General features: G+C 41.2%; 1 protein-coding gene across 4 annotated transcripts; it reads right to left on the bottom strand.

The window, feature by feature from the left end:
* Nucleotides 1–316: 316 nt before the first annotated feature.
* On the bottom strand, nucleotides 317–38579 carry FHL2 (four and a half LIM domains 2). Of its 4 annotated transcripts, none has more exons than XM_068180296.1 (6): nucleotides 38441–38579; nucleotides 14810–14989; nucleotides 7993–8167; nucleotides 3137–3306; nucleotides 2307–2493; nucleotides 317–1188 (listed from the first exon to the last, which is right to left on the bottom strand). In XM_068180296.1, exons 2-6 carry the CDS (start codon nucleotides 14963–14965, stop codon nucleotides 1037–1039), a joined length of 840 nt encoding a protein of 279 aa, XP_068036397.1. In that variant the 5' UTR covers nucleotides 14966–14989; nucleotides 38441–38579; the 3' UTR covers nucleotides 317–1036. The 4 variants fall into 4 exon arrangements, with proteins under 4 accessions (XP_068036397.1, XP_068036398.1, XP_068036395.1 ...); XM_068180297.1 differs by having other exon boundaries at nucleotides 14810–14984; nucleotides 38441–38574; XM_068180294.1 differs by lacking the exon at nucleotides 38441–38579 and adding an exon at nucleotides 25105–25280.
* Between the last annotated feature and the right edge of the window lie 22369 nt (nucleotides 38580–60948).

Raw genomic sequence — 60948 nt, 5'->3', positions numbered from 1 at the left:
GAGTTGTCTTGACCTCCTTGCTTGCTGAGAAGAAAAATATTTTGGGCTTGAGTTTAGAGCCTATGAACACATTTTTATCAGCTGCAGTCAGTACAGTGTGTGTTTTCACACACTTGTTCATTTTTGCTGGTAGTTTTCCCACTGACTTCAATTAGTTTAAGACTGTTGTACAGCAGGGCCCTTCTGAGAATTGTCTTAACTTCACACCCCCAAAAATTGGGTGCAAAAAGGGTTGTGTTAGTATGCATTGTGTTTCTTCAGAATGTGAAAACATTTTTGTAAATATTATGTAAATACAACTAAGCCACAATCGCAGTTTTGTTTTAAACAATTTTATTTTGAAAAATACAATGTGCAGTGTAATGTCAACTAACTGTAATACTGATACTGTTGATCAGAACTTGTACTTCACACAATGATCAGCTAGACATGCAATAAAATATGTACCTGTCATGAAGCACTCCCACTTCCACTGGTTCATCATTATCTCTTTATGGCATGTCACAAATCCATGTACATTGAAACACACTCCACTTTTGCAGTCTTTCTACAGACTTGACAGCGCACACTTGTCACATAGCTCAAGGACACTGGGGTTACACCAGCCTTATTGGAATTGAATGGCCTTTGCCATTGATTTAAACGGGCAGAAGGCTTCACCCTGAACATCCACCTATGAATGTACTGTGTGTGGCCATTGTTATCCTTGACCTGTATCACTTCCTTGTAACTGGAATATTTTTTAGAAAAAAAAATCTTAAAAATACTATGTTATGTCAAAAACAGGCAAATAGTTTTACATCATGGGTTTTGCATTACTTTTTGTTATTGGTAGAAATCTTAAACACTGATATTGTTATTAGAGATTCTCAGGCTGTTTTCCCTCCTGATTTGGAGAGTATAAAGAAACAGGTTAAGAAATGTTAATAGTACAGTGAGACAGAGTGGCAAAGCTAGCTCTGAACATCCATGTGTTTCAGAATATATATTGTGAGCACGGCTTTCCTCCCTTCTTCCTCACCTCTTAGTTTGAGCTTTAAATATCCTTTCCACATTCAGGGCAAAGGATGTCATCCCTTTCTGTGAGGAAGCCACGACCCACCAATGAAAGGGAGCACTTCTTACAGTTAAAGCAATCATTATGCCACTGCCGTTCTTCAAAAGAGATGTACTTGGTTCCTCCGAGTCCTGTTTGAAAAGCAAAATCATTCAGTTACAAGAAAACAATAGCAGATCAGCCCTCAGGTCATGCAGACTGACATGGAGATCTGACATACAGCAGTGAAAAATGCCATTGTGACAAATGTGTTTGTTGCTGTGCTAATTTCACTGATTCTGTAGTGACTAATATTTTCGTCCTCAAATACTTCTGTTGCTTTCAGCAAAGTTGATGAGCAAGGCTGTTATCCCTAGTGATAATGGCAGAAGTGAACTTCCAAGGGAGGCCCTGCAAAATGCAGAAGAAAAGCAAAGAACCTGCCTCTGAACAGAATTATGGTAGTTTTTTACAGAATGTTTTATGGCACCTGAGTATGTTAATTTATGTTTTGAAGAGGTGCGTTTAGATAATTAAAAAAGAAGTCTGTCATGTGTCCTGACTTGATTCATAGCTCTGAAGGAAGAATGTCTCAGGAAAAGAAGCAGGTTAGTAAAAAAACATTTCAGAGTTTGAGGCTATGGCAGTTATTAGCAGATGTATTGAAGTTGTAAAAAAAAAAAAAAAAAAAAAAAAATTACTAGCTGGAGTTCCATGAAAATATTTAGTTGGGCATTTCTTGTGCCAGGTTGATATCTCAAGTTTTAGCTTTTATATTCTTCAGATTCTGTGCTGCTTTAAGTGTGTGGGCCTGAGCTTCATATTAGGAGATAGTAAGCTCTCTTCACAGAGTAGGTGGACAAAACAATTCCTTTTCTAGCTTGGGACCAAGGACAACCGACCCAGATTCACAGGCCCAAGAGCATAAACAACAGTGGACTGAAGAGAGAAAAACAAGAAGGATGGAACTTCATGGGCTAAAGCTGTAATTGGACAATTAGCTTTAATATGCTAATGACCAGTTGTCCATTTTGTGACCATTTTAGGTTCACCTGGGGTGTAGCCCTGGCTGAGCTCTTGTGCTGCCCAAAGCAGATCTGTTGAGACCTCCTAATAAATACCTACTTTATTCTTTAACTCCATTTAATTTCTGTTCTAAGTCAGACTTCACAAGGCATCAAGGTCAGACTTTGTTTAGTTTTGCCTTTAGTAGCAATTCAACACACAAAACTGCCATGAAATGTAAAGGCACCAGTCATGAGAGACCTACCACTGATTGGGTTTGTGCATCCAGCACACTTTTTGGCATAGAGGTTGCAGAAGCAGCTCAAGCAGTATGCAAACTCATCCCTGGAGGTAAAGCGCTGTCCAGACAACTGCTTCTTGCATGCAGTACACACGAAGCACTCCTTATGCCATGGCTGCTCCCGGTAGGTAACACCTCCTGTGGTGATAGCCTGTTTTAGGAAAAAAAAAGATAAAAAAGTGTTTTCTTAAGAGTGGCACATTTATATTTTGATTTAGTAAAGAGGAAAGGTGATGAGATTTTTTGTGGGTGGGAGGAGGGGAAGAAGGTTTACAAACAGCAAGATTATAATTTTGCTCAGAGTTGACCTTGAGAAAATCATGAGAGTGCTTTATTGCCATTTCTTTATTTATAAAAAGAAGCCCCATGCTAAAAGTACTTTACTTTGCATGTATTGTAAAGTCTCACTCTCAATTGTACTCTGTTTTTCAAGCTACACTATGTATGTTGCTTTTTGTATGAATGTACTAGAGTTTTTCTCATAACTGTTCCTTCACCTGTCCCTTTTTTCATGGTGGAGGAATTACCTGATCTGTTTCAACTTCCCTGTTACTTTCTTTGGGAAATACTTGTTTATTTCATATTTTAGATTAAGTATTTACTTTCTGCTTCTCCAGACTTTGTCAGGGAGTTTTCTCTTACAAGTAAGTGGAACTGAAATTATATCATTTCTTAAAACCAGTTAATTCTTAATCTTTTTACACATACAAAAATGAGATATTCTGCCTACTTGGATATAAAATGGGATGGACTTAAATCCCTTCAGTTTCACATAAGCAAAATAAGAGCACTACCTCCTTGCACTGGACGCATTGCATGGCAAACTGTTTTTCATAGCAGGGTACACAAAAGTTTTGATTGTCCTTAGGGATGAAGCTCTTTGTCCCAATAGGCTGCTGGCAGTGGCAGCAGATAAAGCAGGTCTCGTGCCAGCTGTTGCCCTTGTATTCCATCTTCCGAGTACCTGTAATGACACCAGAGCATCAAGTGAACTTCTGGATGAGATAGAGGCAGTTTGTAGCTCTTGTGTGCCTGGCAGCTGTCTTTCAGTACAGAAGCATTGCAGCTGTGAGCTAGAGGCTATTTAATGTTCCTACCAGCTTTGCAGGACATTTGGTACCATTTTAGGTTTTTGGAGATCTCTTCTCCTGCAAAGAAGAGAAACGTTTATTGCAAATAGCTACAGCCTAGAACAGCTTTTTGTGGTATTATTAGGCAAAGAATGAATTCCAGTGCACAGGAAGATTCAAGGGAATTGGACAGACACCAATATAAGCTGCTGTTAGTGCTGAGTGGTGGTCAGGCCATTCCCCATTAAAGATTGACCTCATTCATTCTACATCTGTTTTGTATCTTTTTCAAATAGCAGCAAGGTACCTGGTTAATTACAGACTCATAGAATGATTTGGGCAAGAAGAAACCTTAAAAATCATATGGTTTTAAACTCCCTGCCATGGACAGGGACACCTCTCACTAGACCAGGTTCTCAGGGCCTGATCCAACCTGGCTTTGAACACTGTCAAGGATGGGGCATGCAGTTCCTGGCAAGCACCTTGCCTCCCTTTCCCAATGAAATACAGTCTCTGTCTGAGACAAAGGATTATTTCATATCTGCTCAGGGGCCTTTTTCTTGTTCTCATTGAGGTGTATTATAAGTTTGCAATTGTTTCCAGCTCAACAGAACATATCCTAAATGTTTTTCTGCCTCTTGAACCTTTCAGTAAGAAAAAAGCTTTCTCTCTGTTTTCAGTTAAATTGAAAATATGGTTGAAATGTGTAATTTAAACAATCCTTTTATTGGAAAGAAGAAAAGTGGTATGGTAGAAAACAAATGCACTTCTCTAGAACAAAGTTTTAGGGTTCAGATAGTGTTCTTTGCAGATTCAGTCCACTGTATGGCAGATGGACTCTGAGCCCTTCCAGGAAATTGGAGATGCCCTATTATATAGATAAATCTATTTGCATGTGGTATGATTTCCTATGTACCAGTTTGAGTCAGAATATTTGATACTGGCCAGAAGGGTAAACAAACAAATGTTGTTCCTACAGTTCTGCATCACTCTTGGAGCCTGTAACAGCAAACATGAAGTCAAATACTTGGAAGACCGACAAGCCAATCAAGTTGGCTAATGATGAAGAGCCACATTAATGCCTTTGATGCCAATTCTCTCTCCCCCTATTACTGCAGGGTGAAATGTTACCATTTTTCCCCTTCTCATGCATTGTCTTCTTTGTTTACTAGTTGCATATTTTTCTTGTTTTATGATCTCATTAAATTCTGCTGAGAGGCATGCTTCAGGATTGCTTTGGTGGTTTGTTGGTTTGTTTTTTTTTTTTTTTTAATTGACTTGCATTAGTAGTAAGTGAACTGTTAATTATCTTTCTTTCTGATGCTTACATTCTTATATATTTTTGTTCCATTTTATTAACACACACCTTCTAAAAATTATGCCCTCTTTATGCCAGTAACTTCCTATATCATGTCAAGGAGCAAATAAATCAGTCCTTCAAAGAATAATATTCTGGAAAAAGAAGATTTGGATAATTTTTTTAATAGTCTAGAATTTTATTTTTACATTTGCAGCTGTGCTCTCTTTGGGATGGTGTTGTCATTGAAACTCAAAGCAGGGAGAGCCCTGTTTTGCTAGCTGCTGGACTGAAGTCAGCATGAGTTGGGTTTGCAGAAGGACTGAAAGAACAAGCTTGTAATCACTTAAATGGGCACCTCATGGTAAAGTTTCCACGGCTTGGACAGGAGCACTCTCTGCTGGGTTAGGAACTGGCTGGATGGCCAGGCCCAGAGAGTGGTGGTGAACGGTGTTGCATCCAGCTGGGGCCAGTCACCAGTGGTGTCCCTCAGGGGTCTGTGCTGGGGCCAGTTCTGTTCAATATCTTTACTGATGACATGCATGAGGGGATTGAGTCTTTCATTTGTAAATTTGCAGACGACACTAAGCTGGGATCGTGTGTCGATCTGTTGGAAGGTAGGATGGCTCTGCAGAGAGACCTGGAATGGCTGGATGAATAGGCAGAATCCAATAGGATGAAGTTTAATAAGTCTATGTGCCGAGTCCTGCATTTTGGCCACAATAACCCCCTGCAGTGCTACAGGCTGGGGACGGTGTGGCTGGACAGTGCCCAGGTGGAAAAGGACCTGGGGGTACTGGTCAACAGCTGGCTGAACATGAGCCAGCAGTGCCCTGGTGGCCAAGAAGGCCAATGGCTTCTGGCCTGTATCAGGAATAGTGTGGCCAGCAGGCCCAGGGAGGTCATCCTTCCCCTGTACTCGGCACTGGTGAGGCCACACCTTGAGTGCTGTGTCCAGTTCTGGGCCCTCAGTTTAGGAAGGACCTTGAGACGCTTGAGCACATCCAGAGGAGGGCAACAGGGCTGGGGAGGGGCTTGGAACACAAACCCTGTGAGCAACGGCTGAGGGAGCTGGGGGTGTTTAGCCTGGAGAAAAGGAGACTCAGGGGTGACCTTATCACTCTCTACAACTTCCTGAAAGGTGGCCGTAGTCAGGTGGGGGTCGGTCTCTTTCTCCAGGCAGCAGCTGACAGAACCAGAGGACACAGTCTTAAGCTGCACCAAGGGAAATATAGGTTGGATATTAGAAAAAAAGTTTTTTACAGAAAGAGTGATAAAGTACTGGAATTGTCTGCCCTGGGATGTGGTGGAGTCACCATCCCTGCATGTGTTTAAAAAAAGACTGGGTGTGGCACTCGGTGCCATGGTTTAGTTGAGGTGTTAGGACATGGGTTGGACTCGATGATCTTGAAGGTCTCTTCCAACCTTGTGATTCTGTGTGATTCTGCGATTCTGTGATCCACATTTTACATTTGGTGGCTCAAAGCAAAGGGCAAGTTTAGCACTAACAGTCTCCACAAGGAATATCCAATCACTTGCTGGTTCTTTCAAAATAAATTATCCTTTCACTGGTGACCTCTTCTGTACTCCTGTACTGTACTACTCCTCTTCTGTAGCTCCTGTACTACCACAGTATGCTGTGTAAGTAGGAAAAACATGGTGAGTGTACTGCTCTACCAGTACACTCAGCTATCTTGGGTAAGCAGCTAGAGACCAGTGGGTAGTTGCAAAGCTTACAAAAATTAATTTCTTCTCTTCTGGGTTATAAGAGAAGTAGGGATTCTGTGTCACTGAATCCAGCCTCCATTACTACGTATTAATATATAGCTGGCATAATAGACAAGAAGAGATCCATTCAGTAAATCACTGATAATAGCAATGAATCTGATGAGCAGTACTAAAAATATATACACATAACATTATAGAATCACAGATCCATAGAACAGTTTTGGTTAAAAGAAACCTTTAAAGATCATCTAGCCCAAGGCCCTTGCAGTAAGCAGGGACATCTTCAACTTCATCAGGTTGTTCAGAATCCAATCCAAACTGACCTTGAATTTTTCCAGGCATGGGGAATCCACCACATCTCTGGGCAACCTGTTCCAGTGTTTTACCTTACCCCTTCATTGTAGAAAATGTATTCCTTATACTAATCTAAATCAACTCTCTTTTACTTTAAAAAAAGTTACATTTTGTTCTATTGCAACAGGCCCTGCTGAAAAGTTTGTCCCCATCTTTGTTACAGCTCCCCTTTCAGGTACTCAAAGGCTGCAAACAGGTTTCCCCAGAGCATTCTCCAGGCTGAACAATCCCAACTCTTTCAGCTTGTCTTTATAAGTAAAGTGTTTCAGTCCTCTTTGTGGGCCTCCTCTGGACCTCCTCCAACAGTTCCAGGTTCTTCTTATGTTGGGGTTCCCAGAGCTGGATGCAGCACTCCAGGTGGGATCTCTCGACAGCAAAGTTAAGGGACAGAATCACTTCCTTTGACCTGCTGCCCACGCTGCTTTGGATTCAGCCCAGGATACAACCAGCTTTCTGGGATGTAAATGGACTTCTTGAGCCATGTAGTTCCAGCTTTAAAACTAGCACTGGCTATTCCCAAGCATGTCAGTTTTTATTTCTGTGTCAGCAAAATGGGTGCACATGGAATAACAGGGGATGTTTAAACTCGGAATAGATAGGGTTGTCTGGTTTTAGATATTGCTGTTCTATTTCATCATCAAGCCTTAATTTTTACACCTAGGAGCAAAATGTTGTGGTTTCTTCTTTTTGTCTGAGATGACCAATGTCAGAACCAACAGACAAAGTAACTAGTAGTCATTATGGAGTGTGTATGAGGATTCTTCAAATTGCCTTTAAATTTTTTATTTCTACACTGATAGCACTTCAACTTTAAAGCCCTCAAATCATCACAGAATGCTATAGTATAGTTGTGAGAAGACCAGGTTTTAGCAATCTATTACTATAACCTCATGTTTCTTGTTGAAAAAAAAAAAATAGCTCTTTCCTGTTCCTTCATATCTTTGTACACAAGAAAGACCTCAGAGGCACTTTGATCAATTTTTCATCTGTCTGAGAGAAGCTAAATTTTGAGTAACTAGATAAAATTTTCACATTAATGAAAGTTCTTCCATGAGCCATTATGAACATTACATGTTCTGGTCATGGAAATGGCCTAGAATGCACCATCACCAGTTTTTTACGTAGTTCAGCAGGTAGAAAGATTTCTCACAAATATTGCTCTTTGGGCTTTATATCTAGTCCAAAAAGTGAGCATCCTAACCTGGCATAATAGTCTTCTTGCACTCATTACATTTGGAAGAATATTCATTGGAGTAGCAGTCAGTACAAAGCAGATGTTCCTCTTTTGCAGCAAAAGGTTTGTCCACCAAGGAATTCTTGCACTGGAAGCAGTGGAAGCAGGTTTCGTGCCAGTGGCGGTCCTTATAAGACAGATCCTGTAGAAATCCAATACCACAGAGTAAGTGGAATGAATAGTTTGCACAACTGGAAGCTTTGAGAATGCAAACACATCCAAATCTGAACTCCAGCCAGGAGCTGGGGCTACTTTGAAGAAAACAAAATGTTCTAACAAAGGCGAACTTATTTTGCTGTGATAACCAAGAGCAGCTCATGACAACTATCAACCCTTTTTCAGTTCAAGGCAACCCTTTTTGTATGTGACAGAAGAGCAGCTAATTTCACTTAGGTATTTCCTTTGAGAATAAAGCCCTGCTTTTGAGTTGGATTAAAACTTGTTAACCTGATAGGTATGATAGACTTCCCCTATATGCCTTATCTATTGCTGATTTCTAGTTCATTTCATAGAACAGAACTCCTGAACAGAAATATTTTTTCCCAATTGCATTCTGGTATTTTTTGGACAGATTTACACCAAGAGTGGAATGAGTCTGATCTCTTTTGGGTTTTTTTTCACTACAACAAAATTTTACTGACTCTTGTGTTTTGGTTTACCTATATTTCAGATGTAGATTGTACTGAAAGATACAAGTCCACGTTGTACCTGCATATCCAGTGATCTGAAGTATTGGTCAAGTGTTTAGTGTGGGCATGTTAGTATTTAAAATACTCTTCACAGTGGTTTTTTTATTACTTAAAAGAAACAGTCCTTCTCAGAATTGTGACCTAAAACAGTGGATTGTGCTTTTTAAAATTCAAATTAAGGTGGCCTGTTCATGTAACATTTGAATAGTGTCTTTGGACTTCAAACAAAATAGAGCTTGGATGATTACACACCCCAAAATATAGAGGCTCTGGTCTGGGTTGGGAGTGTGAAAGGCTAGAATTGTCATGAATAGAGAGTATAAAAATTCAGCTGAAATAAGTTCTCAGGTTCTACTTGAGATCTACTCAAGTAGAAGAGATCTGCTTGAGATCTACTTGATTTATTGTAGGCACTAAACTAATCAGGTTAACTGAAGGAAAAGAGTGAGTGGTAGAATAGTGAATTCCAATTTTGCAGTTGTGTGAAGCATCATAAAAGGTTCATACCTGATCTGGCATAAGCTGTACTATGTCAGTACAGTCACAGGTAACTCCAAATGTGCAATCTTATGCTAGAGCAAGATAACACAGATTTAGGTTGACCTAAAATAACATTGTGTCTTTGGGAGCCTTGTTCTCATAAACAGCTAGCTGGAAACACTGAAATAGTTTCATCTAGCTCAGCTGATATGCTGTAGCTTGTTAAACTTTAGTAATTTCTGTCAAAATTTGACTATGCAATTAAACACTTCTGTTTGGACATCTGTGCTACTCACCTAATTTTTTTGAATCATTGTGAGTAACAATTGATACCCAATGTGTTTCATCTCTGAGATTGCACTCTGTGGTAGAATATCTAAGACTTTGACTCACAGCTTTCAGACAGTTGTTTATTCGGCTCATCTACTCATTTCAGCTAAATTCTTTTGAAAAAACACAAATTTCTGACTGTAATATTTTAATCTTTTCTAATAGCAAATGCAAACCAATCTTCTTTGGAAGTTATTTACATTTTTTTTTCTTCTCTTTGGGAGAAGTCAAATAGCCTAAATCTGGTCTCATATTTTCAACTGAAAAATACAATATAATACAATATACAGTGCTTTCCAAAATATCTGAAATTTGACTTCTAGAAAGTAGAACAACAGATCTGATCTTCTTTCCCTTGTAACATGTATTTCAATTATTTTTCCTCACTACCTGTCATTTCCTGTTTTTACAATTTTCAACAAGCTATTTTTTTAATATCCAAAATTCATGTGGTATATATGCTTATTTTATCAGTGAAATGATACCCTGAAGAAGGCGCTTGCCTTTTAGAAGAGGAGTAATGAAGACAGAGAGTAGGTGTCAATGATGAAGGATTTGATCCCTGAGTCAGTTATGATGGCAAGATTTTATGGGCAGTAGCTGAGTAGGTGACAGTAGCAGATATTTCATCATGATGAAGTCATGAAACAAAACTACAACAAAAAGTACCCAAGATAAAAAGTGGATTGAATAGTCTTTAGCTACTCTGGATTACTATAACAACTATTGTCATTCAATGTAAAGAGAGTCTAAGATGTCTGGCTTTGTCAGTAGAATATTAGACTGATGGAATGGGTATTGCTTTCTCTCTCTGAATCTGTCACATTTGAAAGCAAGAAAGTCCAAGGTACTGATGAAACCATTTATGCATTGTGAGTGTTCTTAAGTCACTGGAAAGGAGGTCTGGTCTATTTCAGCATGTTTTATATATTACTGGGGCCTTTGGCTTGTCCATAAGTTGTGGGTGTATTGACTTAAAAAAAAAACTGACTTAAAGCTTTCTGAATGTCAGGCTGCTCCTCTGTTAAGCTGAAAGAACATCAGATTTAGTCTAGGCATGTGAATTCTAGTTTATGGTATCTGATTGCAACCCAAATAAATCTGTTCCAGCAGGAGGTACAAGTGATGTACAACTAATTCCTGTTGTATTTTCACTTATTTCCATTATGACACCCACAAAGAAAACTTTGACAAGATAACTGTTAACATTGGCAAGATTAAGTTTTACAGCTTCTCCACAGCTCTGTATAGTTTTGCTCCAGCATGGTTTATTTGGGCTCTAGGGTGGGACTGCATGTGACTTAGAAGTGTTTTTAAAAAAACCCAGAAGACCCCCTTAGACTAGGGTTACCAGTTAACTGGGTAAATCTTGCCTCCTCATACCCTACATTTATATTGTCTTCTCCTCGGGCTTTTTAAGTCTAAGCAAACTGAAGCCATTATGCAGTGCCATTTCTCTTGAACAACAGGGCTTCAACTTCTCTGGGTTTCAACAGGGACCCAGTAGGAAGAAGGAGATTAGAGAGCTTATTTCCAGAATAGTAACTGTATATGTTGTTCATGGCTTTTTTGACACAATGGTCTTTTCAGAAGGTTGAATGGAGAAAATGGGCTACCTCAACTAAATGCCGTGCAGATTTTAGCTACACATACCCTGTAGCAAAACACTTAAGTATGTTAGACTGGCACATACCAGTAAAAGTATGTGGAGAAAAGGTAAAAACAAGCGATATTTTGCTGTACTCAGCCCCTTACATGTATGAAAAGATATTAAGGTACCCACCTCTTTTACCATTTCACTTTACAACAAGTAGCCTGAGATTCAATAATGAGCTGAAAAAGTGTTGCATGTCGGGACAGGGTTTAAATATTATAATTGAGAAAAATAATTCGTTTTTCCCTTTCCTGATCATCATTACTGGAAGTTTTATTTTTTTATTTAGTTTATGCATGAGAATGACCCTTTTGAGCCATTTTTTGCCTGCATGCTGACACAGTAGCTGTATCTCAAAATCCACTCATAATTTAATTTGCACATTTCACAGAAAGAGTTTTCACTCCCTTCTGCTTGCCAAGGCCAACTTGTGGACTCCATTAAACACAGGATTATTGTAGGTATTTCCTATGTTTTCCATGGTTTCTATACCATAGGATCTGCAAGGAAAGTATTAAAAAAGCCAAAGTCAACCAAAAGTAACCCTTCAGCAGTTAAGCAAATGGGTGCAAGATGTACGGATTTACAGAAATAAGCATGAAACTGTAGGTGTGGTGAGCACTCACCAGGGACATAGCCAATAAAACAACTTTTTTTTCCTAGAAAAGTAAATTTCTCCCATAACCTGTTAGCATATGGATAATGTATAACAGGTGTGAGAGAAATGGCATTGTGTTTTCATACTGCCTGCTGGTGCCTCCAACCACTCAGTATATGAAGCTTTTAATTTGTCTGTAAAAGTTTTGTAAGCATCAGCTGGAAGTGTTTACAGTTAATGAAATGGCCTATGCCCAAAGTGTCATTCAGACTTATGTTGTCATTCTGGGATTTTCTGGTGGCAAAGACTTGTTCTTTTAAAATAAAGAACAAATTAGTTATTACTCAGTTAAGTTTACAGTTACCTATAAACTACTTTAAAGCATAGAAAGATAGCAAAGAAAATTCTCCCCTGACTTGAATTCAAGGTAAGTTTCCCTACAGCACTGTTGTCTTGTGCTATAGCTAATACACAATGTGAAAATCCAGTATCATTTTCATCCTCTCAGAGTCCAGTGCTCTCAGAATTCGAGTATTACAAGTGTCCTCTTCTCAGCACCTGTGGTTTCACTTTGGTGTAATCCTGTCAGTTATCGGGGGTTTGATTGTAATTGGGAGGTTGGGAAAGAAGGAAATTAGGAGCATCTGGTCCTCAGTGCAGCTTTTCTTAGTGAAGAGAAATAATGGTGTCCAAGAAGGGACTTGTGAAGGAAAATCTGATGTGAGAACTTTCTGGGACTTTCCAGATTGTAATGTAGATGTAAGTGTGGAACTGCTGCCAGATGCAGAGGCCTGGATGTGACCTTTTCTCATGACACTGTCACTCCATTATATTTTTATTCCAAATTTTACAGTTTTAGGTTATGTTGAGCATACAAACAAATTGAAGTCCATTTCGTACATGCAGTGAACACACTGCTTTCATTCCCAAACATAGTACAATTTATCTTCTTCCAGTTGAAAAAGTAAATGCTATATGTAAAAAGCTTTAGGTAAAAATGCATATATATATATATATGTGTGTGTATGTGTATTTCCTATGTATTTGTATACTTACATATTCATACAGTTTAATGAGGAGAAGCCTGATTTTTTGTGACTGTTTCATGGCTGAATTATGCTCAGTCACAGTGCACACACTTCATCTGAAACTTATCTTGTGGCTGAGGCACTTGTGAGGGCTCTCTCAAATGTGTTCTCTAATGTCTAATACTGTCATTGAAAAACTACTCTAGTTTTCTTCTCAGTGAGAACATTCATAGGATCTCTTTTTCTACACAAGCACATGTTTTTTTCAGAAAAATTGCAGGAATTTAAGTTTCAGCTTTTATCCATCTATCAGAAATTGCTAAAATTGCTCAACAGCTTCAAAAGCTACAGTGTAAAGTATGGACAGGCAAAAACAGCAGTCACAGATACAAAAAAAGGACATGCTTGTTCCTGGCACATTTTATAGCTCTTTAAGAAGTCTTTATTTACTATCTCTTAGTTGTGTTTTCCACATATAGTTCTGTTTTTTACATAGATAAAATATTCTTAGATTGCAGACAGTTGAGGCTTTTTCTTTTTTTTCTATCTGTTATTAGAGTGTGCTCCACTTAAAAGTAAAGAAAAGCGGTATATCGGATAACACCCACACTCCCTAAATATATAAATCTGGGTTGAAAAGTTCAGCCTGATTAATTCCTGAATACTTTGACCAAGATTTGTTGAAGCTGGTCCAAGTTTTTAAATTCTTGACTATCAACACATGGAAATATCTTCTCAGGGGATTAGAAAGAGACCTTGAAACAAAAGCACATTCTGGAACAGGGCAGGAATATTTTGCTTTTTCAGGTCAGGCCAGGCCAGCTGTATCTCATCTCTAACCTGAATATTTATGAGCTGTAGGAAAGCTGGCAATTTTATACCTTCTTACAGATTATTGCCAGTTCCCTGTCTTGGTGGTGAAAAATTTTTACCTTTTTAAGGCTTCTGAAAGGGACTTTCCTACTGATTTGCCAATAGGGTGTTGTAGATCAATTTGGAAGGTATGAGACATTTATTTTTTCCAGTCTGAGTAAGCATATATTTTTATATCTCTGAACTAGTGATTGGGTGGTAGTATCACTAATGGGAATTAGTTTATCTTTGTAGAGGTATGGATCAGTAGTGGGAAATCAAAAATCAGATCTCTTTGGGTCAGTGAAGAATCCGATGGCCATGCAATACAAATTGCAGTTCTACTGCAATCTCATTCTGTCAGTGAAAATCTTGCCCAGCTTCAAACAGGCCAATTTTATTCAAGGAGGATGCATATCAGATGAAGTCTGTTGGTAGCTGTATAACAGACACTTTGCTGGATGGCTCCTCTGTCCTCATTCAGGCAGGTTGAAACTGGCATGAACTCCAGTTGTTTTAATTAATTTAGAAGAAATACAGGTGGTCACAACTAATCTGTACCAGGCAGGTGTTTCCATGTGTTGTAGCAGTGCATAACTCAAGCAAGCAAGGCCTCTGCTCTGTCCATCCCATTCTTTATTAGACTCCACTATCATCATTCTGTATTTAAAAGGCTAATTTTTCTAACTCTATCTGATTTATTGCTTGAGTCAGCATTAGCTGGATTTCTGTGACCCTCAAGTTAGCACCTTTGCTTGAGTGTGTGTCTCTTGATGACCACAGAAGTGTGGTCACTGCAAAGCCAGCAGTGGCTTAACTCCCTCTGACCCAAAAGTAGGCACAACCAGCTTCTGTCACCCTTTCAGATCCCAGCTGGCCCGGAGGAAAAGCTTACCCAATGAATTAAAGAGAATTTCTTACATCAGAGCATCAGACCATTCTGTGCTTTACAGACGTGCATATCTATGACCATGCCGGGTAAAGAAGGGTTTGCCAAGTGAAACAATACAAAACAGATACAGAGGTCCAGAAAACATGCTCTCCCATCAAAACAAACCCCTGTGTAGCTGTTAGGCTGTTCCTTCAGATCTCAGAGCTGTGTATCTTGGCTTCTCTGTCAAGATTTCTGTAACAAGACACAAATCCAACATACCTTGCAGTCAGCGCCAATAGGTTTTTTGCATTCCTCACAGGTGTTGGAATAAAGATTTTCATAGCATTTCACACAGTAGGGGCTGTCCTCCTTCAGGATGTACTTCTTACCAAACAGAGACTCTTTGCAGTAGTGGCAATCAAAGCGTTCAGTCATGTTGGTGTCTGGAGTCCAGCTATCCTGCCACAAAGACAGGAACAGGCACATGTCAGACTGAGCTACACTAAACCCAATTCCTCAGGAAAGGTTTATCAATTCTTGTTTATCACATTTATGTACCTCAGTTTTAATCCAGCTTTCAGTCAAATAAATGAACACAATAGGAAGAAACTGGGCTATAAATGTTGCAGTGCAGCCCATCTAAATTAGCCATCTGTTGATCCATCTTTGGCCAGACCTAGTGCTCTAGCACTACGTGCACCAGCATGATGAGAGGGAGGAGTGAACTCTGAGCCTGAAGAATTCTTGTGGTATTTATAAATGGAATTTGACCTATAGGTCTGCAACAAGAAGATGTTTCTTTAGGGGATGGAGGGAGTCAAGTCCATTAAGAGGATGAGGCATCTAATCTTCAGAAGCAACATCTCCTGGATAAGGCAAGAGAAAGGTTTACATTGCTAGTAGACTTCAGTCATGCACAGACTATCAGGCACCACAGTTATGTACTTCTGCACTTTCCTTCTCTACATTCTCAGTAGGCCAGTGTCTGGCAATCATTCTCCCACAGGCAGACACCAGCCCTCCATCTCAGCTCGTGCATGGGACGAAGGGTGGAAGGTGTAGGATATATCTGATTCTCCTCTGATGCAGCTGAAGAAGTTATCCAATAGCTGTAGTGTATTGGGACACAAATGGGAGTTCGCTCCCAGGTATCCTGGCTCAGACAAATGTAAAAAAATTATTATGGAAGGGAAAAAGTAAGTAGAAGAAACTGTATATGATGTTTCAGCTAGTCTGAATTAGGGACAATTGATGCTTGCTCCTCAAGTTTTGTTACGTCTCTATCATTTTCTGGATGCACACACAAGCAAGGATGACATAAATGCCTTTGATGAATATTTATTATTGCCGGTGACAATTTATTTTGGGTTTCATTAGAGTCATCACCTTCTTTCTTAACCTGAGGCTTGCAGCATGTGTTGCACCTGAAATCTGTTTGGAGGTTACAGCTGGAGCAGGGCATAGCAGCCTGCTTAGGAAAGGGAATTTCCCAAGCAGAAAGTACATGCTGCCAGGACTCCATGATCTTCACTGCCAGGCTGCATCTCCTCTTTAAGCCACATCTGATCTATAAATCCTTAAATGTTTTGAGTACTAATAGCTTAAGTGGCTACCTCTGTCTTTCATGCACAAGTGACATTTACAGCAGCTGCAGTCCTTTTGCCAACTTCAGCTCTCAGTTTTAAACAAAATGTTACTTGTTTAGTGTTCTTGGCACAGGTCTCTGATTTCTGGAGTTTGTCCTCTCCCTCTGGCAGTGGGAGCCACGCATAGGGCATTCTGAAATCCTGAGTTCTCCTCCAGGATTTCAGTTTTTATTATTACCTTTCATTCTGTCTAGCTGGGATGTGATTAAGGTTTTAGGGCTGTCTGAATGGACAAACTTTATTTTGATGACTAGAAAACTTTTTTTTTTCTTTTAAATGATCAATCCACTGCTGAACTTTGTAGTGACTGGCACAGACTGAGGAGAGAGTGCTTTTACATGTGTGAAGCAGGTAAGTGATGTCTCAACTGCTGGAAACTCTTATGAATTCCAAGTAACTACTAAAGAAGAGAGACAAACTAGCAAACCCCAAAATGTGCTTGGGGGAAGCACAAATCCTGGCAGCTGGTCATCTCTGCTTCTGACAACCCAGGACTAGCAGTCCAACTGCTTTGGCCTTCAAAATGGTCTAGGAACTAATTAACTTTCTTATCCCAGAGGGGAACTGGGAGCATGTAGGGTGCTCTTTGTCCTTAAGGAATTGAGAGGATCATAGGACTGATAAGAAGACAGAAAGTAAGAAGAAATGCTGGAGAGAGAAGCACAATGACCATCCAAAACTCCCCTGTAGCCCATTTCCAACAGCAGCAGCTAGCAATGGAAGTATAAGGCAGGAGAACAGGGACAATACAAAGGGACATTTCCTCAACAATTGCTTCCAGCAACTTAGTCTTCTCTTGAAGTACACCTGCAGTCTTTACCAGAATATTTAAAAGATGATCATGGATTTTCCTCTCAGTTTTGAGCCTGTTCACACCCCTAACCTATATTTCCCAGGAAAGAACTAGTCAGGACTTAATTTCCTTCTGGAGTAATCTCAGCAAAATGAATGGAGTCAGACCAATGTACACTGAATTATATGTGTAGAGGTATGACTAAGTCTGAGAGGAGTGATAGCTTTTGTTCAAATAGTCTGTACTTAGGACAGAAATCTGTACTTTTTACTGATTATATTAGGCATTTTTTTCCAAATGATAGGATTTTGTTGCCTATTTAATGTGCATTGTTGCTAACTTAAAATGTGAGCAGAAACCACTTCTGAACTTGCACTTGTCACCCTTCTTCGGAATTACTTCTTTCTAGCCCTGATTTAAAAGTAGATGTGTGATACTGGAGAGTGAAACATTTCTCTGCAGTTTCTGCAGATGTGTAAAAGCAAAAACTATAGAGTGTGATTCCTTTACAGGTTTATACCATTTTGTCCAAAGCTGCTAAATGTAGAATATAGAAGTGCTTTGTGACTGGAAGAAGGGCTGTTCCCTTAGAGGTGGATGTTCCTGTCTCTTGGTCACAGAACCCGCCCTCCTGAGTGCTGTACTGTCTTCTGGGTGCATTTCACTGGAGCAGAGGTAAGCATCATGTAATAGATGTATTTAATAATTTATATAATAATGCAATAATTCAACAATTCAAAATAATTCAGCAATTATTTAATAGTTGCTGCCACTATTTCAGAAAATACCTGGGCACAGCCCTCCAATCCTGAAAGAGATCTGCTTTTGTAAAAGGTGCTCTAAGATTGTCCCAGAGGATTGTCCCCCTCACCAGGAGCAGGGACAGGCAGTCCTTGCTTCTACATCTCAAACAGATTTAGGGATGAACTCTGCTCTATGAAGACAATGCAGGGACAGCTCTGGCTGAGATTTGAGGAAGAACTCTAGAGATTTGGGAAACTGAAAGACAAGATCTGCATTTTGGCTTTAGTTATGTGAATCTTTTATTGGATCTGGGACCAATTTTGGATCCAATATTTCTTAAAGTTAGGAATTCAGGTTCATGTGGTTTCATTCACTAAACTGGAATTCAGGTTGAAGAATCCCAAAATTCCAGTTTGTTTACATCCATGCCTTGGACTGAATCTCATTATCTACTATGTGGTATTTTGAGCATATTGTACAGGGCTTTTTCTGCTCCAGAAAGAATTAAATGTGAGGTAATAATGGGTCCTATCTTCTAAATACTAGAAGAAATTTCAAACAAATCATTTCATTGTTGTCTTACAATCAAGAAATATAAAATCGTACTGGGCAATATTTTTGCTTGACACTTTGTACACATGATCCTTTACATTGCCAGTTCATTAATTTCTGTCATATAAAATCCCCTCATGTTCAGCTTAGTGCAGGCTTTATGCACTGTTTTGGACTTTATGGGAAAAAAAAACCAAAACAGGATACTTGCACAGCTGTGAATGAACACAAATTGCAATTCAACCTCCTTGCCATTGATCTATTTCTTTCTCTTGTGTTTGATACTTGTTGACCATAAAGTGTTGTGGGACAGAGACTCATCATTATTACAGCTCTTTGTGGTTAAAGGTTAATCTTTACATTTTATCACTGTAGTCATTCTATACTTATGCTTTTTCAGATTGCTCTCAACATAATCATGGAGGAATTGATTTTTTCTGCCATTCAGTCTCCCTCTTACAGCATCAGACATAACAAGTATTTCTCCAAAAGGAAAAGAGCTTTCTGTTGCCTGCCCAAAAGAGAAGCTACAGCTTATGCCAAATGTTAGTACTACCCACACTGTGTCTCACAGGAAGTAAAAATTGGCAGGAAAATTAAGAAAAAGTTAGAAGACTGACTCAAAATCTATGCTTCTTTCCTCTTCTTTCCCTGTTGGCTCAGTCTCATTTTACTGGCAGCAACTCCTAAAGTTGTCATATTACTGCATAAATATTAGGGCTCATCATGTCATTAAGAAATTATTCAGTGTTCCCCCATCCCATGACACTATTGACTACTGAAAAGCAGACCTTGCCTGCTTCTTCAGCTATGTCTGCAAGCCTAATAAATGTTGTTGTGTCCATCTCAACTTTTCGCAGGGGGTGTTGAGCACTGAGAGGAGCAGATGCACATGCACAAGAGAGAGAAAGAGGCCAAGGGAAACTATCTAAACCACGTAAGAGTTGTTTAGTTTATTCAGTGAAGTTCTGACCTCCTGTTGTAACAGCATCTGGAGACACAGAATTAAGCTCCTGGAGATGCCAAAGGGGGACTTGCTGTTGACTCAAGTAGGTGAGTAGTGCTGAGGCTTTCTCTCCATGTGCCCCTGGATCAGTATGTTGTGTTAGCCACCTGCATAGGAAACAAAAAGTCTTCCTTCAAGATGTACAGTCATTTCTCCCACCTGACTGTTTTTCCAGAAGAACAGTACACATGGAGAATTTTCTACCTGTTTATTTCTCTTCCCCTGAGGAAGGAAGATTTGTGTCTGGCAACTCCAGTGACATGAGCCATGCAGAGAGCATTTGGAAACAATTTATGTTAATGCTCCAAAGGCTAAAACGAAAAGATTTATTTACAACCATGAACTGACAGTTCAAACTATCCTGGTCTTTCTGGCAAGAGGTGATTTTTTTCCTGTAATTTAGCTGCTCTTACCACATTCATTATCTATCATCCTGTTGCAGTAACAGGAAAGCACTCTTGGAAGACCTAAGCATCTTTCCAAACCAGACCATAAGATCATGCAAGGAGAAAAGAGGGAAACCTAAATTTATTTCTATTTAAATTACTTTAGAAAAATAAGGAATGACCACTTTATCTTCATCAAAATCCAGGAAAATTGGTTTAATATTGAAAATAATAGTAATAACAAAAGATAATAAAAAATTGATCCCAAGTAAAATATCCCAGTCATGCCTTTAGATGCTCAGTTTTAAAAGCTATTTAAAGAAAAAATGTTTCATTTTTAATGAATTTACCTTACAATATTGTTCAAAATTATATTTGGATTTTTTCCAAGGACTCACCTTCCTTAGAAATGGCTGACTTATTTTATGTATGTTATAACATTCTGATCTCGTTTTTTAGAGTTTTTTTAAATTTCTTTAGTGAAATTTTCTGACCAGACAGACTGCATTAACATATGCAGATAACCAAAGCATACCCGGTTCCTGTCTGGATTACACAGTCAGCCTGTCATGAACTGGAAAGTGGATAGTGTGCTGGGTAAAATTGTATTCCTCAGCAGAACATAAATAATTAAAAAAAAAACAAAATAGAAAATGTTTATTGTGTGGCAAGGTTCCTCATGCATCTGGCTAAAGTAATTGCAGTTACAGCAGTGGAAAAGGAACACTCCACTTGTGGTTTCTTGTGGTTTATTGTGATTGGCAGTCAATAAAGAACTGCTCCATTCTAGAGCCAATCCAGCAGTGGTAGAGCAAGAACAAGTGGTAATATCCACAAATGCCACAGAAGAGCTGAACACTTTGAAATTGTACCCCACAGAGTTTGCTCCATGGTTATCTCAGACTGATACTGAAATGACTGGAGGGTCTATGGTCTTACCCATAACCCTGCACACATTTCAGTTACAAAAGAAAAGTGTTGAAATAACATAGACCATGACTAAAATCTGCCACAGCAAGGAGGAGCACAGTTCAAGTAAAAAGGCTTGCTTTTATTTTCTATTTTAAAGCCGTTTGAAATTGCTGTCCTCCTTTCTCTTGCAAAATAAGCAAATGCTTGTTCAGAGGAAAGGTCAAGTACTTGATCTTGCTTAAGCATAAAGATTTGTATTTCTAATAAAGGCATTTAAGCAGCTAATAGAAAATTATAGAGGAGAAAAATGGTGTGAGATTAATAAACCTTTTTATTATTTCTGGCACTATCCTGCAAATGTAGTGTATAAGCTAAATGTCTACAGACACTAAACTCCAACAAAGGTTTGTTTTTCCAGAAAAGGATTGCTTTCTCTTATTGACGGGAACATTGCTAATCTCAGAGAAATTTGCCTTTAAGATAAAAATACCCAGTAATGCCATGTGCTACCATGCAGTCATGTTTCCAAATTTTCTATATTTTTGAAATCCCACATACTACTACCCAGGGGACAAAATCAGAATAATGTCCCAAATAGCCTATGTTTCCCTCTTTGAAGAAAGGAAAGAAGAAAAGTTGGGATGATTCTGTGGAAGAAGAATGCTTTGTTATTTTTTCTGTCCTCTAGCAGCACGGCTCTGGTTCTGTTTAGTGAGGTAACACCACAAATCCCCCTTGTGCCTAAGATAATTGGCACGCCTGGTTTGGGGGAATCAGTTAATGCACGTCTTACAGCTGCTGTAAAAAGTTGCTATGGCAGTGAATGCCTCAGGGCTGTGAAGTATCCAAACTTCCCTGCCCAGCTGCCATGCCTGTGGCCTTCCAAAATGTGACAAAGGAGGCTACATAAACCTTGGGGCACCCATTGAGCTGGGCACATCTTGGCAAACCAGATCAACTGCACCTGTGTGAAACCAGTTAGCCCAGTTTTGGGGGGATTTGTGGCTGAAGACTGGACACAGAGAGCAAAGAGTACATCTACCAAGGCTGAGCCAAAGTACCTGTGGTGCATGAGACATACAGAAGAAAGCACAAAGACATAGAGAGCCTGATGACATGGACATAGGCAATCTTTTTGTGGGCAAGATTATTTCCAACTGCAGAAGGAGCATGTTGAATCCACATGGAGAGCTGCATGGCATAGTATGGGAAGGTGGAATTCATCAAAGGCAAGATCCTGGTCTCTGAAGACACTTCTGCTCTAAATCTCAAGGGTGTTTCAGAGCAATGACAAAATACATCTATGTAAATGATTGCAGGTATTTCATAGCTTTATGCAGTTTGCTGCTTTCACTATGCAAGATGAAATGAAGAAACAGTGGTGGGTTTTGAGCCCTTATGCTTGCTGAGGGTCTAGAACTAATTCACACCATCAGAGTGATACCTTAGACCTTTCTCTGCAGTGGTTGATATATTTGAAACTTCAAATTCAGGAATTTTCTGTTAAAGGGAATGGTGAATATGCTTATGTCAGTGTTATGCTCACCTGTATTCTTCTTATGGCATATTATTATATACACAGTGACCATTCAGCATCCTAGTTGATATAATCCAGTATAATATAGAAGGGTATGTGAAAAGGAACAAAATTAACTTTATTATCTGGCATGAGTATTTTGATTTTCATCCTTAGGAGAAGGCTCTACTGGTTTATAACCAAGTTCTGTCTATATATAGCTAATTAATGTTGTTAAATGTTAATGCTTCAGTGGCTGTCAATGTATCCAAGATTTATTTTCATGAAACCTGTCATTACCCTGCACACTCTCACTTGTGGTGAATCTGCATCACAAATAACTGTGCATATGTAGATTAAATATTAAAACAACACCATTAGAATTAATCAGTCTAAAAATGCAAATGATGAGATTCCCCCAGTTTGTGAAGCAGTACCCAAGTGAGGGAAGATGATTGCCTACAACACTACACCATTTGGAGTTTGTCCAGAGATGCTCAGGACTGATTTACCCATCAGAGAAACATGGATGAGACTTAGACCTGAATGTTCCTAGTCTGTGGGGACCCTGAAAGACTGTGAGCATGCTGGCCAGCAGCAACAGGAATGCTTGAGGCTGATGGTGTCAACATATATCTGACCTTCCCTTAACTCTAAATATCTTGGCCCCTGTGAGATGAGGCAAGGCAGGGATGTGAGGACATTGGCAAGTAACACATTTCTTGGCTCTGAGGCTCAGAGCTCAATGTCCTGGAGAACAGAGCCATGGGTCTCTTGTGAATATAGGTCTTTGCAGCCCTCCTCATCCCCTTCTTTTGGAATGAAACCTTGAATTTGCAGTGCAGTGCAGCAGAAACTGTCATTAACCCTTACAATTATAGAAGTTGTACTTTGTCACCAATGTTTTGAGGTTGTTTTCTTTTTTCGAATTCTGACATTCAAAGCCTGATGGCATCCTGGCAGACTGTGTTGTGTGTGAGCAAAGGAGTTGTCTGATCTCTTTTCTAATGCAAGGTGTGCCATCTGGGAGAGCTGATGCCTGTATGGACAGGAAAGATGTGATTTCAGGGAAAGTGCTAACCCTAGACTTCTCTAAGGAGTGGGAAACAGATCATTATTTGTACTGGAGTTCTTCAGTTGGGAATCACTATTGCATGCTCTATGTGGTAGGAACTTCACATGGACAAACAATATCTGACACAATATAGCCACTGCTGGGAGATAACAGTGATTTCACAAAAACTAGTAGTATTTTCCTGTAAATCCAAACCACCTTGAAGTGACTATTTGGTGCTTGCATATGTAGCACTGCTGATTTCCGTGGGAGCACATTTGGCAGAATGGTGAGAACCAAAACTAACTATATTTTATCCCAGCACTTTTGCCATCTTGGGCTTTCTCAAAAGACCACAAGAACTGGTCCACCCACTAGCCTCAGGTGTGCTAGTTAGATGGAGATGTCAGGTGGGAACCCCAGGTTACTTTTACAAATTTGATTCCTCAACAACATCATTTAATGTCTTTTCAGCTGCCCCACTCACCTCAATTACATGTTGGTTCACAAGCCAGAGATCATTTTACCCTATGATTAGGGTAAAAGACAGTTTTATTGGTGCTCTGGTCAGATTTTGATAGTAATGCTATGTTGTGTCAGGAACTGAGTTTTCAATCAATAGAGCAACTCATATCCTTTTAAAAAAAAAATCTCTATATGTCACCAAGAATTGGTCAGGTTTTATTGAAAAAGCAACCTTTAGAATCCATCCTTTCCCAGTTATTCTTACAGGTGCACAAAACAGACCAACATACCAACAGATCCTTTCCATATCCAAATGCCTGAAGCAATCATGTTTAAATTTTACCATCTGTCTGATTAAAGGCACAGAAGATTCTGGCCAGAAAGCTGGAAGTCCCATAAATTTATGAACTGGGAAACCCATAGATAACCTTAATTGTAGCATTCTTTCACATTTGGATGAATTTGTGTATCTAATATAACTTTATGTTGCTCCCTTTTAGAACAATTCCTATTCAAGACAACATATAAATACACATAACCATCAATAAATGTTACAGCTACTGACCCTGAAAATCTCAATGTCAATTAGCAATCTTAGTTAATATACCTCTAGATTGGAGTCAGGGGAGTGGCAATCACGGGCTGACTGACTTGCTGGTATCTATATTTGTATAACATTTGCTGTCTTCTGTACTCAGCAAAGCTGGGGCATGCAGGTATTTGGTCAACTAAATAAAAGCCATATCCCTTGGGGGGAGTAAAAAGTTTGGAACAGCCATCAATGCAGACAAAAGTTAGTATTTCCTTTATTACATACACAGAGAAATCCAGGTTAGCATACAGTAAGGACTGGGTTATTGTAGCTGCACACACATGCACACAGAGAGAAGCACAAAAAGAAGGAATGCAGAGTTAATAATTGGGATTTGTACTCTAATTTATTCTCTCCACATAAAAAGAAGAAATACAATGCTGATGGCTCCCATTTTTCCCATACACAATCTATCCACGCTGTTTGCCTGCAGAGAGGAGAGGCTACCTTTGTTTCGTGTGCATCTGCTCTCGCTACAGTACAAAAATGCTCCTTTGTTGAGCTCGGCAGCAGGAGTGCACGGAGGTGTAAGGAATCGAAGACCCCATCTTCTACTTTTTATCACCTCCCCGGTGGATTACACACGCAGCACAATACAGTCATTAAAAATAGTTACACATGAAAAGACCCGGCGCCTCATCAGCTCGCTGATGTGTCACATTACTGACGGACATGCCGCAATAATTGCTATGATAAGAAATTTGTCTTTTTGTCCTCTTCACACCCCTGCCCCTGCACTCAGGAGAAAGGGGGACCAGCAATCTCTCTCCTCGCATCCTTCCCCAACAACCCACAGGGATATTAAACAACCCTCTCCTCGTCTGTGCACCCTTTGTTTAAAGCGACACCTCCAAAGATATGTTCTGTGGGTAGTGGGGGGAAAGGGGAAAAAAGGGATATTTACTTACAGAGCAGTAGCGGGCAGTTAATGCCACCTCCTGGACCGGGGACAGGGGGTCACATCCATTAACAAATGTGCAAAGAGCACACTGGCCTGCTTGCAGCGGAGAGCTGTGCAGCCAGCTGGGGCTTTCTACTGCCAGCAAAGAGCGGCTCCGCCGATTGCAGCTCTGCAGTCAGCGTGTGTGGAAAGGCTGCTGCCTTCCCCAGCCCAGTGAAACCCCTCGCAATCATTTTACCATATAAGGAGACAAAAGCATCGGAGACTCCCATTCTTTGAGGCGCTCTGCAGCTGGCATTCGACACTTTCTCTATTCCAAGGGTGTCAATGCTTCCCCCTCCTAAACATCTTGTCTTTCTTGGCCCCCTTCCTAAAATAAGGCTCCCTCTCCCCTCCTCCAGCCTTTGTTTCTCTAAACCCCTGATGCTTATTAATAACACGGCTTTGCTAAATCCGAGAGCTCACTCTTTGCAAAAGGAGAGGTTTTACAGCAACTCGAGCCCAAACATTAGTAAGGCTCTTCACCTGGCTGACAGAATAAAGTCCTTGGTTAAAATCGGTATGAAGCTTTGTCTGCTTTGCTGATTTTGCCTGCTGAGTGTCTTGCCAAAGAAGAGTGAAACAACCTGTCTCTCTTCTCCATTGTGGAGAGGTGCACATTTTTACAAAGACCAAGTGTACAGGCATTTCTTTATGAGCATTCAGACCCCATTTATTTTCTCTCCACCCTTCTTTCTTGCCAAGCTTCCCCATAATCAGGAGGAAAATGAACAAAAGCAGGGGAAATCAATGAAACCAAAACCAACTATCTTTTTGTAAGAGAAAGCTGAAAGAACAGATTGTCTCAGCACATGCTCAGTACCCAGTCGAGAGCCTTGCCAGTGTGCACATGGTAAGAAGAGAGGGAACTATTCACCCTACTATAATCAGGAACTACTTTTTCTGCTACAAAATCCAATTTCATTTATCAGCCCTTCTAGCAGAGACACATTCTGCTAATCAAAACAATGAGGGTCCTGGGAAACTTCCCAGAGGGAAGAATTTGGATCAGAAGCACATGGGAGAGCTGCTCTCTCCCTGCAGCTTGAGGGGTTGGCTGGGGAGGCATTTCAGCATAATTCTTCAGTAATGACTGGCGCTTGCCAAAGAGAGGTGCTTTAATATGAATGCTTTCAACCTTAAGGGAAACCAGAAGGATAAATACGTAAAGACCCTGATCCCGAGAGTCTTGCTGTTGTTTTGCATCCAGAAGGTGCCAGATAGTCCAGTTTTGGGTACTGGGTTCTGGCACATGCCTTAGTGGTGGTGTAGATGTACACATGGGTTAGATAATAGTTTCTTCTGCAAGACAAACTTATGCCAGAACCATGCCCTGTACTTGCTGTCCTCTTATGCACCCAGATGTAGTAAGATTTGGAAAGAGGGTGAAATGTGTTAGTTGGTCTCAGTGTTACTCCAAATCTAGAAAAGTAATGGTTTTAAAACGGTGAGGAAGGGCCATTCCTAGTTCTTCTATCAGAAGCCAACTCTCCTTTACAGATGTGAGTTATTTTGATGACCAGCAATGATCTGTTTGTCAGTTGATCCAGCCTTTGCTGTTGAGTTTTCAAAACAGGCATCATGCCCTGGAGGGCTGACAGTGGGCATACAGGATTAAGAATGCCATGGCAATTAAATCTTATTTAAATCAAAGCTGCTGCATTCCCCAGCCACATGTGGAGTCCCTGACTCTTCCCTTAAATTTGCAGTGGCACTGTAAAATGAATTAAACCAGGGAGTGAAAAAATTTTATTGAACCCATGAGCTACCTTGGAACTGCACGTATATCTTGGGAGAGCTACTGGTTGGGTTTCCAGTCCCATCAGTGACTTCCTGGATGCCCTTGGACAGGACATTTCATCTCTGTTCATTAGTTTTACTGTCTGTAAATATAAAGCTCAGGACAGCCAAACTCATGTGTAAGTTGCTAGGAAATTTACAAAGGACTAGCTGGAGCATAAATATAATAGGAGTAATAGTTTTTCTCTTTTAGGTTAAACTATTACACAGTGGCAACAATAATAATTTATTTCCATCCTAGTTACTGTTCTACTGCTCTGATTTAGTAGTGTACAGAAAAAAGGAAAAAAGCCTTCAAGGTAATTAGAATTGGGCTATTTGATCCAAACTTTCCTAAACAAACTAAATATTCTGAATGTGTTGATTTTTTTCAATTTCCATGATATTTTTATTTCCCCATCTTTTCATTGACAGCTACTGCAGCAAGTCTGACAGATTTTTTGATGATCCCTGTGGTCATACAAGACAAGTGTTTTTCACAATTATAAGTTTAAATATATACTGGTTCCAACTGAAATGATTTAGTTTATCTGTTGCAGGTCTGGGTTGACTTAAGGAAGATAAGGTAATTTTTGCATATTTTAATATAACACCTCTGACTCCTTGAAGGCAGAAGAGCCTCTGGTGATTTAAAACCCATTGATTTGTGGGCTCACTGTGGGACTTGACACTTAGCAGCCACATCAAGACTGTGTAGGGCTGTGAAAGGGATGAGGAAGGTTACCAGGCAGCACCTTCCCTCATCCCATGATGAGGTGTATGCACTCCACCAAACACTACTAGGGAAGGTACGGGGAATGTCAGACCTCTTGCCCCCACTTCAGGACCAGTCACACATTTTTCTGGCAAGTAAATATTCATCAGTGATTGGCAGCCCTCCCCAGTCTCTTTCCCACCAGAATCAAAACCAACAGGTGTGGGTAGGTGAGAGAGTCACAAATTTCATTAATTTTCAGAGAGACGGGGAGGAAAGGGCAGAAGCCTTTCACTAACAGATTTATTATGTACGCACTTCTTCTTTTTCAATAGATATATTTTACATTTTATTTTTACTTCATTGGTTCTCTGAAGAACCCAGCAGAGATCAGACATCTTCAAGGCTTCAGAGGAGTCAAGGCAATGAAAAGAGGGGCAGTGCTTCCAAGAGGGGGCCTAAACCAAGAGTGGAAATGCAAGTACTGTACGATTTAGAAACTTATCCTATGGTTTATATTTTCCTCATGTGTATAGAATTTATAGCATATACTGCTTGTTCTTCAGTGGTCTCTGTGTTTAACAGGTTAATTCTATGAGTAGAATGCTGTACCTCCATATGGGTAAAAAAGGTGGAAATATTAACATTTTCATAGCAGGATTTCTCAATTATTTTATGAAACCTTCATAAGTCTCACTTCAGCTACTGGGCTGATGCTGGAATAACTATAGTTTCAGCACTTATCTCCTTTTCTGGCTGAAAAGAATGAACAAAGAAAAGTAGTGGAAAGAGACAGCTAGAAGTAGAATAGTTTTATTTCCCCCAGTTTGAGACACGAGAAATATAATGTCTCTGAGAGAGCAGGAGAGGGGAAAATATACTCTTTTAGGTTTGAAAATGGCTAAGCTACTGGCTGATTCCTTACTCAACCAACTTATTCTGTAAACTGTTAGGTTGCTTTATCAGAATTGAACTAATCCCCTTTTTGATGCTTGAATCTGTGTAACACAAGCTTCAATTGAATATGAGAGGGTGCATTTAGGAGAGCTGCTATTTTTGGCACTATGACTTAGGAAGGAGTGTAGACTAGTGCAGAGGTTGCATTTTAGTTCATTAAGCCTAAAATAACAGCCAGACAACATTAAATCTTCCTGAAATTTCATTCTCATGAAATGCTCACAGATAGGTATTTCCCCCAAGATTATAAGGAATTTGCAAAGGATAAAAAAATATTTTCAGCATGTTTTTTCTTTACCAATCTAGTTTCCAAGTCACAAGGCTTTTTGCAATATTCTGATCTTCCTTTCTTCCCCTAGGAGACTTGAACCTCAAGTAGAAAGACCCATCAAGTAAGAAGTATCAGAGTTTCACAGATTCTGATGAGGGAATTACAGACATCTTTGGACAATCCATTAAAACCACCCCATCCAAGGCAGATAGAAAAAGTCTGTCTGGTTTGGGATGATAAAGGACTTCTATTACTGATGTTTAGCCTAAATTAATGTGGAAACTTTAGTGGTTTAGAAACTCCAGTCTAGTCTGTAAAAACATAAAAAACCACTTCCATGTTTACTTTCTTAATATGTTATAGTTTTCACACGCAGTGTTAAACAGTTTTCTTCAGTAATTTAGAGAAAGGTGCCATGGTTCAGTAGCATCAAAGAACTTCTGTTTTTCACAGGAAAGGTTATCTTTCGAAGGACAATGTGATGCTATGTGATAAGATAGATGATTGAGACTCAAATACAAGTGTGTCTCTGTGATAGCATGGTCTGAGATAGAGACAAAAGCATTTTAGACCATTATGGTTAGTTTGTTCAAAGATTTTTTTTTTTTTTTTTTTAAGCTAGTCAGGACTTTTGATCCAGTTAGCCCCAGTTTCATTCAGAGAAATCTATCTCCTGAAAGAGGTGTCCCAAAGTGAATGTGGCAGTGAGACACCTGTCAAAATGTGGTCTGTCACTTTCTGTGTAATTGCTCCCATACCCTTCTCTCTGTGGACAATTGAGATGTACGAGAGGGCTTGCAATGGATGACCCAAGCAGAAAGACAGCTGTGTCCTTTTTTTCTTTTGCTGCTTTCCTCTCTCCCAGCTGAGTAGACAAACAGCTTTTATCACTGATGTGCAGAGGAACACAATTTGATCACAGAGGAGAAGTGTGGTGCTTGAAGAAGCAGACAGAACACCAGAGGAAGCTTCAAGGATCAACCCAGGGCTTAAAGGAATGGTATCTGCTAAAGAAAATCCCTCTTGTTGCCAGATGAGTTTCCAAAAGCTTGGAAAGCTGAGGCACCACGTTACAGGACTGACAGGTCCTTCACTGGACAAGCAGCATTGTCAGAAAATCTATCCCAGGACCTCATGGATTAAAAAAAAAAAAAGCCTTACAGGCCATTGCAGGATAAAGACAGCCCATCAAACAACTCCCCAAGCAGTAGCTGCCTGTACCATGTGGGGCAGCCACCCTGAACAGCCCTCACCAGACTGTGAACTGCATGAAGAAATAACGAAGGTTTACAACAAAGAGAGTGGGAGATAACAATTCTTATGGAATACAGTCTTCTCCCCTACTCTCCCTAGCATTCTTTCTCATTCTTTCCCCTCACTAAGGAGTGGGTGGTGCCTTTACTTTTAAGGAAACTAGACTGAAACGTTTTGGTCTTTGTCTTCTTCACACTTATTTGGCTTCTACCTGTTCACTAAACCCCTCAGCTCCATAGTTTGTTCATCTGTAACCAAGGGGAGAGATCATGCTGGCATGTCTTCAGAAGTGCTTTGGGATAGAGAGATAAACTCAACAACAGGTGAGGGGTCTTCATATGACTCTAAATGATAATAGTGCAGGGACCTATGCAGAGTAGCTCTTGCTTCTTTCCTTTCCTCTGGATTCAACTTGACTGCCATGTGGGGCCTGATTATGACAGATGTGAAGAACCTTTTGGGTTTCCTGCAGATGGAATCTGGGATTTCAAATTATTACAGAGGTTGCAGTAATTGCTGGTCTTCTGAGCTGGCAAATACTACCCCTAAATTTAGGATTTATTAATTTTCATATAATCATAATTTATCTTTCCCTGTTCTTGATGCATGAAACAACCACACTGTGATTGTTCCAAGAAGCTAATGACTGTGTTTCTGAGAGCACTAGAGACTTGCTATTCTGTAAAAAATAGCTCATATTTCCTGCGGTGTTCCCACCAGCACACTTCAACACTTTTAGGCAAAACCCCCTTTCCATAGTCTTTGTCCCTCCCACTGCCCCACTGCTCATGGCTTCTTCTCCAAACCCTTACTTCTGTGTGTGTGATTTACTTCTGCTTCCCTTAGCACTTATTCTGCCTGCACTCCTGATAGCTGTTATCACCTTCTTGAAATAATCGACAGCAACATTTGAGACTACCATTTCACTTTATCAGACAGCCAGAGGCCTCAGGAACTTCTGAGCAAAGACAGGTTTGAAAAACTGAGCAGTTGGCAGACACCTTAAGAACTTACCTAACTTATTTCCAAGGCAGAAGTGACAATGTCCAAGTCATTCCTGGCAGATCTCTGTCTAATTTGCCCTTAAGGAGTAACATTAGGACTCCACAACATCTAAAGAGGAAGGGAAGGGAAGGGAAGGGAAGGGAAGGGAAGGGAAGGGAAGGGAAGGGAAGGGAAGGGAAGGGAAGGGAAGGGAAGGGAAGGGAAGGGAAGGGAAGGGAAGGGAAGGGAAGGGAAGGGAAGGGAAGGGAAGGGAAGGGAAGGGAAGGGAAGGGAAGGGAAGGGAAGGGAAGGGAAGGGAAGGGAAGGGAAGGGAAGGGAAGTTATTCAGATCACACCATAACAATATGAGAATCACTGAAAGTAGAGTTCCTCCCATTTGTTATGCTGCTCTTGGGAAACGTCTTGAGAAGAAAGTGAGAAAAGAATGTAATGATATCTCTTCATAATACTCTGCCAGCCTCCAGCAACTTCTGGCTTGGGGATTTCTTACCCTGGAGGCAGTATTCATGCTGAATATCACTTTCATGGACTTGCAGTTCCCTCCTGATTGCCTGAAAGGAAATTCACAGTTTCCAGTAGGCTAAGATCAAAGCTGATGAATAGGGAGCTCTATTCTGTGTTGCTGAAGAACCATTTTCCTTGTGTTAATTTTGAACATATTACCTACTAGTTTCATCTGAGGCCTCCTAGGTCTTACCTTTGGAGATATAATGAGAAACTTTATTCATATGCTACAGGCTGTTCAGGTCTTTGTCAATCTTTATCATATCTCCCCTCAGCCATCTCTCCTAGGCCAGGGAGTCCCAATCTACCTGTTCAGTCTGTATGAAAGCTACTTCTCATGTTTTATCATTCCTCCTCAAACTTTTTCAATATCACAATTTAGTTTTTCAGGTGATATAGCCAACACTTTAACATTCAGTTTGCATTTTGTCTGTGTGTGTTCTGCTGTTTTGTTTTTTTTTTTTTTAACCTATATAACCCCTGAATTTCACACCCAACTAAACATCTCAGAACCATTACTTTATAGGTAAAGTTACATTTTCCCCCGGTATTCACTGTTTCATGTTCATCTACATTCAGTTTGAGATGCTGTTCTAGTGCTCACTCATCCTGTTGCCTAAGATCCTTTTCTCTCATGTGGTTTCTCAGTCTTAGAAGAATTTCCACTAATAATCTCCTGTTAATCTCTTTACTGTAAAACCTGTCTATCTTTCAATTGATTTTATGCAATACATGCAAATATCTTCCCTCTTATCCTATTACTGCTTAGGTGATTTTAAAATTTTTGTGGTGAGGGCCCTTATTGAATGCATGGAAAAGAACAAATAGGCAGATGCTGTCAACCAAAGATCACCTATATCTCCATGCTGTTTATTATCTTACAGGAACCTGATGGATTTGTAGATCATGATTTCTCCTTATCAAGGTATATTGAATTTCTCCCAATGTATCATATTTACCCATCTTCTCTACCCTGCGTAGTGATTTCTACTAAATTTGTCAGTCCTACCAGGCTCTGTTTCTCCTGTTTTCTCTTGGAAGCATTTAAAAAGGCTGATGCTGTATTGCATACATTCAGGTGCTCAGTTCTAAGTCTGTTTTAAATAAGAGGTTATGGACTATTATTGTTATTTCAGCTAATTCATCCTTCAGTCCCTTTAAATCTGTTGGATGAACACCATCTGGTTCTAAAATTTTCCTCCTATTCATTTTGTTTATTTGCTCCATGCCTCTTCTACAGACACTTCAGCTTGAAATAGATCCTCTGACGATACCCATAAGGAAGCATTCTGCTGCAGGAAGCTCTCCAAGTTCCTCACAATGAACACAGGAGCAAAAAAAAAAAAAAAAAAAGAGATCATTTCTGTTACAGCCATCTCTTGTTCAAGGACTGGTTATCTGTTGGCCCTATCATTCCCCAAACCTTTCAACTTACCTAATATTCAAAAGAAGCATACAGTTGCAAATCCCTTCCTAAATTACTTCAGACTCCTAGTATTTTGATGTAAGTAGAAACAGTCACACTCTCCATTCTGACCATGACTGGGGACATCCTGTTTTCTAGAAAGATCCTTCTGGTATGGCAACAATTATTTTTCTTCTCAACTACTGTTTGTATATACTACAAATAAACTGAGAGGGTCTGAGATGTAGGCTCAGACGTATATTATGATTGAGGACATGAGTTTAGATTGTGCACATTGAAGTAGAGTCCTTGCTGTTGATCTTCTTAGGCCTGTGCTTACTTTGAACCCTCTAAGTGCTCAGGCCCTTTAAATAATAGGATTAAAGTAATCATTTGGTTGCTGATGTGAATTTCATGTCTACCACTTCACACAGAGCTGAAAAAATATACCATCCATTGTCAGCCTGATAGCAGTATGGATTGTGTTTGTCCCTGCCAAGTTTATATTCCCATGGTTGTCTAGTGGAGTTGCTGTCTTAATGTGAATGAAATTCAAATGTTGTGAGTGAAATGAAAGAAAAACTTGTACCAATGTCTTGTCTTGAAGATGAAGGGTCTCTTGCTGGAAGATAAGTAATTTTTATGAATCATTAGAGAGGAGTCAGAACTCACATTATGAAGCAGTGCTAGTCCTTTTGCTTATCCCTAATGTCTAACCATAAAGTCCAGTGAGTCCTGGCTGGGTTGCTACAATGTAAATGCCTGGCATGACTGAGCACTGCCCATCTGTCTGTCCCTGAAGAGCCTGTCCACAATGATGATGACTCTTCCTTATATCCAGAAGGATTTCAAGGAGCCCAGACTCTTCATTTACAAGGAAGAGTTTCTAACACTTGGACATCCAGCAAAAAATATGGGGAAGGGGCTGATTTGTCTGGCAGCAAACACAGCACTGGCAGGCAGTGGGAACTTCACTTGCAGGAGAGGGCAGAGGAAGACGTGTGAGGAAGGCAGACTGTTCTGCCTGAGTGCCTACAGCACTTCCACAGCCATCCCCACACTGCTTCTCCTGCCAGCTTTCTCTGTGAGCATGCTCTGGACCCAGCACTGTTTGCTTTTTCCTTTAGTAAGCTGCAGATCCACCCTACATTTGCATTAGTAAACACAGGGCAAAAATGCAGAAAGGAAGCATGGCTGGCCTCAGATCTGCTCCTTAGAAGACCCTTACTTCTTTTTTCTGAATTAGGAAAAAGTGCTATTTCCCTCCCCTAAAAGGATGTTGAGAGAAGAAATACTCACCTGTGAAACGCAGGCCCTGCGAGCGCATAACACATAACGTGTTTAACCTGTGCTCACAAATTCCTGAGTGAGGCTTATGTGGTGGAGTTGAAAAGCACAACAGAGTTTGTCCTGAGAACTTCCTCTCTCTTGCTGTTCTGTACCAAAAGTGCCACGCTGTATCTCTCTCTGTATTATAATTATTATTCTAAGCCCCTGAGTGTCCTGCTGCCTTCTACACCCAACGCTGGAGGCAGGGAGATGTGTTGCAATGGAAACCATGCATAGGGAATTAGGATACCAAGCATTTAAAAAATGGGATAAGTAACAGAATAATGGGCTTCTGTGTGATGGTATCTACGGCTTGCAGGTATTTCTGTTTTCATATGGTAATCTCTAGGCGGGCTGGGCTTTGCTTCCCTAGCCACAGACTACCAAAAAGGAGCACTAGTCAATGCTGTCAAGGCTTCCCTCCTGCAGAAAGCATGCAAATTTCTAGGAAGACCTTGGTGAAAATCTGTTCAGCTTAACAGGGAATATGCTGATCTGAAAGCCCACTAGCTTTGTTTATAGGGTGTGTGAGACAGCTTCTGTCCCCACTTATGTGCCCATTTTATTCTCATGACAAAGCACTTATTTTCCTTTTTAAAGGAGAGTTTTACTCTAATTTGTTGTGATATGGGAGTTCCACAGACACTGCAGGAAAAAGAAAGAATATTATAAAAGAGAACCTGTATAAGTGGCTTCATAAAAAATATTACTGAAAATATGAAGTGAAATGGAGGGAAAATATTTTTTCTTCTAGCTCTTTCAGTTTCACTAATTCTTAGTAAGCATGTTTTAACAGTAGCCAGTAAATCAACCTGGAACAGAAACTTTTTGAGTTTTCTGAAGTTGATGGATCCCTTTGAAATATCTGTGGGAGTCCTCTTTCTATGTTTGTTAGAGGGAGTTGGGCAAAACTAGGCAAAATTGCTCCAGCTGCTTTCAGAAAAACTAGAACTCTGTGCAATAGGACTCAAAGCTGATCAGTGTTAGATGATGAACATTGTTGAAACAGCCTCAGATTTATCAGCATGAAACTGTACTCACTGTGATATAAAGCCAAAGATAAAATATTGCAGTCAGTAGTAATTAATCTCACTGAAAAACAACTGTGTCAGAGTGTCTGTGGTTTGGTTAGACAACACACAAAGAAGGAAAAATGGTAAGGAAAAATATGCAAAGCAATTTTGTGGTACAAATCTTCACAAGTTTGGTACTATTAAAATTAGGAGGAAAAGAAAGAGATCTGAGTTTTGTTAAAATAATCTGTGGATGCATCTGAGAGAACTCCCATTGATATCTGTGGGGCCAGGATTTCACCCTCAAGTCAGTATTCACATCCACTTCCTTCTCTGGTTTTCTTCCTTGTAAAATAGCCTTTTACATTTTCTGTATTAAAGAAGTGTTTGAATGAGGCTGCCCCCTCACAACCTCTTGCCAGCTGCAGTCAAAGGTCTGCCTTGTTCTGATGGCTTGCTCTTTGCAAGGAAAAAAGTAAAGTTATTCATCCATTAATCATATTTTTAAATGCTAGGTAAGAACAAAGTATTATTGTTGGAGATTGCCTTTAGAATGGCTTCACTTTGGAAACAGGCTTTAGGTCTTTTTGTTTAATTTCACTTTTAAATTCAAATCCTGTGAAAAATCACAGCATTAGTACGTGTGTTCCTGTATTTTGTTCCAGCTAAAGACTTTTGGCCAACACAGTTTTTTTAAAAAGCTAATGCTTTGCTGTACATGATTGGAATGCTGCTTCTGCTTCTTGTTTTTAAAAGGGAACACTGTCAGTACACCAGTGGCTGCAATATTTTAACACTAAGTGCCCAACCAGGATGATTTTCTCATTTGTATTGTTTTAACCTGAGGCTTGGAATATAGGCAAAGAATTTGAAGACATGAGAAAATTTCTAGCATGTGAGAAGTGAGACTATTAAAAAATACTAGTTTTGTACACGATTTCTATACTGCACAATTTACTGTGGAAGCACATCAGTTTAGCTTCATAGTAAGATCTTGTAATAACCAGATGAGCAAAGGCAGCTGCCATGTCCCACTGGTGTCCCTCTAAAACACCGCAGTCTCTGGTGGAACACGCTGCCTTGGGCTCCAGGTAACAGGAAATTCATCTCACCAGTGCTGGGGAGCAGAAGATTGGAGCTCTGTGCAGATCTGACCAGACTATGGTGTAATGGCAAGAGGGTTACAGCTGGAGAAAAGGGAGACATGTGAGGTGCTGGCTGCAGTGTCTGGAGCCTTCTGAGGCACTCACGTGGGGAGAGTAAGCACATGCCCAGGATAAGGGCATGTGCAGATAATTTGGCATTTTACATTACTTTATTCTTCCACTTAAGCTATGTGCTGTTCTTGACATGAAAGATGGAGCAAACTTGTCTCTAAGCCTGTTGTCTTCGCACTATCTACACTGACTGTCACAGCCCACACTAGCACCACCCTGGAAAGCTAAGCCAGACATGACATATTACCTGAGGACATCAGCCATGGCAATGAGGGCCTGTCACAGGTGAGGTTGGATACATGGGGGCAACCTCAGAGGCCATGTCTTTACTCATAAATCAAAGAGGACACCGGGATGCTCCTAGGCACTGAGATTCACTCACCTATGCTGGTCTGCTGACCAGACATGTAGGGCTCTCCCTCCTGGCCATGGCCTAAGAGCAAATCCTATCCCTAGGACATGTTTTGGATGTGTTCACTTGATTTCAGAGTCCATGAGTGTGTAATGACCCGGGCACAGCCCCAGGGCTGCATTTCCTGCAGGAGCACTGCCAGACCAAAGTGCTTCATCAATTGCACTGAAGTGAACACCTACCTCTCATCTTAAGTCAGTGCATCTCCAGCAGCTTTAGACCAAGCAATCACCTGACCTCCTGCCTTTGGAATCCTCACCTAGGATCTGACCTCAATCCCAAGCACTTTGAAGTGGGCTGTCCTTTCCTACAAGCACTGGCTTTAGGTCAGATCTAAGGAGCCCTGCTCCTCAGGGTACCAGGGACCTGAGATCCTGTCAAAGCCTGTGAAGGACTCAGCATCTGAAAAAACCTTTATTTCATTTAAGTTCTTGAATAATGGAATAGTAAATAAACTCTAGTGCAATGTGTGATAACTTTAGCTTTTAAACCAGAAGTAAATTAATATTTCGTACCTTTGTGTCGTATTTTGTGATCCTTGGATTTAAAAGCTTTTGGTTATAAGAATATTTATAATAAAAGTGTATCTGCAAATGCATCCAAACAATTGTACATACATGCACAAATAATCTTATTTTTCCTAAGAGGTGTTCTTTTATTGGCTTCATTTGAAAATTAATGCTCTCATGAGATGAGGTTAAAAGTAATTTAATGTTACAAAATCCTGATAATTGGCATTTGGCAGTTATTGCTACTGCTATTTTACAGGCTAGTTTTGATGAATTCCTGCTTTGACACACAGTTATGATTCAGTGCTTTGCTTTCTTTTTCCTTTTCCCTCAGCTGCTGTAATCCATAGCAAGTAATTGTTTATAACATGAAATCAGCAAGGATCACCTTCAATTTTCCTTCTTTTTTTCTTTCATGGCCTCTAGAAAATTGCCTGAAAGAGGAAAAAAAAGTAAAATGTTCCTTCTGCCTGTCTGCATTTTTTCTCACTATCTATTCATTTTCCAAACATTCAACATAAAGAAGAAAATGCTGATAGAGGGGGAAAGTCCTCAAAAAACTAATGAAAAGTTTTCTGCCTGAAGTAATTCAGTTTGCTATTCAAACCAGGGAAGTGTCTATACTATAGTTAGATATGGTTGTGTTCCTTGAGAACATGAAAACAAAACAGTGTATTATTAGTGAAGAAACTGAAGAGCAGTGGTTAGTTAGCACCCGGTTCCCAAGAGCAGACTGGGAATACAAAGAGAGACTCTCTGTGTGTGCCCTGGCAGCAAGAGAGGAACAAACAGGTTAAAGTCCACTCTTCCCCTGAGAAAGCAGCACTCCCCTCAAGATGTTTATGCAGAGCCCTGAGAAGTGATGGCAAATGGCAGGTGGAAAGGAGAAAAGGGCTCAATAGACAGTGAAAATCAAAACAAGGCACTATCTTACCTTGCTGCAGCTCAGTGCTGCCTCTGTTCATGAGTCTGTGAACAAGAGAGGACAGGACAGACTTGCTTCTTAATTGGATTGCCCAAACTATAGGTTTTGTAACTAGACAGTTGGGCATCCGTGCTGCAGTTGAGCTATAAATATAATATCTCCAAAGCAGCAGCCATGGGCAGGAGATAAGGACTGCAGCATCTCTGTGCTAACCAGCCTTTTAAGGCATAAGAGCTAGAGCTGCATGAGGGCCTTGATGGAAAGGGCTGTTGTGCTCTTGAGCAGTGCCAGCCCATCACTTTGCTGCATTTGGGAGTGCCTCCAGGAGGTGCTGCAAGGCACCCCGAGGAGATGGTGATATTTCAGGGCTCAGTATTTTGTCTGAGATATAAGCAACTCTGATGTATTAATCAGATTATTTGTCAGGCCTTTGGGATTGACAGAAACACCTTAAGAAGTTCTGACTGCTCTGTGGATGTCACAAACTCCAACACTCCTTCATGTGTCCATCTGTCCACCCCAGATGTGCAGCCCTGTTGCAGGGTAGTTTGTGTCCTGTGTCCTGCCTTGTTTTTGCCCTGCACCTCCTCATGCAGGAAGCTGTAGTGCGACCTCACTACAAAAGACAGCAGCTTTAGAGATTAGGCTGAGGTCACAAAGTAAGTCTGTGTTGGCAGCAGGACTGTAGCTCAGGGGTGAACTTTCTGCTCAGGACTTGTCATACCCTTCCTGCTGCAAGGTAAGTGTGATGCTGGGTGAAGGGGACACTTGTACATAAAAAAAAAGGAAGTTGTCTGAGGTGGAAAAAAGCTCTTCTAATATCTCCCATGGGGACAGTCTTGCTGGCTGGGAAGGAAAATCTGTCTAAGCAAGGCTCAGTGTAGAGGTGGGGTTACAACTTGCCTACCTCCTTGCCAATATTGGGTCCATCTCTGCATTTCAGTGTACTTCTGCAGAGAAAGTTGTAGCAGAGACATGGTCTTTGGTAAAAAGTTGAACTATTTTAAGAGGAAGGAAAGGAAAACCTCTCTGTAAGATGGTGTGGTGAAGAAATAACATCAGGCAGACTCTGTGTGCAGGCAAATGACTCTACAGCAATGCATTCATCTGAAGAAGTGCTGTGCTGTAGAACTGAGGTTCCGGGTTGTTCCTCCCCCTGGCTGAAGCAGCAGTTCTTGATGAGGGATTCAGTTCCTTTGCCGATTTATTACTTCCATAGTCCTGAAGAACACCTCATTCCCTTCACCTCCTGCTTCTCTCTTTTCTTCAGAGCTCTGATTGAGCAATAGTCCTTAGGAGAGAGCATCACCTCCCAGCTTGTCTCTGAGCAGTTTGGACACCAAGTGTAGGTCAAACTGCAGAGGCTGGATACTAACACAAACTGTGTGCCAGGCCTTTTGGCATGACAAGCTGATTTGTGGCTTGACATGGAGCCCAGTCAAGTTTTATGGTTTTAACTGCAAACCAATGAGAAGTTGGCATCTGAGGCATTCATCCTACCATTAAAAAGTTCGCAACAGCATGTCCTCAGCCTCTGCCAAGTAACATGATTTGACAGCCTGATTCAAGCCTCTGGCAGAAAATGACTTTCACACATCTCCTTTTATCCCTGCAGAAATGCCTAGCTTCCAAGCACCATGGATGAGGAGCATGGCCTAGAGACTTGGGTTAGGGAGATAAGAGAAATATCCCAGAGATTCCTGAGGACAGTACTGTTCATCCTAGATCTAGTGGCCTTTTGCCTCATATTTCTTTAGCTACCATATAAACAGCCCTTTCACATTTCCCAGAACAACAAACAGTTATGAAAAGTTGTTTCAGCAGCAAAAAAGGGGTAGTTAAGACATATATTTTGACAGCTCTGGAAAGTCTCAACCTTTTCATGTTAGCCAATGTTTTTGTTTGCATGATTCAAAGGTCCGGCTGATGTTGTAGAAACAACCTGGATAAATGATGGTTGTCCCCTGCCCCAGTCCAGGATGTTCTGAGCACTAAAGACATCTTCAATCCCCAGGTGTCAGTCCAACTGCAGAACATTTTTGGATCTGGTGTACACATCCAGCAACTAGGGACCAGCTTAGGGTAAATGTTGCCTTCCAGAACACTTAATCTAAAAACTTGAGAAGGTGGATTACAGATCTGCTAGTGCAAACTTTACTGCTTTTCTCTCTGATAAGAGCAAATGTTCTCTAAAGCTGGTTACCCCACATTGTCCTGCTAGTTAAACTGTCCCAGTTTCATTTTGGGTGTTGCTTTACTCTCGAGGACCCTGGCCAGGGAAAGGACTCCTTGAAAAAGGATGCTGCCAGAAAGCTAAATCATCAGCAATGTGTCAGGCCTTGATCCTGTGCTCCTGGCAGCAGGTAACAGCAGAGCCACTTCCCTGAGACAGGCAGGGGAATGTCCCCACACTTAGGGGATCAGCACTTCCAAGGCACAGAAGGGTGGCAGGCTAACAGGAGAGGTATTCCTGTGGGTGTTGTCAGAAGCAGAGACATAGCCTTTATGAAAAGGGATGGGGCTGAGGCTTTTTATCCCACAGCAGTGATGGCATTGCTTGGCACAGACCTTCTTGCCATTTCTATGGGGCTGTAGGCCCAGAGCCAGCCCTGCTGCTTCCATGACTGAGGCACAGGCAGGAAGCAAAGCAAGAATTTCAACCAGTTCTCTACTCCAAGGCAATGGGATGTGTATGTACAATAAGAGCTGCTTTATAATCACAGAATCATTTAGGTTGGAAAAGATCTATAAGATCATTGAGTCCAAATGTGCTTTAGGAATGGAAAGGAAATGCTGCAAGCTGTAAAGCACAGCTCCCTTGGAAACCATACCAAGGTGCCATTAGCCATACATTGCAGTGAGGTTAGAGGTTTTACCACTAATCCCTCACAATCAGGATTTGCCCTGCCATTCTCTGTAAGTCACAGAAGATGCCAGAAATGAGGGCATCCAAGAAGAACATATATATTCAGGATAGGTTTAACAAAGCAAAATCTAACCAGCTTGCACTGGTAGTATGTTTACTAAAAGAAGAGCTCTACTGACCGCTATTCATGGGAATCTGCTCTTGCTGTTCTGACATTTGTGTTCATGGTAGCTGGCACAGTGATTAAAACTGTGTTATGATGTTGTTGAGCCTTTAATCTAATTTGGGGGATTTAGATGTGGGTTCTGTACATATGATAATGACTGCCAGAAACTTAGCAGCAGATCCAGAGGGGAAGAGGGCACCTGTGGAGATTGACCTGGTAGTCAATATTTTGCCAGCCCTTCACACTCAGATTCTCACAGTGAGAAAGATGGGATTAGCATTTGCTGTTACGAGCAGGGGATTCAGCGGTGCTAGCAAGACGTCAGCCTGCTGGCTTCGTCTAGCCCTTCACAGCCACAGGTCACCAGTGCCTTCCAAATTAGACACCTGCACATAAAACTCCACACTCAGCCCTCCCCACACCTGGGGGAGTACCTGGAGGGTCCCAGCCCCACCTCCCTCCTGGTGGGCAGCTGTCCTCATTGACACCGTTGTGCCCAGACCATGGAGCACAGGTGAGATGTAGGTACTTTCGTATGAAGCAGCAAAGCAGGGTGATTTACAAGGGCCTTATCTCTTCCTGATTTTCCCTCCTGCCCTGTGTTTTGAGCTGAAGCTCCAAGAAGATACCATTGCTGCTCAGGCTTGAGAGCAGGTTGAAGCACTCAGAGCCCTGTGACATGCATGTTTTCCATGGATGCTCTCATCAGCAGTTTATCTCTCACAGTTTTTGCCATCAAAAGCTGGCATCTGGTGTAAGCCAGTTATCTGTGTGCTTTCTATGGGGGCTGGAGGTACCTATCTCTTGCTGCTGACTACCTGTTGAGAGAAGATGGCTCATACCAGACTTTCGTTCACATAAATTTTGTCACCAGCTAACTTCTGGTTGCTGAATTTATGTGAATTGTGCCTCACTCAGCATGAGATGCCCTTGTTTTGAGTAGTGTGCCACAAAAATGCCTCTGTTGGGTGAGATGTAAGTTAATCTAGCCTATTTTTTGCCCCTAGCCAGTAGTTTGTGCTTGTGCATATCCCAGAACAGTTTTCTGAATTCCCACAGGTTTTGGGTTGTGAACTCTCTGAGACAGAAACAAATTATATTTAATGACCTTGATGCATTTCTTTTTTTCTTTCTATGAATTTCCTACTGTTTCTGATCCCAAATGCTTGAGGTATTTTTTCTGTCCCATGCCCAGTATCCACAGCTTGTACCCCTTGGGCCTGGTGGCTGTCAGAGCTCAGAGCACAGGCAGGAGTTCTTCCCCTAGCAAACTATGCCACATTTGGATAAATGATGCAGATGAGCCTGAGTTTGAAAATTCAGACAACCAAATCTCTCCAAAACGTTTTAAACCAAACTTTGCATGGAAAACCTAGGAAAATTTTCCATTTCTCCCCCTCTCCATCCTCTGTCCCGCTCACACTGAGGGAGATGAATCCACTCCCCAGGCTGCCTTTCTGTGCCTACTTAATGGCCCCATGCCTTAGGGTTCACTTTGCAGACCTGATGACACAGCACTGACAAATGAAGTGTCCTGAGTGAAGAGAGAACTGGATGGTGACTCTTAAGCCAGAGGGAGTGCTGGATATATTTTCAGAGTACAAACAAAGCTGGAAAAGCAGAAATCATTTCTTCTTCACTCCTCCACTTATATGCCAAGCAAATATCACAGCTCACAAAAGGCCACTGTTCTTAGCAGCTGTTTCATGGCCCCATCTCTGCCCTTTCCCATTTTGGATGAAATACTTGTTCAGTATGCTTTAGCTGCTGGTTTTGGATCATGCTAAGGTTTCTTCAGTCCAAAACTAAATCTACCCTCGTATTCCACCAAAATAAGTCGTTACAAAGCTAAGCAGGCTTCACTTAACATCAATGAAACCTTTTGTGGTTTGTAGTGACAAAAGGATCCAAGTGATTGCCTGAGTTCAAAGCAGATGAGATAAGCAATCCCAGTAACACTGAATTTTGGTGCCCTGTTTGCACTCTTACCTGCCTGTTTGAACTAATGTCTTTACTCCACTCTGCCTAACTCCACCAGTGAGTATATGTGCAAAAGATTCTTTCAGGACTCATTTTAGAAGACAGGAATTTTCTCCTGAGGTAAATCTTATCTCAGAGAAGTACAGTGCTGTGACCCCAGCAGCAGGAGTCAGGAGCTGCCACTAGCAAAATGAAGAAATCAAGAGCCCAGCCTGCTTTGCCTGCCTCCAAGTATGAGGCTGCTTGTATGGATCAGGAATTTTACACTAAGCAGTTTTATTTTGGCATGCACAAACACAAAAGCAGACTTTTGTAATAGAAACTGTAGATTGCCTTATGCATATGTGTAATCTCCAGCCTGCCCATAATAAGTAATAATAATCCTAACTCTGACATTAATTCATGGTGTGACCTTGGACATGACACCCACATCCATGTTATCCAACTTGGCAAGTAAATGCTAATCCCAGTGATGGACAGATATGGTGCAAGTGCCAAGCATTTTGAAAAAAAATCAAATTAAGCTCCCAAGGGCTCAGGTTTCCCACTTGCAGGGAAAACTTTGAGAGAGATCATTGCTCAAGAACAAGATCTGAAAAATACACTAAGGTGATAAAAAAACCCAGAGCTTTCCACACCTCCACAGTCAGTAAAAGGATCTTTCTGTCAGGAGTCCATTTCCCAACAAAATCTCCCAAGACTAGCTGTGATAGCTCTTTCTCCACACCTGACTCAAGCTTCATGCTGAGCAAGGGGTACATGGTCTTGAATAGAGGTGCTTCAGCACCTCAAAATCATCTTGTCTGCACCCATTACTATACTGCAATCAATAAGCTGTTCTTAGGCTACATAAGGTAAGACTTCAAATGTAAAATTCTATTACATTCTACTCCTTCAAAGGCACTTCCCAAAACAGCATGCAAATAAAAACTAGGATAATGCAGCTGGAAATGATGATAAATCTAAAATTTTGAACAAAACTGTTTAAGCCTTGTATTGTGCCTGCACATTGTGGAGTAGGGCAGTAATCCCTTTTTTTGATATTGCCCTAATGCAAGGCTGGTGCCTCAGGTTAGCCTGCTGAAGGCCATCATGTGCAATTTGAAACAAGCCCAACAATATTAAAAAGTTGTGTTTATAAAGAGCAGCAGTTGTTGTTATAGAATATATCTCTCCCCTGGACACATAATCAACAGGTAACTCAATCTTTGCTAGAGTTTTGCTGAAAGAAGTGCAGCCTAGGGCTACCGTGTACCTCTTAGGCTATTTAGCATAAAGAGAAGAATTTCACTGGAGAGCCTAGATTAGTCTGGAAGCAAGTGCTCAGATTAATGTCCAGCCTGCCACCTGCCACTGCCTCTTACCCAGATCCTGTATGTTACCACAGTAATCTTCAAATGCTTCTTTTCTCTTTATGCTGGGTCACTCATTTTCTCCTCTATGACATAAAAACTTTTGAAGATTGAATTTATACTTAATCTGTTTCAGTGATGTCTTTTGTGAGAACTCATAGTGATTTCACTGGCGGATTGAAAAAGTTACATGTATTATAACTGCCATTAATTTTATGGTCAAGTTTAACAGAGAACATGACATTTGCCAGGGAGCACTTTATTGCACCTGAGTTAAACAATAGTTACTTCTGACATCACTGGGGCTGCTCAGATTTTTCAAAAACAATTCAAAGACAAATTATCAGCTCTGTGGACATGCATTAATTTGAAAGACTTGACAGACATGTTCTGGAGCACAGAAATCAAAATCAAAGCATGCTGAGCAAAGACCTGACCTGTCTCTGCTATATAGGCCTTCTTAGCCAAGACTAGCTACATTTTTACACACTGATCAAAATGCACAAATGGCTCTCTGATATTAAATTTTTTGGAGGAAAAACCCCACGGTGTCTTTTTTCCTGGTTTAAAAAGATGCGTTTACATTCAGTATGACTGAAGGACAGTGAGATTAGAGTCTTTATCATGCAAAATCTGCACTCTGTTTTTGCAGATATCCTGACTATGAATTTGCTGACCTTTTTCTAATGCTGCCTGTGCGCATACCTCAGAAAACCATCATCCAATGTAATACTAGACCACCTGAGTATTACCATAACTTTCTATGCATTTCATTCCATGTTCCACCACCTCTTTTCCTCTTACATGTTATAGCTGGCATACCATATGTCTCCCCTGCTTCCTTGCTGCTCCAGACATCTGCAGAGTCAGCAGTGTGGTCTTCCAACCTCCCCTCTCCACTCAAGCCATGAAACCTGCAAGGTAATCCTTTGAATTGCTGCCTCCTTAGCGTCCTTGCCACCACTTCTTTCCCGTCAAGGATTAGCAGATGTTTCCTCAAAACATCTGTCGTTTCTCACCTTCCCCTCATTTGCCTCACTCCCCATTTAACCTTATTTCCCCAGAGCACTTTATTACTCTTTGTTTGCCATTGACAAATGTCCTTGTGGACATTTGTCCTCACCTATCCTGCCCCGCACAAGCTGTCTGACTCTGTTTTGGCAGGGTGTGCCAAACTGGGGCAGGAGCTGTGGCCGTCCAAATCAGGGCAGGAGCTGTGGCCATCTGTTGCGGCCGTTGTTGCATGGCTCCTCGCCGTGCTGGAGCAGCCCCTGTCTCTCAAGCAGGAGGGCTGCAGAGAGCAGTTGAGATCGATAAATCACCCAGACATGCCAGGTATGCCCAGCCACGGCAGGAATGGCAGCTGCTGAGCGCAACCCAAGCCCCTCTTGGAAAACTCTTCTGTAAATAAATCTGCCATTGAATTTTTGGGCACAAATATTAAATATTCTGGACAGCACCTTGCTGAGATAGAGACAAGAGGTTCACAGTTCTCTTTGATCTGTGATCATGCTAAACTTGGCTCCTGCTCAGCAGACAGCAATGCTTCTTTCTGTGTTTTAGGAAGAATCTGTTCTTTTGCTAGAGTGTATTGAGAAGGTGTTTTTCTGAGTCTCTGCATGAGCCATAGGCATCACCTCTAGTTTGAAACTGAACTTGGTCCTGAACAGTTTCAATAGTTGCCAAATCTAAAGAAAAATGAGAAGAAAGACTTCCTGGCATTGAAGAGTCTAGAACTAAGGGAGATTAACAAGTAGAAAGAAAGAGAAGTTGTTATCTCTGCCTTGCATGCTGAAATGCATTTTCAGCATTCAGTTCTGCATATCATCTCAATAAATCCTAAAGACTGGATCCCAGACCTGAGGACTCTCTGATCCTGCTCTGGTCTTGATCTTTTGTGTCATGAAGGGCTCTGGAGACATCTTTGCCTTCTGGAAATCAAATTTTAAGAAAAACAGATATTGATTATTGACAGGTATTGATGATGTCATTGACGATGATGAGGAGGAGAAGCAGGATGAAGAGTAAGAGGAGAAGGAGGAGAAAGTGTGGTAGAGAAAGGAGGAGAAAGTGTGGTAGAGAAAGGCCAGGGGATCCCAGAAATACAGCTCTCAAAGTATCCTTTCTGGCACAGTTGTGTTAGCAGGCTGAACTGAGAAGCCTTTCTCATGTGGGACCTTTGCTGCTGTGATGAAAAATTATTTGCATCATCTCTTAATGTGACTAGAGCAATTCTGCTCCTTTTCAAACACGTCAGCAGCTCAAATCACCCAGCTTTTTCTTGGTAGCTCTGGAAATAGGAATGCCAGGATCTTATTGAGGACAACCATTCTGTATAACACTGTCCAGCCAGCATTGCTTTTGAAAAAACAAAAGTTATTTTCTAAGGTAAAACCATTTTTCACAGAGATGTGATCACATTAATGTCAAGCAACCCAAGATTATTCCTCCTGTTCATGTGACCATTGCAAGGGTATCTACAGTACTCACAAAAGTAAAAACTTTTGCCATCAGAGACCAGTTTTGAAACTTTGCAAGTGAGGATTTTCACCACTGCTTGATGCATTGGCTAATGTTAATCCAGGATTTTGGTGAACAGATGAAAAATAAAATTGTGTTAATAGAATATGGAGTATGATAAACTACTTGTGGTTTTAATGTTTTTCAGAAGTCTCTCATCCAGTACATCAACACATTTGAAGGAAGGGGATGCCATCTTGGGGTATTGTATGGGCAGAGTTCATGCCAAACGTGTTCATGTCATTTTCACCCTGAAATAATTAGATTGTCATAAATTTTCGTCTCAATACAGTCAAGATCTGATTAACTTCATGTATATCTACTATGATTTTTAGCTTATTCACATATACTAGCTGGTGTTTTCGCTATATAAAAAAATTAATACAAGGAGGCCTGAATCTTGCTCTGCCTTCACAATCAGCATGCATGAAGGTAAGAATCAAGATATTTTGTCTGGGCAGAAGAACCCACCTAGCCAGCAGGCACAAATGCTTCCCAGCTCAGGCAATGGCATATGTGGGAGTGAAATAGCCCAGGGGAGAAAAGAGGTGTGCAAGGACATGCATACCCCTTAATAAACATCCCTTCAATGAAATACATGCTGTGGACCAGGTCTTGCTTAAAGACAAGTTTCAAACTGAAAGGTATGTAAGCATGCTGAGAACATTTCAACAGCATAAAACAGATAAGAGAATAATCTCTCTGTAGCTGTAAGTTTTCTTTTCTTTATGCACAGCTGCCTCTAAATAAGGAGATTGTAATGCTGATCTTTGGATTCCTGAATAAATTCATTCCTTACTTTATCTTCAAGCCTGTCTGGTGGTAGGAGTGATTTAAGTATAACTGGCAAGCCACCATCATTCCATTCCCATATAAGCCACAATTCAGTAAAGGGGTGGACTGTTCTCCTACAAAAGATACAAAGGCAGAGGTAGCCAAATGCTTCTTCACAAGTTGCATGAAACACTGTGAAAGTTGGTAATGAGGCTTGTAAAGGAAGTCTTCTTGGGACACAGTCTTTATCTCTGGAAAGCTGGAAAAGTGCCTCAGCAAGGATCTCCATCAAATTCAGGGTGCTAGAGTTGGCTCAACTTCATGACCTTTAGGATGCAGGTGAGGCTGCTGCAGCTCTGTGTGCATGGGTCCAGCCTGTAGTGAGGCTGAGCATATGTTCCTGACAGGCAAATACACATGCACACAAAATGCACATTGCTGACTACACGGATCAGCAAAAAAGGAGCCATGCTGCAGGCTGCCTTGGCACTGCTGGCCCCACAGAGGATATCTAAACAAAGTAAAACTACTTCTTAAACACAGAGGAATAGCTGGATCTCCAACTCTGCTTGCATGTATAAGATCAAGTTTCCACAAGTAATCTTGATGAGTTTTATCTTGGAATATCCCACTTGAAATATGTAAAAGAATGATTTCTAGAGTATTCAAATGCTGATGAAATTCAGTCCTCTGAAAGCTTCATATTCCCACAGAACAGAATCTCTCCACTCCCCTGGAAGCAGAAGTGCTGTGTTTATCCTCAGCATCTTTGCCTCACATACTCCTGGAACTGAAATAACCCTAATGGCCATAATTTAATTAAACTATCAGTTTGAAATGTCTGAGTGTTCTATTGAGACTGCATGGAAAATGTGAGTGCAGATAATTGTGTTAGTAGGAATAATCAAACAGCTTGCAGTGTAAGAAGAAACTGACATGAAGTGTTGTCCAAGCTGACAAATCCTGAGGCTATGGCATTAGGCTGGTCCTGTTGTGGACTGCTGAAGAACTGAGGCTGTAAATGTTTATTTTAAAATAGGCATCCAAGGGTGTGATCCAGATGATTTGTTACTCCTTACTGAAGTAGTGTGTATCCCCTCAATAACCACTACAGATATTAGCCCAGCCAGTGCTTGATACTGCAAGAGCAAAGCCATTTGTAAGGGGGAAAGCACAAAACCTGGGCTTACTGTTGACAACATCTAGATCATGGAGATGCTTAGAGACTAACCACAGCTAGGGAGACTTTGGCCCCATTAATTTATACTCAGATGGCTTTTTTCTTTACTGGCATTATGTTTATTTTCACCTCACTCAAACTGAAGAGCTATCCTATGAGAAAGAGGAGAGCTGTGGGGGAGGTTGTGGCAGTTGCACAACACTCTCCATCTCAATCCACTGTACCCCAGGTGGTGAGCTGTGCTGTGTGGTCTTCACTGAGCTTTCTGCTGTGCTTTAGCAGCAGAGAATTCTGTGACAGGGCTGTAGCAATAACATTCTGCTCCATCCTCCAGGCCACTTCAGTCCTACCAAGGGGTCTCCTCATCCTATGTCCCTCCTGGCAGCTCCTGCCCAGGCAGGAGGGTGACGCAGCAGATCTGATATTTGAAGTGGCACAACTGAAGGTGGCTGTTAGGGGGGAGAAGGCAGCACCGCTATGTTTGCTCATCCCTTATCAACACACTTTGAATAAAAGACCGTAATCCCTGTTGATTATATTGACACACATTAAAAAGAGCCTCTACCAAGAGATTGGGAAATCATGGCAGCTAATTAGTAGAAAAGCCATTAAAAGGCATTTTATCTTAAAAGTAGCCAGGTGTGAAAACTTATTTTTTGTTTTTAAGGCTGTGTGTTGTCAGTTCTAAGCCAAGATCATAAAGTAGGCTGCTAGAGGTAATCATTAAAAAGTAAGAATCTTGATTTTTCAACTCTTCTGAGGATTTTATTTTTAGGGTGTGTGTTAAGTGCATGTGTGTGCTTCTAAACCAAAAGATGTGAAAGGAAACAAATGTGAGACTTGTTTCACATCAGCAACTTGGCTCATAGGGCTTTCACAGTAGGAGGCTGCTCTTTGGGCTTTCTCAAAAATGGAAAAGCAAAGCTCAGTTCAGCCTGAACACAACCCAGAATATAAAGACTGACTTTGGACGAGGCCCAGACTAAAACAAATCACAAGCTCTCGTTAGCCCAAATCAAATATCTGCCTTTCCTGCGATTTGCTTGCCAGCTCCTGGGACAGTCACAAGGGCTGCCATGGGTTTGTAAACTCTCCTGTGAGTCTGTGGGCTCAGGGGTCATCCCATTACCTCGTGCTGCTGCACCAGCTGCTGCTCCAGCTGCTGCTCACCTTCTGCCCCTGATGGCAGCATCTGCGCAGCATGGCTCTGGGGAGGGGACATCTGAGATGGCTCTGCAACCTCATCCTTATAGTAAACACAGTGTCCGACCGGCAGGAAGAATGATGTATAGAACTCCATGATATCAGAAGGCTAATTAATTACTTTATTAAACTATATTATGCTATAACTATATTATACTATATTACTAACTAACAAGAACTATCACTAACTAACTAGAAAACCCGTGACTCTCTCTGCTGAGAGTTCTGACACGCCTGTGGCTTAATTGGTCAATCAATCTAAAACACCATCACTAGTATCCAATTAAGAAATCACCTTGGGTGAACAATCTCCATAACACATTCCACATGTGCAGCAGGAGCAGCAAATGAGATAAGAATTGTTTTGATTCTCTTTTCTCTGCTTCTCTCAGGAGAAATCCTGAGAAAGCTAGGTCTCTCTGTGTTCAGAGGACACGTGAATACCACACATCCTGCCCCAGTGCTTCCTGCTTTCCCTGGCCCTTCAGGAGCCCTGGCTAACAGCTGAGTCATGGACCACATTTCTCTGCAGGAGCTCCTGCTGCTCCATTTCAGCTGCCTGACAGGCCCTGCAGCCAAAAGCCCTGAGGGCTCTCCTCCTTAGAAATCAAAACAGGAAGAGAAATGTAAGAGCAAAAATAATCCAGGCATTAGACTATGAGTTGCTATAGGGAATCAAAATCCAACCAAACAATAAAAACAAAATCCCAAAATTCCCTATATTCCACAGTATCCTAATTATCTCTGTTGAACTCCTTTCATAGATCTCTTCAGCAGAAAGAGTCAGTTTATCTTTTTGCCCTTTCAGGCTGTTGGGTAGCTTTTGGACAAAGTCCCCTGAAGTCAGTGAAAAGTTTTCAAGGTCTCTAAATCAAGCCCCGTATGCAAGGTAGTAAAAAATGTGAGTATCCTGCCTTATACTCCAGGTGAAAATACACATATTCTACAGGTGCCAAACATCAGAGCTCAGTAAATAATTCTTTCCCTTTCCCTGTTTCTCCAGTGCAAGAGCAAATGTCTCTGATACAGTAGATGAATCTCTTCTCAGAAAGGAAGACACGACTGGCTCCCTTCTAGCAGTGAAATTGCTATTGGCAGTGGAGTTGCACATCACAGGAGTGGTCCTTCTCCTAGTCCTTGACTGTATAATTTCACACAAACCCCTGTGATTTTGTCCCCATATGAGACACTTTACCTGGTGACACTGTAGGTCTCTGAATAATAACCCCCTGCTTCTGGTCAGGCTGAAGAATTGTGCATGATCTCTGAATAGTCACCAGACTGCCCATATGGCCCAGGACATCTATGTTTTAAACAGCCAACCTTTAAGTTACATTCTCCAATCAGCAAACAGCCTTAGCACAATTTCAGCGGCAACATAAGAGATGGGACACTGACTGATGCCACAAGCAGATAAACTTCTACAGAGCTGAGTGCCTACCAATCTGACCCCTTGCACCAAGGTTTTTAAAGAGGACACATAAGGATCTCGCCATAAAAATAGTTCTTCAGGCAGAGAGACAGAGCAGTAGAGGATAAGGTGATGGGAAGCATTTTAAACCCTCTAATTCATCCAAATTGCTGCATGTTAGACCAATTCTGCTTGAGGTGAAGGCAAAAATCTTACCTGTGACTTTATAAGCTCTGCTCAGTACAGTTTGTGCCAGGCACAAGGACAAGGTTTGCCAAAGCCTTTCATGAAGGTCTATCATAAAGGCACTGAATTTTGCAGCAAAAAATACACACTCTCCTCCTCACTTAGCACCATCTTCTAGTGAAAATGAACATCACAGAGATGTAAGAATAACCCCACATCAAGCCACTACTTGCTGTATCAGCTTGGTATTTCCAGAAGTGATGCCTCAGGCAAGTTTCAAAATTTAAATATCTGCTACTCTTCACATTTTCCCAAAGCTATCTTTGTTTTCCTAAGCTGTTACAACTCCCTGAGAAATTCAAGTTCTGTGTTATTTCCTCCAGCTTTCCTCCTTCTGACCATGGGGCTCATTGAACACCACAGATTCACAGAAAAACAAAGCTGGATCTTCTGCCCCTGGGCAAAATCAGCTGCAGACATACAATTTCTGACACATGTCCTGACAAAAGTTATCTTGTTCTTATTCAACAGCCGTTCTGAACTGTGTCAACCTTTTCTGCTCATGCCTGACTTAGACCTTTAGCTCAATCCATAAATAAAACTTCATGAGTCCTTCTGCAGTTAGTGGAGGCCTCCAGAGGCAGCTCAAGTAGGGGCATGGACAGGTGCCCTGGACAGGTTAGGTTAGACAGCGTGAACACCCTGCTATGTGCATTTCCATAGTGAGCCAGGCTGATTTGGAATAAAACTCTTGCAATGTTTTCCTCTCAACCCCTGTGTTGTGGTAAAGGCCAATGGAGTGAAGAACATCTGGCCAGTTGTGTTGGACGTACTCAGAGAGAACAATCAGTGGTGGCACCATAGGTGGAGACATGCAAAGATAAGAAAGATTTTTTTTTTTCCATGAAAGCTGGTAGCTATTGACAACATTCCTCTTCTTGATACCAGTTATTTTGTAAGTTTAGCATACACACACCACAAGACAATGAGAGTGGTCTAGGGCTCATCCTTAATCACCTTACATCTTCACTTCCCTGCTGCAGGCTGCCCATCCCACATTGATTAATTATTGCTATTATTATTGTTATGAATATTGCTATTATTATAAAAACTGTTATCAATGGTAATAAATATAGCACCTAGTTTAGATTGGCTTCTATCAGCATTTGCCTTTTTAGTGGAGTAAGGTCCCTGCTGAAACTTCTTCCTGTCTACAAAATGTTATTCTGAACCCCTTCTTCCATCATGTTCACAACAGACACTTTACAAATACTTTAGTTCACCAGTCACTCCTTGGACCTATCAGACGTGTCTTTTGTGAAGAGCTCCTCTTTTTAACAACAGATTGCTATTTCAAGAAAATACTTGGTGAGTCTCCAGGTTTTGCCAGTGGGTCCTGGCATCTTTGGGAAAAAAGAGGGCATTTATGAGCAATGCTGGTGGGTGGAGGGATGTACATCAGGCGTGTAAAAAGCATACCTTGTGGTTTTAGTGCTGCATGAATTGTAATCACTGAAGGTAGTGAGGTGCATTCCAGTCACTGTGACAAAGATAAAAGGCAAAGATTTGCCTTCCTAATTATTTATGGAAGCCTGGTGTTCAACTATGCAATGCTGTCATGGATAGATTTCCTTTCAGAAATGCACTGCAACATTAGCTGCCCCTCAAAACATGCACTGAGTCATTTTTGCATAGATGAATGGTGACAGGACAGGAGTGCTATTTGTTGTACAGGTGTGACTGGAGTGTAGGGCACTTGGGAGTGGCTCCCTGTGCTCCCCAGGTACATCATGTTACACCTCAGAGACTCCATGAAGCAGGAACATGTGTAGCTGCCCAAAAATGAGTGTCTCAGCCATCCTGGGTGAAACTCCAGATGGGTACAAGTCTTCTCCCTCCTGCTCTTCCTTTTGGCTTTTCTCTCTTCCCTCTCTCTTCACTCCAGATTATACTCTGGTCAGTTTTAACATTTCATCTGCCAGGCATCTTTTAGCTAACTATTATCAGATGGCTTAGAAAAATACTGCCTTGTCCTGGTCTTGGCTGCTCATTCTTACCTACAAACTACCTCTTCTGCTAGGCTGAAATAATTTTTTTTTCAATAATGTGCCTGTTTTTTTGGCTGAGTGAATCACCTTAGGCCCATGGAGCCCAAAGCACAATTCAGCTTACCCAAAAGTGTAGGGACATCCTCACTTTTTAAACTTCCTCACTATTTTAGACAGTGAGCATTGCTAAAGAAAACAGGAAAAACCTCCCAGATGTTAACTATAAAGACTACTTCAGAAAGTGTTGCTCCAAGTCAACCTTCAAGTGGAAATCATCCCTGGTGGAGCTGGATTCAGAGAGGGAAAATGGCAATAGAGCCTGTGATCTGCAGATAACTTATACAGTTTTCCCCTTTTGCCACTCAGTGCTTTTCACCCTGCTGTGGCATCACAGCACTAAAGGAGCTACAACTCTGCCTGCTAAAACAAAGCTAATCCATACACATGCTGGTCTGAGCTGACATGGGCTTGCAGCAGAAGGTTTTAAAGGAGATCTGCTTAAAACCTGCTAGCGGCTGGCAGGTCATTTGCATGTCAGAGAACACTCCCGATGGAAACAAGCAAGCATAAACACCTACCCTTTACAAGCCTGCTTCCATGCTCAAAGAAACCTGATGCTCAGCCATGTGGAGAAATCATTTCTTTCCTCTCCACAGCATAAAGTTCACTGAAATGGAAAACAGCTCTTACAGCTGAGTACTCCAAATGAAATTATTAAGTATTTTTAATAGTTAGCAAAATGATGCATTTGCTTTATCTGTTACCATTTAAATACTCTGTACTAAATACACGAAACCATTTTTTGCAAAATTAGTTTGGCTTAGACGTATACTATAATAATTTTAATGAAAGTGTTTAGGTCTGAAAAAATATTTAAATATTCTTTCCAATCACTTTAGTGCCTTTGTATAAAGGTGAATGTGATCCTCTGTGTTTAAATGGTTTAAAGCACCCAGCTTAAACTGAATTACACAAGAACTTCCGTGTTACCTTTAATAGCCCATGCTTAATTTGAAGTACAGAGGAAAAATAATAATCAAAACCTGAATTTCCAACTATTATCTAGTTTAAATAAATCTCAATCTTACTTATATTAAAAAATGTGATTTAGTTGATAAATTAGGAGAATTTTTTAAAAAAGACACTAAAAGCAGAATTTATAAAGCATACTGCTTACCTGAGCTGCCTCGAGGAGTCTCTCTACAACACACTCTTGCACGGACTCATCCTTTAAAACTGAATTAATAGGGATTTAATGGGAAAACGCTGCCGCACACTTACCAGACTGGCAGCCACGGCTCTCTACAAGGATGCCTTCCTTCTGCATCCTCATCACTGCTGTCCCTGCAGACAGTGGTGGCCTCTTTTTCCACATAAGGCTCACCCAGCACCAAAGTGGTACCAAGTGAATGGGAGGAAATGTTTTCTGTTTGCAGGTCAAGGAGGCCATTGTATTTTTAGCACTTGGATCCTTGCCCATCCCACTGCCCCTCTGGGATCAGCTCCCTACCTTGGTTTTTGAGCCCGCGATCCGACAGTCCCAGGAAGAGTCAAAAACCTGTTCTCAGCACTGAGAACTGTGCATGCTCATGGCATGTTTCAGCCAATGGGCATTCACATACATTTAAATCTTTTTCTGGCCTGTGGTCTTTGACACAAGCTAAGACTTTAGGAACTGATTCCAGGGAAATCAGTTTCATAATTTGGAAGCCGCTGCCCAGCAAAACTCAAACACTTGTTGTCCTTGAGCTATTGACACTCAGCCTGAGGACCCTCAAGTAAAAGTTTAGGATGGTCTGAAAGATAAATCTGGGAGGGAGTAACTGAGATGTTCACATTTGGTCACAGCTCTTTTCCTTTCAGACCAGAGGCAGGTGGCTCTCCACAGTGAAGTTATGCCCCGAGCAGGAGCTCTAGCACCCCCTCACCTGTGGGTGTGATTTAACAGCCCTCAGGTCTCTGCTGGAGGTATTAGTGTTTTACTGGAGATTTTTATCACCCTTCAGCACATTTTATTCTGAAATAAATTAAACCACTTCTATCTATATACTTCAATGATTTTAAAATATGATTTCACGTTATCTGAAGGGTCCGTTAATACAGTGCAAGACTTCATATCCTGGAAAAAAATCTGCATTCTTCACCAGTCATCAGCCCTGCAATGACTAATTCCCCAGAGCTGTTGAGACCATTTTATAGCCACACAGCCAGGTGATAAGTCTGGCTCTTGCAGCAGGAACCACCTGCATCCCTCTCTTCTGCAAGCCTGTTAAGGCATGGCAGTGTGCCAGCAGGGAGCAAGCAGCAGGGGCCATCCCTGCCAGGTCTGCTGATGGCCGAGTCTACCCTCACAATTCCTTCTCCTGTGTGACAAATAACCCTCTGTTTGCAGTTCTCCTCTGCTGGAGAAGATGATTATTGTTCCATCACATTAAGTCTTCTATTAAGGGATGGTACAGGAGAGCAGAAAGGCTAAACTGTGTGAGTTGAGCATGGGTTGCAATGGTCACAACTGTGATGGAGAAGTGCCTGCTTCAGAAACAGGAGTAAAGCATGTCTATCCTAAAAATAAACAACTTTGGGGCCCAGGATTTCAGACACTTGTATGTGTCACAGAAATGCCTGTTACAGCTCTTCAGCACTTTAGAACTGAAGTTATTAGCTACAGGCACATGATGGGGAGCCAGAGTGTAGAAGACCTGAGATGTATAGAAGGTCAAATATAACATTTGTACATTATGATAGAGCAACTTCACCCACAAAGACAAATGAAAGAACTAGCAAGAGGTTACCTGTGTCCCATGTCTAACCTGACAGGCTACATCTGTCTTATTTTGGGCCCACAGATACTGACTCTTAAGGTGGTAGCTTAAGAGCTACACTAGGCTACAGTAATCTGTCATACTGTAGCTGCCTTAGTTTCCCTGCTTTCTGTACCCAGAATGCAGCCCTGAGCACTCCCGGTGACCACCACATTCCTGAGGGATTGGTCACTTTCCATGAGGATCAGACAAAGAAAAAGGGATGGGTTAAATTGTCACTATAAAATGCAGCAAAGTTGTGATTGACATTTGTCAGCTCAGCCTCGTGTGTGGAGATTAAGCCTGAAGATTAGATGGGCTGCCAATGCTAATTTCTCCAGGGGTATGCTCTAGATGTAGAGTCTAGATCTAGACTCTACATCACAATCTCCCTTGCCAATGTGTGAAAAGATGTCTGGGTTAAGCCAGCCAAGCTATGCAGGCTCAGGTAAGCCTCACACCTTCCCCTTGCATGAAGATGTACTACTAGAGAGTGCTGCATGAAAGCTTGTATATCTTACTTGTGCGAGCTTAGACTTCCATCACAGAATGACAGAATCATCAAGGCTGGAAGGGATCTCCAAGATCAGCTAGTCCAACCATAAACCTAACATTTCTATAATCACCCCTAAACCATATTGCCAAGTGCCACACCTCCTATTTGGTTTATCTTGATTTCAAAAATAAAGATTTGAGAAATTTTTCCTGAAGCAATTAATTTGTCTTTTTCCAGTCTCCTAAAGCCATTCCTGTGCTCACTGACAGATTCACTTCCCTTCACAAAGCAACATTTGTAGGTGGCAAATCTGGTCTTTTCAATGTGTGGTGCATGTTTCCATGGATAAGTCCCCCCATGGCTACACCAGTGTCAGCAAAACCCACTCCATCTCTTCAAAATATCTCTCCATCTGGCCTCCAGATGCCCACCTCTTCTACCACAACACAGGACAGAGCTGGCTCAGCTGAGTGAGTACAGCCCTGCCTGGGTCTGTACTGAGACAATTGAGCCATCTCAAAATACTCTTTAAAAAATCATAATATAACCCAACTTGTTCCCCTGATTGGTTCAGCATGTGCTTCCCCCCAAAAAATGTAGCAGCACAGGTAAAGTGAGAATGTGGCATTGGAAACTACTAGTGAAAGTGGGAAGGTTGGCAGAGGATCTTCTAGCTGGAGTCACCATAGAAAGAAAATCTGTGGTATCAGGGAAAGCTTCCTCCACCACTGGAAGCTGTCAGGGTAAGAAGGTTTCAGGCTAAGTCTCTGTGTTTCCAACCCTCTACTTCCAAGAGATTGTGAGAAAAACCAGTACAGGACAGAGGTGGCCAGAGAGCATAGTGCATATCTGTCGGTTTTTCCACAAAAGATCTTGTCTAACACCACAGAGAGCCCACAACTTACACTATAGAGCAGCATTATTTGGTGTGGGAAGGTGGAGAAATCACTCAAATAACGAGGACAGCTCAACAGAAGCCTTCTGCTACATTTGGGGCGTAAAATGATCTTTACTTTGCGTTTTTTTCTTTTGACAACAGGACATGAAATCTGCCTGAGAGATTCAAGTAACAAGAAGAGTTCAGTCTCATGATTAAGGGAAATAAAGTATTGGCACCAGTTTGTGCATGGGGAGTAGTACTATTTTGAGCACACTTTGGGAGAGTTTGTTCAGTGCCATGGTTTAGGAATGGTACTCCCCAAATCAGTACCCCCACCAAGACTCTCTCAAACAACTGCTCTCTCTTGGTCCCATTTTCCCTCCTGCTTCCCACCGTGGTGGGATGGAATGGAGAATTGGAGGCACAAAAGTTGAAGACAACAGCTTGAGGTAAAAACAATTTACTGGAAACAGCAATGAGATAAGAAAATAAACAGTAACAGTATTAATAACAAAATTACACAGAGACAACAATTCACGTGCAAAAATGCTCACCATGCAGACTGTGACAATAAAGAATACCAAAGGAAAAAATATAGTCTTTCCTCTTTCCCTCATCATTTTAACAGAGGCATATAAGAGGAGACATTTTTTAAACAAATGCAAACACAGAGTTACTACAGAATGTTATGAACTAATTATTGAGAGATGCCTCTACCTCTATAAATGAACATCAATTATCACTTTCAAATTTCCATGTTAGCCAATTAATGAATTCCAGTACTCCTTATTTCTTCCTTCAATATCTCATGCTTTCTGTGTTAGCCAATTAATGAATTCAAGTACTCCTATTTCTTCCTTCAATATCTCATGCTTTCATGCATCAACAATGGAGAGGGCTGCATTTAGCTGTGAAGCAGCTTTGCGTGTTTCAGGACTTATGGCATCAGTGGATTGCTATCCCCTTTCACATCCTGACAAGTTCAGTTTAGGGAAGTGTACTATTTTGGACCCAGACTATTATTCTATTTGCCATCATTGTCTCTGAACAGCTGGCTATTACTTATTATTGTGGTTGAGTCCTTAGAAGCCCTACAAAGGGTCAAAAAGTCAAGACCTCTGGTTGCTAAACATGAAACAAAAGATGAGTCCAGAACAGTGAAGGTTCTCCCAAAGTGCCTGCAGTCCCATTCAGAAGAGCAGGAGAGTAAAGTGGTCCCTTTTCACTGTGTTCATCCTGGAGATAGGCTCTGCTGTGGTATAGCCCTGTATCTTACAGCAGCCCTCTCAGCAGGAGAGCAGGGACTTTGGCCCCTGAAATGCCTCCTGACTACTGCTGCAAAGCTCAGGGCTGCTCCTGCAGAGCCAACTTTTGCCATCGCTCCCCAGGAGCTGAGTTTCTGAGAACACACTCTGCTGCCTACCAGGCCCACTTCAGAGGTGATGAATTGCTGTTGATAGCCTTCTTCAAGTGAGCCAAACAGAACAGGAGGAGCCGCATGAAGCTTTGACTTAGATTAAGGCAGGTAGTGGTTATCCACCATCATGTGTCTGTCATTAGCTATTAATTAAATGAAGTGAAAGATAAACATTGTCTTTAGGAACCCTTTCCAGGTATTAAGGGCTTGCCCTCACTGTATATCTATACCCTAGCACCTGCCAAAAGCAAGTTAAGTAGCTCTTAAATTCTTTGGCTATATGTTTCACACAGTATTTGCTCTTAATTTTAGAAATGTCATCCTGCTTTTGGAATGGCTGAAACTTTATGTAATGTTCAATTTTTAGCAACCTGCCTACTGTCAGTCTACACCAATGACAGCAACTAAATCTGTCTGGAGGCCTGAGAAGGATTTCCAGGAAAACCCTTGATAAGATGATACAGTGCATTATTCAAGTTGGTGCTGGCCTATTCTGAAGCCAAATGAATATTTTGGCTGATATGGGGCTTTCCCCACAGCTGCTGCTTCTCACTCCTTCTGCAGCACATATGATGACTCCCAGCAGTCCCTAGGCTGTGGCAACCTGTTGGGAACAGGCTGGACATGTGCATGCCCACATGAGAACTTTCCAGCTCAGCTGCCTACTACTCTGATCCTCACATCCTCTGATCCATGCTGTCCCCAAACACAGGTGTGCTCATGGAAGCAGAGGCTCAGCCAGGATATGTGGGTGACAGTGCTAGCACCACATGGACTTGTTCAGCTGCCCAGATCTCACTCAGCCTTCAGTTAGTGTGCCTCTGTTCATCCATCCCAGGAGCTAGAGGGTGGCTGGGGTGTTTTTGCAGGCGAACCATCACCACATGATCCATCTGCTTGCATCCAGCCATGGAGGTGTATTCCTAGTCAGAACTTAGCCAAGGGCCTGGCTTTCTGCTGCTATGTCAGTGGGCTCTTGCTCCCTTCTGGTAACACAGGCCATTATTCTAAAGTCTAAAAATCAAGCATCTCTTTCTGTGCTGTGTTGTTTTCTTCACTGAGACATCAATATCAAAGTCAGAAAGGGAGGAGACGGACCTCGGCCCAAAAAGCAGGAATATCTCCTATTGTCTGCTATTTAGACAGCAGTCTCAGGTAGTGTAAGCTTAGTCTGTATTTTTGATACAGAAATTCTTGGAAAATTCCAAAATTGCAAAATTTGCAGAAAACTTTCTAT

Source organism: Anomalospiza imberbis, chromosome 2, assembly GCF_031753505.1.
Source record: "Anomalospiza imberbis isolate Cuckoo-Finch-1a 21T00152 chromosome 2, ASM3175350v1, whole genome shotgun sequence".
In the NCBI taxonomy this organism is placed as follows: domain Eukaryota; kingdom Metazoa; phylum Chordata; class Aves; order Passeriformes; family Viduidae; genus Anomalospiza; species Anomalospiza imberbis.
Note: the sequence above shows the minus strand (reverse complement) of the source record. Positions and strands in the feature narration are given on the sequence as shown.

Bases quoted from the DNA above. Each gene is read 5' to 3' on its own strand.
- FHL2 (XM_068180296.1), bottom strand. From the start codon at position 14,965: ATGACTGAACGCTTTGATTGCCACTACTGCAAAGAGTCTCTGTTTGGT. The intron at 8,168-14,809 runs GTATGTTGGATT...GGATTTCTACAG, and splicing joins CTATTGGCGCTGACTGCAAG to GATCTGTCTTATAAGGACCG. The intron at 2,494-3,136 runs GTAGTGCTCTTA...TTCCTAAAACAG, and splicing joins AATGCGTCCAGTGCAAGGAG to GCTATCACCACAGGAGGTGT.